This window comes from Mesocricetus auratus, unplaced genomic scaffold (assembly GCF_017639785.1).
Source record: "Mesocricetus auratus isolate SY011 unplaced genomic scaffold, BCM_Maur_2.0 Super-Scaffold_100025, whole genome shotgun sequence".
Lineage (NCBI taxonomy): Eukaryota > Metazoa > Chordata > Mammalia > Rodentia > Cricetidae > Mesocricetus > Mesocricetus auratus.
Genome location: NW_024429206.1, coordinates 20110506 through 20180791, shown reverse-complemented (window position 1 = coordinate 20180791; position 70286 = coordinate 20110506). Strand labels below are relative to the sequence as shown.

Here is a 70286-nt window from a genome sequence, read left to right as displayed (position 1 = left end):
CCAAAGCCACAGAGAAACCCTGCCTCGGAAAAAAAAAAAAAAATGATGCACAAGGAAGTCTTTTTTTTGGGAGGGGGGGGTTGGAGTGCTGGGATTAAAGGTGTGAGCCACTACCACCCTGGCTATAAGGAAGCCATTTTTTAAAAATGGTGGAACCACTATCAAATTGCCCAAGTCCAGTAAATAACCCTCACACAAACAACCTGGAATAAACTTAGTGAAAGCCCTATACAGCAGGGCAGTGGTGACAAATGCCTTTAATCCCAACACTAAAGCGGCAAGACAGGAGGATGTCTGAATTCGAGGCCAGCCGGGTCTACAGAGCAAGTTCCAGGACAGCCAAGGTGACACAGGGAAACTGTCCTTTTTTTCATTTTTGTTTCTAAAGACAGTGGTTCTCTGTGTAGCTTAGGAGCATGCCCTAGAAGTCACTCTGTAGACCAGGCTGGCCAGGAAACCCTGTCTCGAGAAACCACACAGGCCAGCCCAGACAATATAGCAATACCCTGTCTCAAAATAAATACATAAAATTTAATCCCAGCACTCAGGAGACAGAGGTAGGTGGGCCTCTAAGTTTGAGGCCATCTTTGCTGACAGAGTCGTAGGACAGCCAGAGCTGCTACAGAGAAACCCTGTCTCAAAAATCAAACAAAAACTTGTTAAAAACATGTGAGTTTGAAATTTCCTATTCAACCACTGCTAAACAAAATACTATTGTTTTTAGGAGAACACACTTACCAGCGTATACTCATAGACAAGACCTGCATGTCCCAAACAGTCAGGATTCAGGTCATCTAAGGAATTTAGAGCTATACCACCACAAGCAAGCGTCAGCCTGTAACAGTGAAGCACATTATGTGAAAACTTAGTAAGCCATGCTGGTTATGCTCAATAAGACAACAATCTTTAGGAAGGTGGTTTTCAGAATGACATGATCAAAGTTTTGGTTTTTTTCTGAGATAGGGTTTCTTTGTGTAACAGTCCTGGCTGGGCTAAACTAGCAGAGATCCACCTGCCTCCTGAGTACTGGAACTAAAAGGTGTGCGTCACCACTCACGTGGGTGATAGGAATTGAGACCAGGTCTGCCTGAAGGACAACCAGTGCTCTTAACCACTTCCTCCAGCCCATGATGAAACTGCATTTTTATGTATTTATTTAGGTTTTCCAGGACAGGATTTCTCTGTGTAACAGCCCTGGCTGTCCTGGAGGTAGTGTATCTTAAACCAAAGCTCTTGCCATTCATCATAAATCAGTTGGTAACCGAGCTTCAATTCTCCACTTAAACCTCCTCGCCAAGGCCATCACAATACAAGGAAACGAACAGTTTCTGTGTGGGAATATTTCTTAGGAATCTCCTCTCCTCAATTTTGAATGTTCAGTTGAGGTATGTATTCAGGCTGACATGCTGCCTCCTTGCCCCAAGTGACAGCATTACAGGTTTGCATGCACTCATACCTTAACACACTATTCTCCTGATGTTGCCTCTAGACTAGGGACCCTGCACTTTTGAAGAGGTTAAAATACAAGCTGGCCCTATTGGTACTTATCTATAATGGAGTACTTGGGAAGCTGAGGAACAATGAAGTTAAATGCTAAATTTGGGGGCCTGTTATAGGACCTCAAGCTAAAGATTAAGCCCTTCAACCTAGGATCAACATGTTAGGAGAGAACTGACTCCATCGGACTTACACCTACGTGCTGTGGCATACACAAGCCTGAACTCATACCCAGCAAAGGGTTAAAAAGGCAGATTTTAGCTTGCCAAAATAGAGAATATTTGTAAAAGCAAAATATGCTTTATGTAGGCCAATTTTTTTCTAAAGGAAACAAAACTACACTATTTGGAAAGAGCAACCAGTAATAGGGATGGAAACAAAAGGAGCAAGGGGCTGGGCATTCGTGACACACGCCTCTTATCCCAGCACTCAGGAGGCAGAGGCAGGTGGAACTATAGAGGTCAAGGCCAGCCTGGTCAACAGAGAAGGAGTGCCAGGACAGCCTCCAAAGCTACCCAGAGAAACTCCATCGAGGAAAAAAAAGAGAGAGAGCAACAGGGGAAAGTGTGTGAAAATGATCAAAGCATATAAAAACATCAATTTTGTTCAGCTAATATGCCCAATAAAATGGAAAAACAAGCAGAAGAACAAAAGGAAGAATCCTAAGTCCCTTGCAAATCGTGAAGTTGGCCCCACTCACCTCTCCATGTTTCTCCTCTTGGCCCTGCGCAGAGCCACAATGCCTTCTTTTGCAAGGGCATCCAAGGAAAAGGGATCAATCCCCTGAATAAAATACAAAACATTTTCAGTAGCCTTCACCTTGAAAACAAACAAGACTAGTTCAAAACTTTAAATTCTTACCTTTTGGTTAACAACAACAAATCCTTTATCTGAATCACCACAGACTTTCTTCTTCAGTTCTACTATCTTTTTAACTCTATCTTCAATGAATTTTCTTTCAGCCTTTACTAGTTTTTCTCGCTCTTCTGCACTCTTGTAAAAAAACCCAGAATTCACTTCTCTAAAAAAAAAAAGAAAAAGAAAAAGAAAGAAAGAAGCTTTAATCCCAGCACCAGGGTGGCAGAGGCAGGAGGATCTCTGTGAGTTCGAGGTCAGCCTGGTCTACAGGAGCTAGTTCTAGGACAGCCTCCAAAGCCACAGAGAAACCCTGTCTCGAAAAACCAAAAAAAGAGAAAAAAAAAAAAAAAAGTCACAGAAATGGGGAAGATTTCCATTTTTAGCTTAGTTGTAATGGCAGTCAGGGGACTGCATTAGGCTGGGCACATTCTAGTCCATGTGCTCTAAGACCAAGCTACATATAACCCAAGTCCCCATGCCAACATCCTACTACCCTGAGGGTTTGTTCTGTTACAAACTCACGTTTTCTCATATTCCAAGGACACGTTGCATGTGAGGATGTAGGCATTTTCTACTCTTTTCTTCATATCAGGATGCCGTGCTCCATGATCCAAAACAAGCCCTCTGATTAAGCTATAAAAACAGGCAAATTGATACTACCCCTATTTATATATACCAGACAGGAGTGACACACACTAATAAAATAAGAACAATTAACTGGTACATCGATAATTTTCATACAAGTCCACCAATTCCAAAAACAGTTTGAAAACTTCAGTTATTTTTAAGGCCAGATGTGAAAAAAGGCAATGCTCTAAGTAAGATACAAGACAAGCGCCCACACAAAAATAACAACCTTCAGCCAGGCAGTGGTGGCGCACGCCTTTAATCCCAGCACTCGGGAGGCAGAGGCAGGCAGATCTCTGTAAGTTCGAGGCCAGGCTGGACCGACAGCCTCCAAAACAAACAAAAACAAAAAACAAAAAAACCCAAAACAAAAAAAAACCCCTTCTTCTACCTTAGGAAAAACTACAGCTTGTATAACCAGTAGGCTATGAAACTGTGATTACTTTAATTCCCTTCAAGAAACATTTTAAAACTGGAATCTTTAATTAACCAGCAGCCTTCCCATTATGCAGTATAGTCAAGCACATAAATAAATGCTCACTAATATTCACGTTTTACAATTACACTGACCACAAACACAGCACAGTGCTCCCTCATTTCAGCAATGCATACCACTTAGAATAAATATCACAGCCAGTAACTAATCTAATATGAACTTGTCTCAGGCTAGGGAGAAGCTCTGCTGTAGAAAAAAAATCCCAAAACATTCTGTCACCTACCTTGTATCAGTTTCAGATTTATGTTTCATCTCCATGATCTCAACCATGAAGAGGTCAATGGGTTCATCTGCTTTCTTAATAGCCAAAATGGAGTCCACTACGGCCTATTAGATAACCATTAAATTAATTTTGAGAAGCTGAAACACTTTTATAATAAATTTCTAATTTACTCAGAACTAGCAGACAAATTTGAAAGTCTCAAAAACAAAGTGTTAGAGAATTATTAATTACCCTGATTAAACCATGACACATACCAAATTACCAGTTCCCATAAGAGGGGGACCACCTTTGACTACAGGGTTTCCAAAAACTCAGTCTACACTTCATAATCCTTCTATGAAAGTTTCAATCATTCTTGTAAAACCTGGCTGGCCTGGTAACAATTTATTCTTCACACCCTGAAGACAGATTAGTTTATTACTGCCTAGGGAAAACCCATAACCCCTCACTTTTCACAGCATTCCTGTGAAGACCCTATGCATGCAACACCTTTAAGAACAGATGTTTATGGAAGATTTGCCCTGTGCATTGCACCACAAACCTCTGTTAAGACATCCGCAAGTTCAGCATGAACTTTAGTTCGAAGAGATGTTCTGGCCACATCGATGAGTGTTTCTCTGTCCATCTCTTTGCTTACTTTGACTTGTTCCAAAAACTGGAGTGCTTTTTCCTTTGCAGCTTCAAAACCTTCAGTTATTATCCTGGGATGAAGACCCTATAACCAAAACAGTTACAAAACCACTGCCAACGTTTGCATCATCAGCAAGATGCAACAATTCACTAAGTTCAGTAACATCCTTGGGTGTCCATACTTACTTAAGCTAACATGATGTGCTGATTTTCTGAATACATTTAAAAGGACACAGTACTCCTTTCAATGCAGAGGAAAAGAACAGACTTTACTCTAGCACAGAGTCAAGGCCAAGGGAACTACAGACAAAGCACACTTGGGTGTTCACTGTGCAAACCAGAATACCAAACCCAAAACTAGTTTCTCAAATTCTGCTGTCAGAAAATGCTTATCCTGTCTGCAAGTAATCTCAACTAATTCACATTATTTTGAAATATTATTAAAAAAAAAAAAAAAAGCTCAGAGACTAGGCCAGGTGAGGAGCAGATTCAGCCAAAGCTCTGTGAGCTTGAGATAAGTCTGTTAAACACAAATAGATAATCATTTATATATAGTTGGCTTTTTCTTCATAAACAAAGATAAAGACAAGCACAGGCTCCCAGATTTAGCAGCTTGACCTCAGAGTTTGTGGTGTGCTGTCAGGCAGTATCATATCAATTCGGACCAAGAGCCCACCAAACATACCACAGAAACAATTTTATCACTGTGCGTACCTCGGAAATGTAGAGGTCTGCCTGTTTTAGCAGCTCCCCAATGATAAGGACATTGGATGTAGTACCATCACCAGTTATGTCATCCTGGGCTGTAGCTACTTTTGCTATTAAAGAGGCGGTTGGGTGTTGAATTTGCTGAAAGTAGAAAAAGAACCGTTTAAATGACTTAAACCATTAGCTAAGGTTCCTTTTAAAGCCATCTACATAAAGTGTCCAGCTTGGCTACATTTTGCTTGGATTTATAAGTCATTTTCTTTTCTGGGATTTAAACTGCTGGACTGAAAGTTCTGGTAAGCAAATGGGTGCCTGGACCAGTTTCATTTGACTCCTGGGACAAAAACAATAACTTACAAAAAATATAGTTAGCCAGGTGTGAATGTGTACAGTTTTAACCTGCAGCATTTAGGAGGCAGAAGCAGGTTATGTGATGTAAGAAAACATTCATTTCTCCAGTAATTGGGTAGAAAGATGAGGGTTGCTTTTTGTTTTCCCAGTTGCCCTGTTTTCGAGACAGGGTCTCACTTATGTAGCCCTGCCTGGCTTTGATTTTTGTCTTTGGTTTTTCAAGACAGGGTTTCTCTGTGTAACAGCACTGGCTGTCCTGGAAATTGCTTTGCAGACCAGGCTGGACTCGAACTCACAAAGAACCACCTGCCCCACCTCCGGAGTGCTGGGATTAAAGCATACCACCCCCACCCAGCCTTTGAAAAATAAAAAATGAAAAGCAGTCCCCTGCCCAAGCAGGGATTTAAATACATGTTGTCAGACTCAGAGTTCTCCACCCAAAACGCTATTTTCTACACTTCCGTTTGAAAGATATGAGCCACCTCAATAACGATCATGGCAAAACTAGCAGAAAGGTCAAACTTTTTTTTCGGCCTAGCACAGCAACCGCTTACCATTTCATGGAGCAGCACATTGCCATCTTTAGTAAGCTTGATGTCTCCAGCACCAGAAACAAGCCTGTCAAATGGGCAGAAAAACTGATAAGCAACAATGTGACGGTTTTCAATGGAAACCCCAACTAAGAATTCCATAAAGAAGCCAAAGGGAAGTGCGTATTTCTCTCTCTCTTCGAGACAAATGAAATCTCTGTAAGTTCGAGGCCACGCAGAGCAGATCAGTCAGACCCCAAATACATAATGAAAAGTCCCACAAAGGAAACAATGGGATATACGACATGAAAGCAAGCGGTTTTTTTTGGGGGGGGGACGCGGGTACAAGAAGGGTGAAAACGCCTAGGGAGTAAGAGTAACGTAAAATAAACGTTAATTTGCTAGCTATAACGTAGTAAAAATTAAACCCCATAAAATTTGGACCTTCCAACTACATCCTAGTAAGTTCGGGGGGGCAGAGGAGAGGTGCACTCGCCACCCTCTTCCTCCAAAGGAAGTGGCACCGCCTGGCAATCCCGAAAGGCGTGAACTGTGCGGTTTGGATGGGAGGCCGCACAGACATCGTAGAAAGCGAAGGCCTAGAGGCGGCGGCTCGAGTTTGCGGCCATGGGCCCGCCAGGCCCGCCCTCCCGCCATGCCGGTCTTACATCTTCATGGTGCCCTTAGGCCCCAAGTTGGTCCTCAGCACATCCTGCAGGCCCCGTGCTGCGCTGATGTTCACCGCCAACGCTGCCTGCGCCCGGGCCACCTCGGCTTTAGGGTTTAGGCTCTTCACCGCCGCCATGGCCGGCCTAGCTCAGGGAGAGGCCGAGAACAACGTGCTCTATGCGGGTCTTCTCGAAAAGTCTTACGCAGCTGGCCCGCCCCCGGCGTGCCCACAGGGCACCTCCATTGGACTACGGCTCCGCCGGTGCTCGCTGATTGGCTGGGACGGACGCTAGTCTCTCGAGGCTCCGCCCGCCACGCCCGGTTGCGGCGTCTTGGCGCATCCGGGAAACTTGTTCTCTGGCAATCGGCACTCCGAATCTTAAGGTTCCGTTTCCGTCGCCCGCACGTTGTTGCTGATCCGCGTCTTAAGGACCGAATCGTGGAGGTTGTGTGGCCTGCTGTGCAGCGAAGTCCTTTAGGTCGTGTGTGAAGGATGCTTCAGCCTCAGCACTCGTCTGGGTGTGACAGGAAGCAGAGGCATGGGCTTCGCTTTGCAGGGTGTCTGTAGCTACCGGACTCTGGGTTCCGGGAATGGCCCCCTCATCCTCTCGCGAGGTTTCCTAGACTGACTTTTATTGCTTCTTTTTTCCTTAAAAGTAGGAAAACAGAGAAAGGATGCTTCCCCGGTACCCTGGTGGTTTAAATCCGGGGAAGACAAGTATAATGCTGGGTAGAAATTTCTAGATGGCTTTAGGAGCGACGAGACTGGTGCTATGGCCGTTAAGGAGACTCAGTAGTCAGTCCATTTTCAGGGCCGAGGTCACTGAGGCAGATTTGTGGACCCAGGGTTTGGTTGGTTGGTTTTTGTTTTTTCGAGATAGGGTTTTTCTGTGTAGCCTTGGCTGTCCTGGAACTCGCTCCGTAGACCCGGCTAGCCTCGAATTTACAGAGATCTGCCTGCCTCTGCCTCCATAGTGCTGGGATTTAAGGCGTGCGCCGCCACCACCCGGCTTTTCAAATTTTTGTTTGTGAAACAAGGTCTCACTCTGGCCCCGGCTAAACTACTCACTGTTGTAGCCTGGACGGATAGCTAACTCGTAGCAATCCTGCTTTAACCTCCAAAGTGGTGTGATCTAGTATGCCTGCTAAAAACTCAGACTTAGTTGTACAGTGGTGCCCAGCCTTTGAAAGGACTCCTTTAACTGTTTAAAAATTAATAATTTGCGGGGCAGAGGTGGCGCATGCCTTTAATCGTAGCACTCGGGAGGCAGAGGCAAGCAGATCTCTGTTAGTTCGAGACCAGCCTGGTCTGCAAAAGCTATTTCCAGGACAGCCTCCAAAGCCACAGAGAAATCCTTTCTCGAAAAATCAAATAATAATAATAATTTAAAAAACTATTTCATGTGAAGGCATCAGATCCCCCGAAACTAGAGTTATATGCTGCCATGTGGGTACTGGGAATTTGACCCAGGTTCTCTATAAGAACAGCGTGTGTGTGTGTGTGTGTGTGTGTGTGTGTGTGTGGTCTTTTTGTTTTTGGAGAGCCTCCCGAGTGCTGGGATTAAAGGCGTGCGCCACCAACGCCCGGCTGTGTGTGTGGTCTTAACCACTGAACCATATCTCCAGCCCCCCCTTTAACTTTAAAAAAAAAAAAAAAACAAACAATGTTATGTGTATGGATGCTTTCCCTGAGCACTTAGGTATACTTAATATGTGCTCAATTTTAGACCTTTACCTAACTTTATATATAAACATGTATATCAATAGGTATTACTTCTCCACACAGATGACAATTCATAATACCACTGGATATATTATGCTGGTCTATACTGGAGGTTTTCCCTTTTTTTTTTTTTTTTTTTTTTTGGTTTTTCGAGACAGGGTTTCTCTGTATTGTTTTGGAGGCTGTCCTGGAACTTGCTCTGTAGACCAGGCTGGCCTCGAAGGTTTTCCCATTTTGATTGAAATAATAAGCACTCATTCTCCTCAACATCTGTCTAATATTGCAAGAATGAAACAAAGCCAGGCATAGTGGTACACATCTTTAATCCCAGCACTAGGCAGGCAGCCATTTGGATCAATGTGAATTCAAGACAAACCTGACCTACAGAGCAAGTTCCAGGCCAGTCATGGCTACACAGTGAGACCCTGTCTCAAAAAAGAAAAAAAGAGCAGGGTGGTGATGGTGCATGCTCTTAATCCCAGGGCTCAGGAGGCAAAGGCAGGCAGATGTATGTGAGTTTGAGGCCAGCCTGGTCTACAGAATGAGTTCCAGGACAGCCAGGGCTACACAGAGAAGCTCTGTCTGAAAAAAAAAAAAATCAAGCAAACATATAAAAAACCGTGAGGCTCAGTGGGTGAGCACTGACTTAGCAGGTGCAAAGGCATTATATGTGATGTCAGCACAGAAAATTTAAAAAAGGAAGATAGAACTAAGTACTCATCTGGCTGACATTTAGCTATTCCCAAACTTCAGCTATTCTGGCTGTAGTAATTATGCTGATAAAATCTTTTTCTTAGGTCTGTGGATTTGAAAATCATCACAAAGGTCATATATATGATGAGTGGCAAATGGAAAACTCATATTTACTTGTATAAACCACTTGGTGAACATGCAGTTTCATGTGCCTGTTGGTAAAATGAGGCAGAGGGTGACTCTGAAGTTAGGTAGAGAAAGGGAAAGGTAGATGTTGGAAAGTTAAAGACTGCACGGGAAATCTCAGTGCTGACACTGGCAAAACTTAATATTCTTTTTTTTTAAGACATTGTTAGCTGGGCGGTCGTGGCCCAGGCCTTTAATCCCAGCACTCTGGAGGCAGAGGCAGGAGGATCTCTGTGAGTTCGAGACCAGCCTGGTCTATAGAGAGAGTTCCAGTACAACCTCCAAAGCAATACAGAGAAACCCTGTCTCAAAAAAAAAAAAAAAAACCCGAAACAACAACAACAAAACATTAGGAAAAAAAATATTGGCGGTTTCTTTTTTTGCTAGTGATTTATTTTTGAGACAAGTTTTCACTATGCAGATAAGACTAGTCTTGAACTCCTATCTACCTACCCCTACTTACCTCCCCTTTATTTATTTATTTTTATGGGTATTTTGTCTGCATGGATAACTGCACACCTAAAAAGGGTGTCAGATCCCATGTGGATGTTGGGCATTGAACCCAGGATCTCTGCAAGAGCAGCCAGTGCTCTTAACCGATGAGCTATTTTTCCAGCTACATGTATGTGGGTCCTAAATACAGACATTATAGGCATATATTGCCACATCAGGCTTGCATATGCTAGGCAAGTGCTTCACCTCTGAGCTGCCTCCCCAGAAATTCTCATGAGTATCACACAACATCACATCTGGCTAAATGTCTGGTTTTCTGTTTTGTTTTTTAATATAATTCATTGAATGACTACATCACAATTTATCTCACCAACCTCCCATTGGGCCAAATTTATTCTGATATTTTGCTACTAAAAATATCTATGGCGTTTCACATAATTGTTAGTAATATCTGTAAGATACACTTGAGAAGCTATGAGGTGGTGGTGCAGGCCTTTAATCCCAGAACTTGGGAAGCAAAGGCAGGCACAGCTCTGTGAGTTCAAGGCCAGCCTGGTCTACCAAGCAAATTCCAGGACAGGCTCCAAAACAATACAGAGAAACCCTGTCTCAAAAAAAAAAAAAAGATACACTTGAGATTGTCACATGTTTTGGTCTACTCCCATGACATTTAATGACATTTCTGGTTTCCAGTCTTTTATAAAGAGTTTTATTGTTTGAGACAGAGTCTCAAAAAAAGGTTTTATTACACTTATTGTGTGTGTGTGAACATTTTTATGTATAAGCCTCTTGCTTCTGTGCCAGAGTTTATGTGTATAGGTCAAGGGACAACTTTTTTTGTTTTTGTGTTTTGAGACTGGGTTTCTCTGTATAACAGCCCAGGCTGTCCTGGAACTTGCTCTATCAACCAGGCTGACCTGGAACTCACAGAGGCCTGCCTGGCCCTGCCTCTCCTCCTGAGAACTGGGATAAAAGGTGTGAACCATCACTGTCCTATGATAGGACAACTTCTAATGGTTCTCTCTTCCTTTAATTTATTTATATATTAAAACAAACAAGGCCAGGCACTGGTGGTGCATGCCTTTACTCCCAGCACTTGGGAGGCAGAGGCAGGCGGATCTCTGTGAGTTCAAGATCAGCCTGGTTTACATGAGCTAGAGTTCCAGTACAGCCTCCAAAGCCACAGAGAAACCCTGTCTCAAAGAATTAAAAATAAATAAATAAAAATTTAAAAATAAAACCAAAAAAGTAACAGGGTCTCTTATAGCTCAAGCTGGCCTCAAACTTAATGTAAGCTCAGGATGACTTTGAACTGATTCTTCTGCCTGTTTCCAGAGTGCTGTAAGTATAGTTACATACCACCATACCTGGTTTTGCTCTGAGACAGACTTTCTGTGTAGTCCAAGATGACCTGAAACTGTGTAGCCCAGGCTGGTCGCAAACTGGCAGTCCTCTCACCACAGGTCAGGGATCAACAGACCTGTCCCCTGCACCTCGATTGGTCTTGGTACTTTTGAATACCCAGCAGTTATCTTACAGACTTATTTTATGTAGTTTGATGTTTCCTAATGACTAAATTCATTTTTTTGGCAAGAAATACTACAAAGAAGATGAGTCCTTGTTGTGGCTTAGGAAGAGACATGTGATTCCGGTTTATCCCTTGTTAGTGCTGTTAACTTTGATCATTTATTCTAAAGCTACCCGATGACTGCAAAGCTGTAGCTCTTCTCTTTAGGGCGACTGAGGGCAGATGGCTCAGTGGTTAAGAGAACTTGCTACTGCTCTTGCGGAAGACCTGAGTTGGTTCACACATCAGGCAGCTCACAACCGTCTGTAATTCCAGCTCCTTGGAATCTGACTCTTCTGGCCTGTGTCCATGGGCACACACCTACATGCAGCTACATAGTCCTGTACATAATCAGAAGACAATAAACTAGGCTTCTTCTCTGTAGTTAGCATTTTGTGAGTAAGTCTATAAATATCCTTTTCAGCTTTCATCCTCCTCCTCCTCCTCCTCCTCCACCTCTTCTCCTTGTTTTTTTGTTTTGGAGGCTGTCCTGGAACTCGCTCTGTAGACCATGCTGGCCTCAAACTCACAGAGATTTGCCTGCCTCTGCCTCCTGAGAGCTGGGATTAAAGGCGTGTGCCACCACCAACGCCCGGCTTAGTTTTTCTTTTTTAAAGTATATTCTTTATTTAACCTCAGAGTCCCTGGAACTGGAGTTACAGACAGTTGTGGGGTGCCTTTGTGGGTGCTGGGAACTGAACCAGGGTCCTCTGGAAGAGTAGTGAGTGCCCTTAACCGCTGAGCCCTCAGTACATGCCCTTAACCACTGAACCTTCTCTCATGTTTTAGATATATGTGCTCTGGATGATCATCAACACTGCCATGTTGTGCCCAGTCATTGTACAGGCATGAGATGAGGGGCTAAAAGAACCATGAACAACTGATAGGTTGTATTTAAATATCTGAAATGTACGTAATTAATAAAATAGGAATAGTAATAGCACAAATGGACTCTTGTAGTCATTCATATTTATAGTGGTTAAGCTTTCGTTTTGAAATAAAAATTTCCTTTGTCTCTATACTTAAATATGCATGTTTAGTGTGTTTAACATCTTGTATCTTTTATTATACTTATTTTAAAATTACTACCAAGCGCATGTGTGTTGCTGATTAGACTGTTGTTTCAAAACTCTTAATTCACCTGTTTTTTTCACGTGGTCTTGGGACTTCCTTAAGCAAGCACTCTACCTCCTCAGAACCATCTCTGAGGCAGGCTAAATGGCTCAGCTGGTAAAGGCATTTGCCACTAAGCCCAATGATATGAATTTGATCCCCAAGACACCCATAGTGGAAGGAGAAAACTGACTCCATGAAGTTGTCCTTTGAGACCCACACACTGTGGAACCTGCCCCCCAATAATGAAATAAATGTCACTTAAAAGAATCCCATCTAGTCGGGTGGCGGTGGTGCATGCCTTTAATCCCAGCTCTCAGGAGGGAGAGGCAGGTGGATCTCTGTGAGTTCGAGGCCAGCCTGGTCTACAGAATGAGTTCCAGGACAGCCTCGAAAGCTACAGAGGAACCCTATTTTGCAAAAACTAAAAAAGAAAAAAGAAAAAGAATCCCATATAGGTGGAGACAGTAAACTAAGTTTGCCCCACTTTTACAACCATTTTTCAACTAGTGAACTCTGAGAATAGTGAACTTCAAAGTCACGTCTGAACAAGGAACATGAGGACTTTTGCACTGAATTGAACTATATAATTTTTTCTTTGTTTATTTTGAGACAGAGTCTCACTACATAGCTGTAGGTTGGCATGGAACTCACTATGTAGACTTGGCTGTCCTTGAACTCACAGAGATTCACTTGCCTTTGGGTCCTTTCTGAGTTTTGGAATTAAAGATTACATCTTCCTGAACTGTGTATCTTGGGAGCTTCTCTGGCTAAGAGCACGGTTGTGGCTAGAGGCCTGCCTTAGCCTTGGGGTCCTCTCTGCTTGGTGAAGCAGATGGTCAGCACTAGAGGCTTCACACTGTCTTAGGTTGGACTTCATTGCCTACTTGCAGCCACCTCCCTGCAATGTAAAAATTTGGGAACAACACTCCTTACTGTTATGCTGACATAGTACCTGAACACGTGATATCTGGGAGGGGACAGGTGGGACAAAACAAAGCAGGTGCATGCTGGACCCGGTGATTCAGGCCTGCCATCCCAGCCATCCAAGAGATGGAGGTAGAAGGATCACAAGTTCAAGGACTGACAGGGCTATAGAGTGAGTTGAAGGCCAGCTTAGGCAACTTAGACTCATTTTCAAATTATGAATTAAAAAGAAAACTACTCGGGCTGGACCAACAGCCTCCAAAACAATACAGAGAAGCCCTGTCTCATAAAAAAAAGAGGGCTACTTAGCCAGGCGATGGTGGCACACGCCTTTAATCCCAGCACTTTTTGAGACAGAGACAGGCAGATCTCTGTGAGTTTGAGACCAGCCTGGTCTACAAGAGTGACTTCCAGGAAGTCACAGAGAAACCCTGTCTCAAAAAACCAAAAAAAAAAAAAAAAAAAAAAAAAAAAAAAAGAGGGCTACTTAAGGCTAGAATGCTCACTAGTAGAACATTTGACTAGTGTGTGTAAAGTCCTAGGTTCACAATTCCAAGTACACACATGCACTCATGCACACAAAATCCCAAGAAACAAAACACGCACGCACGCATGCACGCGCACGCACGCACACACAATCCAAGAAACAAAACCCCAAACCAACCAAATGGACACATCGAACACACAGGTATATGGGCTAAGAAGTTATCTCAGTGGTCAAAGCCCTTGCCCATGGTTTGAGAGTTAAGATTCATGGAACTCACATGAATATGGGGTGGAAATGAAGGCCTGTTTGAAATTCCAACACTGGGAAGGCAGCAATGTGATCCTCAAGCTAGCTAGGTAGAATATTTTTTTTGTGTGTTTAAATGTATAATTTATGTATGGGTGTTCTGCATGTATATCTGCAGGCCAGAAGAGGGCATCAGATCTCATTACAGGTGGTTGTGAGACATCATGTGGTTGTTGGGAATTGAACTCAGGACCTCTGGAAGAGCAGCCAGTGCTCCTAACCATTGAGCCATCCCATTGAACCATCTCTCTGGCCCCAGGTAGAATAGCTTTATGTACCAACTCCGAGCTGAGTGGGGAGATCCTACCTTAAATAATACGATGGAAAGCAAATGAGGAAGATACCTGCTACCAAACGTGGGTCTCCATGTACACATGCAATCACACACAAGAAAGCAGGCAAGCATGCCATACAAGTATACACGTGAGGGGGAAATTGCATAGATTTTAAAAAGTAGGAGTTGGAGAGATGGTTCATCGGTTTAGAGTGGCGGCTGCTCTTGCAGGGTTTGATTCCCAGCATCCACATGGCAGCTCACAACCTCCTATAATTCCCGCTCCAGAGGATCAGATTCCCCCCTTTGGGCTCGGCAGGTACCATGCATACACGAAGTGCCAGACTTACAAGCAGAGGAAACACCCATATATATTAAATAAACAAATAATTCGAAATAAGTTCTTTTATTTTTATTCATATGTAAGTATGTACCTGCATGTGTGCTGGTGCTCTCAGAGGCCAGCAGGCATTGGATCTCCTGGAACTGATCTGATTGCAAGACACCTGATGGAGGCGCTGAGACCCAAACCTGGATCTTCTGCAAAAGCAATAATAACAATAAATAACTTTTGGGCCTTTCTCCACTCCAGCAAAGATTTGTGACTTTTTTTATTTTTCACTTTAAGTGTGAACAAAGTATTTTTATTTTTAGACAAGGACTCTCCTGTGGTTCAGGCTTGTCTCAAGTTCATTATTTGTCAGGATGACTTTAAACTTCTGATTCTGCGATCTCCAGCTCCTGAGTGCTGGGATTTCAGGCATATACCACTGTGGGGGTTATGTTGCGCTAGGATGGAACCCAATTCTTGAACGCCAGGGAAACACTCTGTCAACTGAGTTACTTTGACAGCGACTCTGTAGATTTTGTAATTCTCCAGGCACCTGCATTTCTGCAGGGACAGCGTAGGAAACGGGGGTTTCAGAATGGGCTCACAAAGGGGCTTCGTGCATTTTGAAATCAGCTCAGAGGTCCCTCGATTCTTTCGCGTGCAGGGAACCCGTACTGGGGCATGGCTTCTGAAAGTCGGGGAGCTCTTTCTAGCCAACTCCGTAAACTAGATGTCACAGAGATCTCTCCGGCGGCTCTGTAAGCGCGGAGCCCCTAAGAAGGGAAGGGGTGGGGGGCGGGACCGGGAAGCCCCTCCCCTGGGGGTTGGACCAAGGCGGCCTTCCAACCGGGTTTTGCAGAGCTGAGATCTGCGGTCTCCAGTTGGAAACGCACATGCGAAGCTGTTCCCAAGCCATCGGACTCATCAGGAGACTTGGGTGAGGGCTGTGATCTCCTGCACCGATCACTTCCCTTAGAACGCAACGCTCGCACGTCACAGCAGCTCCAGACCCTGCTGCTACCGGAAAGTTACAGGCACAGGAACCGTGAAGACCAGCGCGGCCCAGGAACCGCGGTGAGTTCCCCGCTCGTGCCTGTCTTGCCCGGTGCTCAGCTTTCTGATGCACCGGTCCTCGCTTTCCCACAGCTATGGCTTCTCCGATTCTTCGCCGGATAGGAAGATTATCTCATGGGACTCCAAGACTTTCAATCAGTTAGTTCATATTTTAGATAGCGTCGCTTTTTTTCATTCTCCAAGACAAACAGCATGAATGAATGATGCAATCTGGCACAGGAGAATCATCTGTAGAAGATAGGAAAATACTTCAAACTGGGATCTGAAGTGTCTTGACTTTGCCATTATTTCCATTAGAAATAGAATTTGAAATTCCATTATAAAGGAATAGCTTTTATTTGGGTGTTAAATCATTCATTTAATTTGTTCACTTTCTTTAAGTGTGTGTGTATGTGTGTGTGTGTACCTTCAAAGGCCAAAGGTGTCAGATCCCCGGGAGCTGGAGTTACAGAAGGTTGTGGACCGACCCCTGTGACCCATGTAAGTGCTGGAAACCAAACTCCTATTCTCTGCAGGAACAGCAAGTACTCTTAACCATTGAGCAATCTCTCCAATGTTGATTGTATTTTCTATATATGAATCTTGCATATTATATTTACTCTCTCTCTCTCTCTCTCGCGCGCGCGTGTGTGTGTGTGTGTGTGTGTGTGTGTGTGTGTTAGCATAGGCTGGCCTTGAACTCCTGATGCTTATGCTTCCATTACCCAAGCTGGAGGACATTTGGGCAATCACCCACAAATAAACCATGAGCATGTTTCCCTTCCATCGACTTTTCTTTTTCTTGTATGACTCTTTAAGAGCGGAACTGCTGGGGCTTGTAAATCTATCTTTAACCTACAAGAACTTTGTCCCCCTCCCCCACCCCCAGGAGTGTATGAGAGTTCCCTCTGGGCCATGTCCTGGGTACTTTTATCTTCACAAAAACTTTACTTATTCTTTAACAAGTTTATTCACATAGCTTCCTTTTTGAAGGGTGTGTAGCATAAATAATAAAAGCCCAGAGACAGATATTGGGGTTAAAGTTGAAAACCAGAGAAGCAAAGTGGCCAGCTACTAGAGAGTTCTCACCTCTACCAATACTCAGTCCAAAGGGGCGATTGTGTCCTCAGATTGCATCTCCAGACTACGCTGCTCCTTAGACTGCCTAGACTGCAATGCTCTCCAACAAAAATCTCAGCCTGATCCCTGAGACTGCACTGATCCCGCCTTATAGTTACTCCAGTGCTGGGATTAAAGGCATGAGCTCTATTTCTCTTTAGGACTGATTCACTCTCATATAGCCCAGGGTGGCCTTGTATTTACAGAGATCCATCTGCCTCTGTCTCCTGAGTGCTGGGATTACACATGTGTCCACCACTGCCTGTCCTCTTAGCTAGATGTGGCTTAGCTCTTAGCTAGATGTGTGGTTAACTAGTGGCTTAGCTCTTCAGGCAAGCTTTATTTGTTAGATTACAAACAATACAAGGGTGTAGTCCATTTTTTTTCTTTTCTTGCTTTCCTTTTTTAAAAAAAATTTATTGCCGGGCGTTGGTGGCGCACGCCTTTAATCCCAGCACTCGGGAGGCAGAGGCAGGCGGATCTCTGTGAGTTCGAGGCCAGCCTGGTCTACAGAGTGAGTTCCAGGACAGCCTCCAAAACAATACAGAGAAACCCTGTCTCGAAAAACCAAAAAAAATTTTTTATTTTGAGACAGAGTGTCTCTAGTCCAGGTTAGCCTGAAACTTGAAAATTCCTTATGTAACCCAGGCTGGTGTGAACCTACAGTGATCCTCCTGCCTTAGCTTCCCCAGTACTAGGATTATGGCCAACACCACCAGGTCTGGCTTTTGGCTCTAGTTCTTCTCTCTCTCTCTCTCTTTCTTTTTAAATAAGATTTATTTATATACAGCATTCTGCCTGCTTGTATGCCTACATGCCAGAAGAGGGCACCACATCTCCTTACAGATGGTTATGAGCCACCATATGGTTGCTGGGAATTGAACTCAAGACCTCTGGAAGACCACCCAGTGTTCTAAACCTCTGAGCCACCTCTCCAGCCCCCTTGGCTCTAGTTATTAACTGTTCCTGCTTATCTCCTTTTTCTCCTGAGATTTAGTACCTTCTTCTACTACACTTTACATTCAAAGTGTGTGTGTGTGTGTGTGTGTGTGTGTGTGTGTGTGTGTGTTTGAGATAAAACCCCAAGTGATGTTCCTGCTTCAGGCTTCCTTAGCCTCTCAAATGTTGAAATTACAGGCACGAGGCACCACACACGCATTCACACACACACTCACAGCAGGGACTGTTGGGTCTAGCCCATGCTCAAGTCTCTTCATTCCGTATTTGCACATTGCTCTCCCAGTAGGCTCTCTTAGTGCTCTGAGGTGTGGTAACTTCCTGGAAGTGGCAGAGTGGAAGGCACAGACAGGGCTGTAGCTACTTCTCTTCTCCGCTCCAGCATCTCCCAGGGGAAGCAGTTTCAGGAAACTTTGGGTTTCAACCATTGATACAACAATCTTACTGAGAGGTCAATTAGTCTTCTCACCTCCCACCCCTCTGCTTCTTGAACCTCTAATTCCCTGTGTAACCTAAGATAACCTTGAACTTCTGATCCTTTGGACTGATTCTGCCCCTTGAGTGCTGGAGTTACAGGTGTAAGCCATCAGTTCTGGTTTTCGCAATGCGGGTGGGCGGAAAGCTGGACTTGCTGCCCGCCAGGCAAGCGCTTTACCAACTGAGCCACAATCCCCAGTCCCTCTACCTCCTTCTTTGCCATGAGTCTGTTCCTGGTTGTTCACTTTCTCATTTTTCTGTTTTTTAGGCTCTTGCAAAATCAACAGATATTTCTTTAAAAAAAAAAACCCAAAAAACTCAAACCTGAGGTTACAGTGCATTTTTAACCAACAAAGTGAGGGGAAAGAGAAAGACACTGTCACCAGGAACCCAGTCTGGAGAATCGTGAGTACTGGACATCTCCATGCATTGGGTCACTAGGCTTGCCTATGAGCAACCTCCTGGAGGGAAAAGTAGCATCTGTTGGTTTGAGGATGTGGCTTAGTGGGTAGAGCCCAAGCTTATCATACTCAAAGCCCTGGGTTCCACCAGATAAAGTGGGTGTAGTGTTTGTGCCTGGCATTTCAGCACTCTGGAGAGATGGAGATGGGAGGATCAGGAGTTCAAGGTTATCCTTGGCTACATAGCTGGTGTGATGCCAGGGTAGATAGGACACCGGAGAGCCTGTCTTTAAAAAGATGGAGGCAGCTGGGCGGTGGTGGCACATGCCTTTAATCCCAGCACTCGGGAGGCAGAGGCAGGCGAATCTCAGTGAGTTCGAGGCCAGCCTGGTCTACAGAGCTAGTTCCAGGACAGTCTCCAAAAACAATACAGAGAAACCCTGTCTCGAAAAACCAAAAAAAAAAAAAAAAAAAAAAAAAAAAAAGAAAGAAAGAAAAAAAAGATGGAGGCAGAGAAGAAGAAAAAGAAGCATCGTCTACAACAACATGATAGATGCCTGCCACTTATGGTTACAAGGTGGTTATCTATTTCTTTTTTTTTAACTACATTAAATTCTTGTTACATGTCTATGGGTGTTTTTACCACTTGCTATCTGTGTACCACTTACATGCTAGTACCTGAGGAGGTCAGAAGAGGGTATCAGATTCTCTGGACCTGGAGGTACAGGTTGGTTATGAGCCACCAGATAGGTGCTGGCAGCAAAATGAAGTTCCCTGGAAGAGCAGCTAGTGCTCTTACCTGGTGAACCATCTGTCCAGCCCCCTAAAAGTACTTTTTTGTTGTTGTTGTTTTTGCAAGAACTCATTTTGTATCCCAGATTGGTCTGTAACGTGCAGTAACCCTCCTGCCACAGCCTCCTGAGTCATGACATGAACATTACCATGCCCAGCTTCAATAGCTAGCTTTTTTTTCTTAAAAAATGATTTATTTATTTTGCCTTCATGGTGGCACACAGCATTAATCCCAGTAGTTGGGAGGCAGGAAGGTCTCTCATGAGTTCCAGGACCATCAGAGCTATATCGAGAGACAATGTCTCAAAAAGCCAAAGGAAAAGAAAGATATTGAAGATTCTTGTGTATGAGTGTTTTGCCTGCCTGTATGTATGTGCACAGCTTGCATTCAGTGCCCACTGAAGTCAGAAGAGGGCGTCGAATTCCCCTGGAACTAAGAGTTACGGATAGTTGTGAGTTACCTAGCACATTCTGGGAACTGAACCCTGGTCCCCTGCAAGAGCAATTAGTGCTCTTAACTGCTGAGCCATTTCCCCAGCTCCCTGCTTTTTTTTTTTTTTTCTTCGAGACAGGGTTTCTCTGTATTGTTTTGGAGACTGTCCTGGAACTCACTTTGTAGACCAGGCTGGCCTCGAACTCACAGAGATCCGCCTGCCTCTGCCTCCCGAGTGCTGGGATTAAAGGCGTGCGCCACCAATGCCCGGCTCCTCCCTGCTTCTTTTTAAAATTCACTATTACGTTTTTAAGTATGTGTGTGTATGTGTGCCCGTGCACGCGTGCTCGCACACTTCTAACCACTGAGACATCTCTACAGCCTGTTTTTTTCTTTTAAACATTTTTATTTATCTAATTTTTTTTACATTTATTTACTTACTAGTTTGCTTGTTGTGTATGCTGATTTGTGCGCGGGTGCCCTGGTACATGTGAAATCAGAGCACAATATCCAAGAGTCAGTTCTCTTTCTCCATTATGTGGGTCCTAGGGACAGAACTCAGGTCACCAGGCTTGACAGCAGACTCCAATGCTGTGCCTATACTGAGCTATCTCATTCACCCAGAATCACTGTTTCTTTAATCATAAAATGTTAGTAGTCAGGTGTAGTGCCATGTGCCTGTAATTGTAGCACTTTAATGAGGCATGAAGGTCTTGTGTTTGGCATAGCCTGGGCTACATGGGGAGTTCTATACCAGCCTGGGCTACCTGGCAAATCCTTCTACAACAAAACAACAACAAAAATTAAAAGGAAGAAAGAAAAGAAATATATGCTGGCCTATACCCTTCCCCCTACTCCAGAGAAGGTCTTTGATTTGACTTGGATCTAGAAGTTTCCGAGAATCTATTTTGCACTGTCCAGGGGTCCTGAATGGCTTTGCCCTTAGTATGTTTTACCCGCCACCAGAGCCTAGTAAATTTGATTCTCTCCAGTGTGCTTAACCTCTGTGGCCACTTTAAACATTCATTTATTTTTCTTTTAAGTATGTGTACCACATATGTACTCGTGCGTGCAGAGGAAAGCACTGGATTCCCTGGGACTGGAGTCACAGGCGCTGTGGCACTGCCGTGAGTGCCGAGAACTGGACCCGGTTCCTCTGCAAGAGCACCAGTGCTCTTAACCCGGGAGCCATCTCTCCAGCCTCCCTGTGCTGACCTTAACCGTCCTTTATTTAGAAGCAGGGTCTCTTCCTCCCTTGGCCCTGAACTCCTAATCTTTTTGATTCCACTCTCCATGCGCTGGGAACTTAGACAGAACCAGCACACCTGCTTTTATCTGTTTTTGACACAGCTTAGAAGATAAGAGGTATCTCATAACAAATGGTGAGAGAGCTAACAATCTTAGGTGCCTCTTGCAAGATATTGGATGGAAAAACTTCGATCTGTTTGAGCAAGGAGATTTTTTTCCCCGCTTACCCCTGTGGCCTCCTAAATCCAGCCACGAAAGAAAACCCCTGTTTTCACTTGGTGCTCCCATGAAGAAGGGCTTGCAGCACAATTTTTTTTTTTTTTGGTTTTTTTTCGAGACAGGGTTTCTCTGTATTGTTTTTGGAGACTGTCCTGGAACTAGCTCTGTAGACCAGGCTGGCCTCGAACTCACAGAGATCCGCCTGCCTTTGCCTCCCGAGTGCTGGGATTAAAGGCGTGCGCCACCAACGCCCGGCTTTTGCAGCACAATTTTTAAAGGATGAAGTTCGGTGGATCCTTTGCCAAGCTGGAGCCCCCATCTGCACCGCAGAAGGCAGTGTGTGGGCCTGGGCCTGTGTCTGAACACAGACCTTTCTTCCAACACTCTCTCCACTCCTCATCTGTGGGCTTCCCTCCCGCCAAAAGCCACATGGAAGGTTCCAGAGTCTGTTTCCCCCCCGAAGTGATTTTTCTTTTTCTCTGAAAGTCTAATGTATGCAATTTACTTTGAAGCAACTGAACTTAGTTTTCCCCTATAGCCAAGGGTTTTCTTTTTCAGACTGGTCTCGCTATGTAACGCCAGCCTAGCACTGTGCTCATGATCCTCCTGCCTCAGGCTCCTTGGTGCGCATCACCACCCATACCCGTGTATCTATTTATGTAGAGATAGGATCTCCAGCCCAGGCTTGCCTAAACCTTGTTACTCAAACTCACTATATTACCAAGGATGACCTTTAACCCCTGACAATCCTCTCCCCCCCCCCCAGTGCTGAGATGGCTTGCACAAATGTGCACCCCCCATGCCCAGCATCTCTGAAATCCCCGGGGCTCTTAAGGACATTCTTTGTTTCCTGTCAGGTTCCATGCCAGGTGCCCGACCTGGATTCGTGTTTTTGCTAGTTCTGGGTCTCTGGGTGACTTCAGTTATCTCAGCCATGATCTCATTTCAGCTCTTACATAATGTGCCTTCCTGGCTAGCTTTCCCTCAACCTGTGTCTCATTGCCCTGCTCAGGTGAATCACATGATATATTCATGGAACAAGCTTCCTTTCTCGTCTTGAAGAAACAGGTTGTTCAAAAGGTCCATGCACACGTAGTGAAAATAAGTGTAGAAACCCCAGCACCCCACCTCTTCACCCCTCACCCGTGACCCTTGGCCGAAACTGACCTTTCTGCTTCGTGCAAAGCTCTGCCGCATCCACCGTGCCCAGGTTAGAAGCACACAGTTTGGAGCCTTTCCTGATGAGCCTTTCCCTTCCTCTTGGCTTGAAATTCCATCCCTTTTGCTGTGGAATGATACTCTCTTGCTGCATGAACATCATTTATCTATTCATTAATTGACTGTAGGACATTTCAGTTGTTTCCAAGTTTTGGCAATTTTAACACTGCATGAACATCCCGGAAAAACAAAACAAAACGAACAAACGCGTGGTTGTGTGTGAGTGGGGAGGCATGTGCCCCACAGTATGAGCACAGAGGTCAGAGATCAGAGGACAACTTTTCGTGATTCCTCTCTTTGCTTCCACCATGTGGCATTCCGGGGATTGAGGTTTGGCAGCAAGTGTCTGTACCGTTGAGCTAGTGTCTTATGTCACCCAGACTGGCCTCAAACAAACTTGCTATGTAGCTAAGGATGGTCTTTTTTTACTTATTATGAATGCAGTGTTCTGCCTGCATGTATCCCTGATGTCCGGAAGAGGACACCAGATCTCATTACAGGTGGTTGTGAGCTACTTGTGGGTGCTGGGAATTGAACTCATGACCTCTAGAAGAGTACCCAGTGCTCTTAACCTCTGAACCATCTCTCTAGTCTGCTAAGGATGATCTTAAACTAACTCTCTCTCTCACTCTCTTTCTATGTTTTGATTTTTCCAGACAGGGTTTCTCTGTGTAACCCTGGCTGATCTGGAACTCACTCTGGTCAGGCTGGCCTCGAACTCACAGAGATTCCTCTGCCTCCCAAATGCTGGGATTAAAGGCATATGCCACCAGTAACTCTCTCTCTCTCTCTCTTTTTTTTTTTTTTTTTTTTTTTTTGCTTTGGTTTTTTTTTTTTTTTTTTGGTTTTTGGAGACAGGGTTTCTCTGTATTGTTTTGGAGGCTGTCCTGGAATAAGTTTTTGTAGATCAGGCTGGCCTCGAACTCACAGAGATCCGCCTGCTTCTGCCTCCCGAGTGCTGGGATTAAAGGTGTGCGCCACCAACGCCCGGCTAACTCTCTCTTTTAAAAAAATTATTGCTATTTTTGTTTAAGTATCTGTGTGTGTGCTCTTGCATGTGCCAGAGAAGTTTCCTGGAGTTGGAGTTACATGTAGTTGTGAGCTGAATTTGGGCATTTGAAATAACAACGAGCACTCTTTTTTTGGGGGGGGGGTTTCGAGGCAGGTTTTCTCTGTGTTGTTTTTGAGCCTGTCCTGGAACTCACTTTGTAGACCAGGCTGGCCTCGAACTCACAGAGATCCGCCTGCCTCTGCCTCCCGAGTGCTGGGATTAAACACCTGGCGCAACCAGCACTCTTAACCACTGAAGCATCTCTTCAGCCCAGTCTTAACCTCTTGATCCTCCTGCTCCACCTGCTAAGAGCTGGGATCCCAGGCATACACCACTGCACCTGATTTAGGTGGTGTGGGGGATGGGGTGTGTGAAACTCAGCTTCACGAATGCTGGCCAAACACTCTACCCCTGAGCCACCTCCCTATCCCCCGTGGTTTAATCTGACGTCTTTAAGCACATTTCGCTTTTTTTGTTTTAGGAGGAAAGTTCTTCCCAGGATGGTCTCCCACTCAGAGCTGAGGGAACTCCTCTGTTCAGCTGATGCAGTGTGTTTTGATGTTGACAGCACAGTCATCCAAGAAGAAGGGATTGATGAGCTGGCCAAATTCTGCGGTGTGGAGGCTGCTGTGTCTGAGATGTATGAACTGTCTATATTCCCTTTATGACTTGCTGAAGAAATCGCCATGTTTTGTTGTTTGTTTTTCCAGACAGGGTTTCTCTGTATTGTTTTGGAGGCTGTCCTGGAACTCACTCTGTAGACCAGGCTGGCCTGGAACTCACAGTGATCCACCCGCCTCTGCCTTCCAAGAGCTGGGATTAAAGGCATGCACCACCACCACCCCGCCAGAAGTTACCGTGTTTAAAAAAAGAATGACCAACTGGGCGTGGTAGTACATGTCTTTAATCCCAGCACAAGGCGGGTGGATCTCTTGAGTCTGAGGCCAGCCTGGTTTACAAAGGGAGTTCCAGAAGAGCCAGGGCTGTTACACAGAGAAACCCTGTCTCAAAAAACTAAACCAAAACAAAACAAACAAAAGACTGGCTGAAAAGCTAGGTTAGGGTCTCAGTTCCTAGGTTTTGTTTTTGGCCCAGTGCTAAGAAAGCACTAGGTATTTCCTCTCATTGCCTACAACTGAATGTGGTAGAGTGCTGTCTTCATTTATCCATCTGCAAATATTGCAGCAAAAACAGAGACAGCAAAACATGGCTGTCTCTGCAGATGGGACGCATTCTTAGGCAGGCTGGGAAAATGATTAATCCAAGAAGATAGCCTAGGGCTCTAAACATTCGGTGGCTCCTGTCATGGTTGAAAGTACAGCCCTCCTGCTTCAGTGGAGAGAGATCCCAGGCCAGAACTTTCTGTCCTCCCCACTCTGTAACAGGGACACCTTCCCGAGCTATGGCTGTCACTCGCTCAGCTGCAACTGATACAGGAGCTTTCAGCCTTTGGTTTCTTCCTAGGTAAAGCTTTGCAAGCAAGATGCCTGTGTGTGGGATGTGTGGGTTTCTGACTCATCTGTGGATGCATAGTACACGGCATCAGAATCTCAGTGTGATTCCCAAGCAGACCTCCCGTACGTAGTACGCAGCATGCCTGTTGTAGAACTGGGCTCATGGAACCACCTTCTTCCTGATGGTTATCGTGAAGTCCTGGCGTAGGAAGGCATGTTGACTTCAAAGACAGCTATGCCAGCTGGCCTGATCATTGGTTGGGTCTTCCTCCTAGGACACGGAGAGCCATGGGAGGGGCATTGCCTTTCAGAGATGCGCTCACTGAACGCCTGGCACTGATCCAGCCCTCCAGGGAGCAGGTGCAGAGGCTCCTAGCGGAGCACCCCCCTCACCTGACCCCTGGCATAAGGTAAGCACAGCCTTGGCCCTTGGCACAGTGTCTTCCTATCAGCTTGGGGACTCGTGACACTCTCCTGAGAGTCTGTTACTGCGGAGCTCCCTTGGTCCTTACATCTGCTCTTACGTTGCTCTCTGGTCTCGCTCATGTCCTCATGCTTTCAGAGGCTTCTACAGGGTTCCTTATCTTAGCATTAGTGCAATGGTTTCCCGAAGCAGAAAAGCTACGCCCTTTATTTTCTAAGTACACCTGCAAAAGCGCATACAACGCTGGGAGCGGTGGTGCACATTTGTAATTCTAGTACTCGGGAAGCCAAGACAGAGGAGGATCCTGAAATCAAGACCAACCTGGGCGCCGGGCGTTGGTGGCGCACACCTTTAATCCCAGCACTCGGGAGGCAGAGGCAGGCGGATCTCTGTGAGTTCGAGGCCAGCCTGGTCTACAAAGTGAGTTCCAGGACAGCCTCCAAAGCCACAGAGAAACCCTGTCTCGAAAAACCAAAAAAAAAAAAAAAAAAAAAACCAAAAAAAAAAGACCAACCTGGGCTACTTAGTGAGACTTTGTCTCAGAACACACACACACACACATACACACACACACACACACACACACACAGAGAGAGAGAGAGAGAGAGAGAGAGAGAGAGAGAGAGAGAGAGAGAGAGAGAGAGAGAGAGAGAGAGAGAGAGAGAGAGAGAGAGAGCTGGGAGTCTGTGTAGCATACACTTGTAATCCTAGCTCATGGGAGGTAGGGACAGATGATCAGAAGTTCAAAATAATCCACAGACACTTGAGATCCTATCTCAAAATCAGTCAGCGAGACAAACAAAAAAAAGCCAAGCCCAGGTGTTGGTTCACATCTGATACGCTAGCACAGAGAGGTGGCTGGGGTAGGATTGCTGTTGTGAGTTCAAAGCCAGTCTGGCTCCACAGCAAGAGTTTGTCTTAAAATCAACAACAGACAACAAATAAACAAGCAAAGAACAAAGAAGAAGACAAAACAACAGCAACAGTCTCACAATGAAAGTGGAAACATGAATGAAAATGTAATTGATAGTGAAAGTGAAACCCCTAAGTAGAAAAGGCTCGTGGCTTCAGAGTGGCCACTCTCACTGGACGGCAGTTCAGTAAAGTAACGTTATTTACACACACACACCCCAATGGCCACTCCACTAGACGGAAGTTCAATAAAGTGACTTTATTTAAACACCCCAAATGAACAATGCCTCACCAGCACCACTGACACCCCCCAAAATAAAAAAAAGGAAAAACATGTAATGTTAATCCTTACAGATGGACTTCCAGCACTGGATTCAAGAGGAAATAAAAAAGCATCTTTTTCATGTTTCCTTTTTGTGTTAATCAATGTTTTGTATCCTCCGTTTATTTTTGTAGAGAGCTGGTAAGTCGCCTACAGGAGCGAAATGTTCAGGTGTTCCTCATATCTGGTGGCTTTAGGAGCATTGTGGAGCATGTGGCTGCTAAGCTCAACATCCCAGCGACCAACGTGTTTGCCAATAGGCTGAAATTCTACTTTAATGGTAAGATTTTTTTTAACCACCTGGCTAATGGTAAGATTTTAATGGTAGTATATTCCCTTTCTTATTCGTTCTATTATTTAAATATTCTAGATAGTGTCTGTTGGAATGTGGTGACTCGGGTTAACAGGTACATGAATTACTCTTTTAAAAACATTTTATGGGGGGCTGGAGAGGTGGTTTAGGGGTTAGGAGCACTAGCCACTTTTCCAGAGGGTGGGTTTCTGTTTCTAGCACCAACACTGGACAACCTACAGCTATGTAACTTCAGTTCCAGGGTATCCGACTCCCTCTTCTGGCCTTGAGGGCACCAGGTGCTCACGTGGTACACAAACAAGCACGCAGGCAAACACCCACAAACATAACACAAGTAAATAAATCCTAACAAAAGTATATGTGTGAGGCCGGGCGTTGGTGGCGCACGCCTTTAATCCCAGCACTCGGGAGGCAGAGGCAGGCGGATCTCTGTGAGTTCGAGGCCAGCCTGGTCTACAGAGTGAGTTCCAGGACAGCCTCCAAAACAACACAGAGAAACCCTGTCTCGAAAAACCAAAAAAAAAGTATGTGTGTGGGCGCGGGTCACACACCAGCGCCCCCCAGAGGTGGAAGAGAGTATCAGCTCTCCTGCAGCTGGAGTTACAGGCTGTTGCAAAGGCACCTGACTCGGGTACTGCGAATTGAACTCAGGTCCACGGCAAGAGCAGTTTTGCACTCTGACCTGCTGAGCCATCTCTTCAGCCTCGTATGGATGGCTCTTTTGACTGATAGCCTCGGCACTTTGGTGTTCTTTGCTCTGCAAAACAGGTTGAGGTTGTCATGTGTCCTGGCTTAATTTTGCACGTCCATATTACTACCCATTTGCATAAAAACTCAAGTGTTAGTCTGCCGCTTTATTTTGTGATGTTACAGTTTCAGGGTTGGTTGTTTGTTTTACTGTATCTGGAGCAATTTAGACCCAAGAAGGAGTTTAGTTAATGAGTTGCTATGTTACCATTGCCCTTGTGAGGCCTGGGGTCACAGCTACATTTTACAGTCTCAAGAGGGTTCCAGTTATTCTGGGCTCTTGAGGTGCTGAGGCAGGAGTATTTCAAGTCCAGTTGGGCTACAGAACAAATCTGTTGTCTCTGAAAACAGAATGAGAGACAGCTCAGCAGTTAGGTACAGGCTGTCATTGGGAGGACCCGAGTTTGTTCCCAGCAGAGTACCGGTTGGCAACTCATAACAGTCTGGATTCCACACACCTGCACCACGTGTACGCTCCCCCACTCACAATAAATCCTAATAAATAAATAAATAAATGAATAAATAAAGTAAACAGCAAAGAGTTGAGCTGGGGTGGTTAAGTGTTTGCCCAGCCTGCCTAGCACTGTGTTGGAACTTAAACCAGGCAGGTTGGTTCCCACCTGTACTTACTCCCAGGTGAAAGTAGGAAGATCAGGGATTCAGGGTCATTTTAGGATACACAGTATGCTCTGGGATAGCCTGGGCTATATGAAACCCAGTTTAAAAAAAAAAGCTCTCTAGTTAACGTCATAGGGTAACTGGTAGTCTGTTTTGTTGTTGTTTTTGTTTGGTTTTTTTTTGAGGCTGTCCTGGAACTCGCTCTGTAGACCAGGCTGGCCTCGAACTCTCAGAGATCCGCCTGCCTCTGCCTCCCGAGTGCTGGGATTACGCAAGCGCCACCAAAGCCCGGCTGGATTTTTTTTTTCTTTTTTCCGGTAGTCTTAAAATCAAGGGAGTGCCAGGGAGATGGCTGGGCAGGTGAAAGGTGCTTGCCAAAGAAGCCGGACTTGCATTCAGTCCCTGGGACACACATAAAGATGGGAGGAGAGGACCGACTCCACAAAGTTGTCCGTTGTGCTCCACACAGCTGCCATAGCATGGATGTCCCCATCCCACTGATTTAGAAACATCAAGTTACCCGGGCTGTGGTGGTGCATGCCTTTCAACCACAGGGGCGGGGGCGGGGGCAGAGGCAGGTGAATCTTTGAGTTGGACCAGCCTGGTCTGCAGACTGAGTTCCTGGACAACCAGGCCTACACAGAGAAACCCTGTCTTGGAGGAGAAAGTATGAAGCTGGGGAAGGGAATTGTGTTGGGTGTTGGGTTCACATGGGCCCAGGTCTGTGGAAAGAAGAAACAGAGGCACTCTAGGATGAATTCTCTCCTTCTGTGGTCACAGGGTAGCCAGCCTCTGGTGAACTGACTGACTCCTGTAGTTTAGCCAAGGGCTCTTTTATTGTTACGCAATTTTACACCCTTTAGCAAGTCCAGTTCCATATACCAAAACCTCTTATTAGAAGCTCCTGAAGAGACACACATGCCAGAGCAATTCCAAGCCACAGGACATCTCATTTTGCTGAGTCCTCCTGTAACCAAGTTTTGCATAGGCTTTGAACAGTTAGGAAACTCTCCTATAAGATGTACATACTTCAGCCAGGGCGTTGGTGGCACAGGCCTCTAATCCCAGCACTCAGGAGGCAGAGGCAGGTGGATCTCTGTGAGTTCGAGGCCAGCCTGGTCTACAGAGCGAGTGCCAGGACAGGCTCCAAAGCTACACAGAGAAACCCTGTCTTGAAAAAAACAAACAAACAAACAAACGAGAAAGACATACTTCAGACAGCAGGCATGGGACACAAAGGCAGACCAAAGCCAGGTGCTAACACTCCAGAATCAAAGCAGCTACAGAGTTCTTCAGGCACTCCCCTAACAGGGAATGCCTATGTAATCCCAGTATTTGGAAACCAGAGGCAGGAGATTAGGAATTAGAGGTGAGTTTTTGGCTACTTAGGCTCCATCTTTAGAAATAAAAACAAACTAAAGCCAACAAACAAAAGACAAATGAGTGAACCAGGCCTGGGGACTCTCTCTTAGCACTTGGGAGGCTGAGGTGGGAGTATTATCTCAAGTTCTATACCAGACCGAGCTACAAAGTGACACCCAGCCTCAAACACACCAAGTCAGTCCCATGGCCCACTAATGAATGTGTTGGTCTCTGTAATAACAGAGATAAATTCAGAACTGGGGATGGGATTCAGTTGGTAGAGCACTTGCCTAACGTGCAGGAAGCCCCAGGTAGCTCTTCACACACCAGGTATGAGGGCGAATGCACACCTGTAATCACAGCGCTCCAGATGTGGACGCTGGAGAATCAGACATTCAAGGTCATCCTAGGATTCATAGTAAGTTCAAGGATAGCCTGCGCTACATGCGATCCTCTCTTTAAAAAAAAAAGAGTAAGTTGGTTGTTTCCTTTAGGTAATGCTAATATATTAATGTGACAAATTAATGTATTGCTATATTATGGTGCTCAGATATCTCAACAAGGCTTAAAATCGCTACACTGAAAGCTTAGAAGATGCAGCTAGCTGGGCGTTGGTGGCACACGCCTTTAATCCCAGCACTCGGGAGGCAGAGGCAGGCGGATCTCTGTGAGTTCGAGGCCAGCCTGGTCTACAAAGTGAGTTCCAGGACAGCCTCCAAAGCCACAGAGAAACCCTGTCTCGAAAAAACCAAAAAAAAAAAAAAAAAAAGAAGAAGATGCAGCTAATTCCACTCAAGGTGACCCACTGGAGTCACCTCCTCAGGAACATGGGTCAGGTCCCGTGCTGTGTGACCATACCCAGGACTGTTTTACACTGGATACTGATATTTAATTTGTGTGTCACCAGTATAAACAAGCTGCCCCAAGTCAAATGTTCCTGTCAACCTAATGTTTTTCTCGCTGTTCTCTTAAGGTGAATACGCAGGTTTTGATGAGACGCAGCCAACAGCCGAGTCAGGAGGGAAAGGAAAGGTTATTGGGTTTTTAAAGGAAAAATTTCACTTTAAGAAAATAATCATGATTGGAGATGGAGCTACGGACATGGAAGCCTGCCCTCCTGCTGTACGTATCCAGGGGCGCTGGGTTTTTTGGTTTTTGTTGTTTTCTTTCAGGTGATAATTTTGTTTTCTGTGTCTGGCTGAAAACCGTGTGGTTAACAACAGAAGTTAAACAAGAACAGCTAAATGTAAATATGGATAAGAACACAAAGCAACTAAAAGACATTTAGCCTAGGAGCATGTGTGAGTAAGTGTCTTAGTCACCGTTCTGTTGCTGTGAAGAGACACCATGACCAAGGCAACTTATAAAGAAAGCATTTGCTGGGCAGTGGTGGCACACGCCTTTAATCCCAGCACTCGGGAGGCAGAGGCAGGCGGATCTCTGTGAGTTTGAGACCAGCCTGGTCTACAAGAGCGAGTTCCAGGACAGCCTCCAAAGTCACAGAGAAACCCTGTCTTGAAAACAAAAACAAAAACAAAAGTATCTAGGTGTCTCTCACTTAAATGTAGTTTCTATTTATTTATGTATGCTTCCGGGTGTGCCGTTTTAAAAGGCATTGATGCCCTCCCTCCTTTCCTCCTTAGGATGCTTTCATTGGATTTGGGGGGAACGTGATCAGGCATCAGGTGAAGAGCAGCGCGAAGTGGTACGTCACTGACTTCGTTGAGCTGCTGGGAGGCCTGGAAGAATGATGTCAGCTTCATGCTCGCTCAGAACAACTCCAATTTCTCAAAGCTACAGTTAGGCTCTCGGGACAGTCCAGGAGATAAGCTAGTATTTTTCTACTGTAGCTCCAATATTAATATGACTACTAATTACCTGGAGAGTTTTATATTCTGAATTCTTTGTGTATGTTCCTACCTGTATCTTACCTGGAGCTTTCTGAGGTGCATAGTAAATTAAATGCTTTTACTCTTACAACATGGGTTCAATAGTCTTAGTGAATATTGGGTTTCTCTCTGGTATAAAAAGAATGTTTGTAGCCAGGTGGTGGTGGTGGTGGTGGCGGCGCTCGCCTTTAATCCTAGCACTCAGAACACAGAGACAAGAAGATCTCTGTGAGTTTGAGGCCAGCCTGGTCTACAGACTGATTTCTAGGACAGGTTCCAAAGCAACAGAGAAACCCTGTCTTTGGAAAAAATTAAAAGAATAAATGTTTGCATATCAGAACAGGCCTATTCAATATTCTTTCCTCCTTTTTTTTTTTTTAATAACTGTCCTGGAGCACACACCTTTAATCCCAGCACTCAGGAGGTAGAGGTAGGTGGATCGCTGTGAGTTCCAGGTCAGCCTGGTCTACAGAGAGAGTTCCAGGCTACAAAGAAATCCTGTCTTGAAACCCCACCCCCCAAAAAAGTAACAATGGAAGCTTAAATAAAAGTACTGGTTTACCTGGGTGGTAGTAGTGCACGCCTTTAGCCCCAGCACTCGGGAGGCAGAGGCAGGTGGATCTCTGTGAGTTCGAGGTCAGCTTGGTCTACAAGAGCTAGCTCCAGGACAGCCTCCAAAGCCACAGAGAAACCTGGTCTTGAAAACCCAAAACAACAAAAAAGTACTGGGCCGGGCGTTGGTGGCTCACGCCTTTAATCCCAGCACTCGGGAGGCAGAGGCAGGCGGATCTATGTGAGTTCGAGGCCAGCCTGGTCTACAAAGTGAGTTCCAGGACAGCCTCCAAAGCCACAGAGAAACCCTGTCTCGAAAAACCAAAAAAAAAAAAAAAAAAAAAAAATGAGCTGGGTGTTGGTGGCACACCCCTTTAATCCCAGCACTCTGGAGGCAGAGGCAGGTGGATCTGTGTGAGTTCGAGGCTAGCCTGGTCTACAGTGAGTTCCAGGACAGCCTCCAAAACAATACAGAGAAAACCTGTCTCGAAAAGCAAAACAAACAAACAAAAAAGTGGAAAGTTCAGAAAATGCTTTAAAAAATGAGATTGTTTACCCTCCTTGCTTAAAGTTTTGTCTGTGTGGGGAGGACATGGGTTCCGAAGGCACATGTGGTAGCAACTATTGGATCATTAAGTAGGGAAGGCATATAGGGTTTTTTGTTTGTTTGTTTTATTGTGTTTGTTTGAGTGATACTAGGGATGGAGTCTAAGGATTTGAACATTCAAGTACTCTTTCTACCCCAGGGCTTTTCCTTTCCTCTCCTTTTTCCTTTTCTTCCTATTCCCTTCCCTCCTCCCCTCCCTTCCCTCTCTTCCTCCCTCTCCCCCCCCCCTTTCTTTTTTTTTTCAAGACAGGTTTCCTCTGTGTAACTTCTGGAATTTTCTCTGTAGACCAGGCTGGCCTTGAACTCACAGAGATCCATGTCTCTGCCTTCCGAATGCTGTGCTTAAAGGCATGCACCTCCACTGCCCAGCTATTTTATTTGCAATGACAGAGTCTCACCCATTTCAGCTAGATACATGAGGATGACATTGAACTCCTGCTCCTTAGTGTTGGGGTCACAGGTGTGCACCATCAGGCCTGAGTTATTGGGTGCTGAGGACTGAATGTAAGGCTTCACTCATGCTAGGCAAGCCCTTTACCCCAGCCCTTGCCTCTACTGCCCAATGTCTGACTAGTGTAAATTATATGAAACATTTATAACTTAGCCAAATCGATCAAATGTGTCCAATTTCAAAATCAGTTGAGGGTGAACGGTTCCTGAAAACTTGAGCACTCAGCAGGCTAAGCCAGCTGGGCAGTGGTGGTGAACCCAGTACTCAGAGGCAGGGGCGGGTTTGAGGCCAGCCTGGACTGCAGAATGAGTTCCAAGACAGCCAAGGCTACACAAAGAAACTCTGTCTAAAAAAAAAAATAACAGAAGTGGTTGAGGTAGGAGGACCATAAACAACAAAACAAACAAACAAACAAAACAAAACAAAAAATTAAAAAATTAAGCCTTTAATCTTAGCACTCTGAAGTCAGGCAGTTGAATGTCTGTGAGTTCAAGGTCAACCTGGTTTACAGAGCAAGTTCCAAGACAGCAAGGACTGCACACAGAGAAACCCTATCTTGAAAAACCAAAGGGGAAAAAAAAGAAACAAAAAACCCAAACAAACAACCCCCCCCAAAAAAACCCCAGAAAACAAAACAGCAAAAACCTCAGATTTTGGAGGAGAGGCATGGAGGAGTATGCTTGGCAGCGGTCACTCGGGCTGCCAAACAACAAGGCTGTTGTTCCCCAGTTGTAAATGCTTCCTGGCAGTTCTCCTAGATGTTGCTTTGTGGGCTTGCACTTTTCAGCAGAGCAAAAATGGGCAGGACCAGGCATGCTGGGTCTCAGCAGAGTGCTGTTACAAAAGATCTCGGTTTCCATTACCACCTAGGGCACACAGGCCCAAGCAGAGGTGGTGGAGACCCCCACCGTTAGTTACAAAAGCTTGCTCTTAGACAGGGCAGCGACATAAACAGGTGCAACGCCGAATTTGCCCCAGAGCAATCTGATAAGGGTTAGGGCAGATTGAGATTCTGATAGGGAACAGTTTACAATTCTACCATCTGTTCTGTGGGCCATAGGCCACCGGCTCTTGAGCTCACCACCCCACAGTAGTACAGTCTCCTCTTTGTTGTGTCAGGGGTGAATATGAATGAGGCAAGAACTGTACTGATCTCTCTCATGCTTTTCTAATTGTAGACTGGCTGGAAGCAGCCAGGGGTGACATCCATGGGTAGACACAGTAGGGTGGGTTCCCTGAGTGGATACAGCTCTCCTGTTTGGGGGTGCCATTTTCAATCTATGAAAACTGTTTCTCTAGCTAGAGAAAGTTAAGGAATTAGTTTGTCCTGGCTGAAGCAATACAAGCCCTTGTAGCTAGGTATAGTGGCATAGTAAACAGTATATAGTAATATATAGTATGTAGTAATCCCATATATATAACATATAGTGTATAGTAATCCTAGCACTCTGGGGTCTGAGGCAGGAGGATCTGAGGCTCCAGGCAAGAATGGGCTCCACAGAAAGATACTGTGTTAAAAAAGAAAATAAAAGCAAAGCAAGTAGGCAACAGTGGTGTGTGCCTGTGGTCCCAGCAAAGTGGGAAGACCAGAATTTCAAGGCCCACTTTGGGTACAAAGTGAGACTGAGGCCAGCCTGCCTGGACAGCATGAGACCCTGTCTCAAGTTAACAGGGCAGTGAGATTGCTCAGGGAGTAAAAGTGTTTCCCATGCAAGCCTGGTTCAATTCTCAGAACCCTTGCCCCACACTCCATGACACTCCACAGAGTGAGCTCGCGAGTGTGCTCGCGCGCAGACACACACACACACACACACACACACACGAGCGCATGCACACAAAACTAATAAACTTTTTGGGGGGGCTGCTAGAGGTTTGGTTAAGAGTATTTACTGCTCTTGAAGATGACCTGGTTTCTAGCATCTGCACGGGTGGCTTACCCCTATAGCTCCAGTTCCAGATCCAATGGTTTCTTCTGGCCTGCAAGGGCACCTGCATACACATAGTCCAGTTACCTACACTCAGGCACACATATACATACACATAAAATCTTAAAAAGGAGAAATGGGCCAGGCGGTGGCGGTGTACTCCTTTAATCCCGGCACTTGAGCTGCAGAGGAAGGTAGTTGAGTTCAAGGCTAGCCTGATTTTACAGAGGAAGTTCCAGGATAGACAGGGCTATACAGAAAACAAGCAAACAAAACCAAAAACAAAAAATGAGGAAAGGACCAGTGTGCTGGCTCGGCAGGTAGAGGCTCTTGCTGTCAACCCTGACGACCTGACAACCTGAGTTTGATTCCCAGGACCCACGTGGTGGAAGGAGAGAACAGACTCTTCCAGGCTGTTCCCTGACCTCATGCATACACGGCACGTGCACTCATGGACTCACACAGATGAAAATTCTTTTTTTGGTTTTTACGAGACAGGGTTTCTCTGTATTGTTTTGGAGGCTATCGGTCCAGCCCGGCCTCGAACTCACAGAGATCTGCCTGCCTCTGCCTCCCGAGTGCTGGGATTAAAGGCGTGCGCCACCACCGCCTGGCAAAAATTCATTTTTTAAAAGGGCAAAGAGTTGGAGGGGCTCAGTTGTTAGAGTGAGAGCTTGCCTAGCATGCAGGAGGCCTAGAGGTCCATCCCCAGCACCCCAGCATGCAGCATGCAGCACCCTAACATGCAGGAAGCCCTAGAGGTCCATCCCCAGCACCCCAGAGCACCAGCCGTGGCTGCACAGGCCTGTCAGCCAGCACTGGTTTCTACAAAGTTAGAATCTCAGGGAGTAAGATCCCATCTGTTGTGTTAATGTTAATGCTGTGGTCAGTGTTAATAAGTAGTAGGTCAGGGTGGATACGCCTGGTTTAGGCCAATTGTTAACTTGGAAATGCAGTAGATACAGAAGGCTGTGGAAACGGTTTCAGCTGTGGGTGTGACCTGGTGGCAGGCAGTAACTAGTGAGCAAATCTATCTGTTGAAGACAGCAGTCCTTGTACTGCTGACTTGTAGGAACTGCAGGAGGAGAGGTGGGAAAACACGTTGGAGGATGGGAACAGAACTCACGTGACCTGTGGACAGGTTGCTCACTGCCAGATGGTGGTGGTGCTCACCTAAAGGTAAAATCCCTGCACTCAGGAGGCAGAGGCAGGCGGATCTCTGCGAGTTTGAGGCCAGCCTGGTCTGCAGACTGAGTTCCAGATTATCTGGGTCTACACTGAGAAACCCTGTCTGGGGGAGGAAGGGGCAGGACACAAAAACAAAGAAAAAAGATTCTGAGGGCTATAGAGGCAAAAAGTCATCCTATCTCTGCCACCACTACAGCGGCTCCTGGAATCTCTGGAATCTCCCTCCCTGTCATGCCTTGCCGGGAGAGGAGAATAGACTCATTACAATAGCATTTATCCAGAGGATGGGGCCGCGTGGAGCATGGCAGGACTCACACCACGCCTTTTATTTTGCCTGTTTTGGACACAGGGTTTCATGTAGCTCAAGATGGCCTCAAACTATTGTATAGCTGATGATGACCTCGAACCCCTGGTCCTCCCCTGCTTCCACCTCACTTGGGCTGGGATTTCAGCGTGTGCCATTGTGCCCAACAGATATGAATACGTACATGTACACGTGAGGTGCTGGGGATGGACTGAACCTAGCAGAGCTTGTGCATACGCATGCATCCTCAGCTGTGGCCCTTTTTGTTTTTGTTTTTGTTTTTTTTTGTGACAGGGTTTCTGTTTTCTGTGTGTCACCCTGGCCATCTTGGAACTCACTTTGTAGACCAGGCTGGCCTCAAACTCCCAGAGATCGGCCTACTTCTGCCTCCTGAGTGCTGGGATTAAAGGTGGGCACCACCACTGCCAGGCTTCTTCATTTTCTTAAGAGCAAAAACACTGCTGGACCTGTTGGCACGCACTTGTAGTCCCGGCATTCAGGAGTCTGAGGCAGGAGGATTGCTGTGATTTAAGGCCAACCTGAAGGAGAGTATGACCCTGTCTCAAAACAACCAGACCAGTGAGACGGCTCAGTGTGAAAAGGCAGACACTGTCTACACATCATGACCTGAATTTAATCTCTGGGACTCACATGGTGGACAGAGAGGACCAACTCCAAAATTGTCTTCTGACCTCCACAGGCTGTACACCCATGAACTCTCTCCGCACTACCCCCAACAGGTGTAATTACAATGAGTTACAAAAAATGTAAAAACTGTAATTTTCACAAAAACTCAGAGAGTGAGACAGCAGATTTTCCTTATTTTGAGGGACTGCTGGTGCAAAATTTAGTTGTTTTTTTTTCCGTTCTTTTGTTTGTTTTTAGGGTGTGGTGGCTCATGTACACAATCCCAGCACCTGGAGAAGGAAAGGCCAGAGGATTCTGAAGGCCAGCATGAGCTATAGAATGAGACTGTTTCAAAAATAAAAAAAAAAACCAAACAAACAAACCAAACCAACTTAAGAGACACACAGCTGGGCGATGGTGACGCACACCTTTAGTACCAGCACTTAGGAGGCAGAGGCAGGCGGATCTCTGTGAGTTCAAGGCCAGCCTGGTCTACAGAGGGAGTTCCAGGACAGCCAGAGCTGTTACACAGAGAAACCCTATCCTAAAACAACAACAACAATAAAACTAACAAACCAAAAACGGTTTCAATCATGCAAACTGTGAAAATTAGGAGGATTTTATTTACTCTTATGTGTTCTTGGAGAAACCCATTCGCATGTAAAACTTAGGCTCTGCTAGGAGAGTTAGCCATACTTTATTTTACACGTCAATTTGTAGGGCAGACGCAATTAGTCATACTTTATTTTACACGTCAATTTGTAGGGCAGACGTATTCTTCAGCTCAAGGGGGGAGACAGACAAAACATGAAGCACTATGCCAACTCAGACCCAGTGTGCACTGCCCTTCATACGAGATCGTGGAGGTGTCTGCCTGAGCTTACCGAAATAGAACCAGAGCTCAGAGGTCACAAATGGTGGCTTACAAAATAAAACCTCTTTTCCAAGAGCTACTTGTTTTATAGAAAAATATTACAAACAAAATTAGAGCTATTTGAGGTGTTTATTACCAAATCAAGTATGGTGCACTGGTTCACACCAACCCCTTAGGACACAGTGCCTGGTAGATGGAGCCTGCATTTCTGGTCAGGTGCACTGTGACCCCCCTTTCAGCTCAGGGTCACAAAATCAGAACATTCCCAGCTGTTGGGTACACTCATAATTTGTTCCTAGTCTGAGACACAGAAAAACTGCTCGGGAAACATGACGTAATTTGCATCTCTTCCTGAAGGAAGAAAATGTGTAGAAATCTGTAAACGTAAAACAGATTTTTTTTTTAAATAGAAAGCAATAGCTAATTCTTTTTCAGAGCTGGAATTTTACTCAGAGATGATTCAAATTTTAATTTGGTTTTTGAGACAGGGTCTCACTATGCAAGCCCAGGGGTCCAAGCTGGTTTGAAACTCTCTATGTAGCCCAGACTAACCTAGGACTTAACTGTAATTCTCCTGCCTCAGCTCCCTGAGTGCTAAGCTACCACACCCGGCTTTGAATTATCATGTTTTCCTGAAGGGCTGGAGGCTTAAGTACGTCTGGTAAGCAGAGATGTGGCAGAGCGATGCCCACGTAGTCCAATCCCCTGATTTCCCTTCATGATTATGCAAATTTTAAAGAAAGAGATTTTACAAGCTATGTACAGCAGCTTACACCTCAGTTTCTTTTTTCACTTGATGAGTGGCGGAAATGAATTCATGACATATTCGTCACGGAAACCCGTGTAGGCACATGGAAGCTTCATTGGAGGGGCGAGGTCTTGAGCGGGATCATGATTCTGGACTCCATTTCCTGGATGAGCGGGACTGAAAACAAGGGAGACGTTACTTGGCTGGTCTTTCCACACACACAGGGTAAAGGCACGTTAACTGCTCAGACAGAAACATGTGCTGATGGAAAGCAGGGGAGTGCCGGGAAATACACTGGCTAGAAACCCAGGGCAGAAATCGGTGACAACACCGAGTTGGGGGTCACTGAAACTGAAAGAGAGTCCACCTGGAAGGCTACTTGATGGGAAACTAGGAAAGTCTCAGCTGTGAAGATAGCGATTTCTCAAAAGGTTCTTTCAACTAAAACAAACAGACAGACAAAAAGCCAGATAATACTGGATCTAAATAATGCTGGCTCAGTGGGGAAAGGCACCTGTCACCACGCCTGAAGACCTGCGTTAATTCCTGGAGCCAACATGGTGGAAGGAGAGAAATGACTCCACAAACCGCCCACTGACACCCTGACACCCACGTGTGTCCTCTGTGGTAAATCCCTTCCCTCAGCATAGCGATAGAACATAGGGAAATAAATGTAAAATAATTATTTTTTCATTTAAAAAACTTTCATTTAAAAACTGTCAGGCAAGCCGGGCATTGGTGGCGCACGCCTTTAATCCCAGCCCCAAAGTTATTATCCCTGTCATTATTATTATTGCTATTTGTTACTCTATAACTCAGTCCATCTTGGAACATTCTTTTAGTCACAGATGTCCAGATGTGTTGACCACCCGGCCTGTTTGTAAATGTATTCTTTTTAGTTGATGGATTAAATTATTTTGGGGAAATGATGGTTTTAATGAAAAAAGTTAAGAAAAACCTATATTTTAGAGAACAAAGAAACTTAAAAAAGTAATATTTTTGCTCAACGTTGGTGGCGCACGCCTTTAATCCCAGCACTTGGGAGGCAGAGGCAGGCAGATCTCTGTGAATTCGAGGCCCGCCTGGTCTACAGAGCAAATTCCAGGACAGCCTCCAAAACAATACAGGGAAACTCAAAAAAATAATATTATTAAAAATCAAGCTAGTCCAGCATGGTGGTATTTGATTACTAGCACTTGAGAAACAGACGCAGGTGGCTCTCTGTGGGTTCAAGGCCAGCCTGTTCTATACAGTGAGTTCCAGGACAGTAAGGGAATAAAAAATTAAGCTATTCATATGTCTAAAAACTGTACTAATCAATATAATAGTTGAAAGAATAATATTCTTATTTTGTCTGTCTTCTGCTTTAAAAATAATTTTACTTATTAATCATGTATGTATGGGTATTTTATCTGCATGCATGTCTACATGTGTTGTGCCCATGGAAGCCAGAAAAAGGTATGGGACTCCCTAGACCAGGAGTCCAGGTAGTTGAGAGCCACCATAAGGGTGCTAGGAATTGAACCCACGTCCTCTGGAAGGGCAGCCAGTGCTCATATGTTGGGCCATCTTTCCAGCCCCTTCTCTGATTTTTTTTCAGACAGGGAGGGTCTAACTCTGTAGCCTAGGCTGGTCCTTCACTTTTAATCCTTGTACATCAAAATCCCATAGAGCTGGAAATACAGTCATGGGCCACCCACTGGGTTAAAGAATCAAGATTCTTAATTTGAAACAAAGTCAAGTTAGGATTTTTTGTTTGTTTTGTTTTGTTTTTGTTTTTTGAGACAGGGTTTATCTGTATTGCTTTGGAGCCTGTCCTGGAATTTGCTCTGTAGACCAGGCTGGTCTCAAACTCACAGGGATCCGCCTTCCTCTGCCTCCCGAGTGCTGGGATTAAAGGTGCGCACCACCAACGCCCAGCTTTCAAGTTAGGATTTAAAGAGAAAAAGATTGCTCTATCTCATGTCTTGTCAACCTTATCGTCACATCCTTACTGTCACGCCTGTATTTTAAACAAGCGCACTCAAAGCAGGCAGGAAGCGGAAAGGGTCTTCAGCAGCTTACCCGTGTAGTACACCAGTTCCTCCCAGCCATGCTTGTGCCAGGCTGCGTTCCGTATGTCTTCCCTGGTCTGAAGATCTTTATACGCTTAAACATGAACACAGGGAATAAGACCGAGTCAGACACCATACAGTCATTCAGCTAGCTATCTCCTTCTGTGACACTGTGTTGGTTACTCAGTAAATGACTTGGACAATAGCAGGTGTGGACTGAGAGAAATCAATGTTATAGTTTCTGAGAGGAGTTAAGCTACCTGTTCTCATGGTGTTATAATCCAGCAAGCACATGATGATGTCTTTACAAAGTAGGGAAGCTTCTTCAATAACACACTACATTTAGGATTCAGAACCTTCAGATCAGATAAACCTTAGACTCACAATCCTTCTGCCTTTGTCTCCCAAGCAGAGATTATAGGTATGAGTTTTTATTGCTATTTAAAAAATAATTTTTACCTCATGCATGTGTATGTTTTGCCTGTATATATGTAAGCATGCATGCATGTGTGTATGTGCACTCCCCGCATGGAGGCCAGAAGAGAGCCACAGATCCTCAGGAACTGGAGTTACAGGTGATCATGAGTTCCTGTGGGGGTGCTGGGGATGGAACTGGATCCCATACAAGAGCAGTCAGTGCTGTTAAGCAGCGAGTTATTTCGCCAACTCCAGAACACACTTTTTGTTGTTGTTTGCTTTTTGACATTTGTGAACTGTGGATGTGGATGTGGATGTGGATGCTAGAAATAGCATTCAGGATAATCTGTCCCGATAATCTATCTTTAGTGCAGACTTTCAGTTTCTTTTTTAAAAGGGCTTATTTTTTATATTTATGTGCATTGACATTTTTTCCTGCATGTATATCTACGCAAAGGCAGTTGTGAGCTGCCATGTGGGTGCTGGGAATTGAACCCATGTCCTCTGGAAGAGCAGCTGGTGCTCTTAACCATTGCACCATCTCTCCAGGCTTTTGGTTTCTTAAATGCTAAGTCAGCTCGGTTGAGCAGAAAAGCCCTGGCAGCGCAGGGGTTTCTGGGAGTGACGCTGGGCGGGAAGGTAAAGAATACACCAGAAGCTATCTTTTTTGCCTCAATGTAACCACTGAAGCTTAGCTTCCCAGCGGCAAGCTACTATGTAACCAGTCTGCACTCCGTGTGGGGGATTTTTGTCTTTTCCTGATGAGGACTGCATCTAGGGCCTTGCACACGGGTTGTCCCACCACCTAGCCATACCCTTGTTTATTTATTTATGTGTAGGCACATAGGTTTATGTGATGTATGCCATGGGAGTACCGGTGCCTGCAGAGGCCATAAGAGGAGCAGATTCCCTGGAGTTGGCGGTACTGCACTTAGGTTCTCTAGAAAAAACAGTGAGTTTTTCATTGCTGCACCATCTCTCCACATCCTGGTTGTTGTTTTTCCAGTTTTAATTTTTATGTACATACATGGATGCAATGAAATATAATTATATCCACCCTCATCCTCCCAGTGCTCAATAACCTTCCCTACAGCACTTTTTTTTTTTTGACCCTGTCTTGCTTTGTAGCTCAAGACTGATCTGGAACCTTCCATGTAGCCCTTGCTGGTAGTGAACTCTCAATTCTCCTACCTCAGCTTCCTGAGTGCTGGGATTATAGCTGTGTGCCAACACATCAGACTTGAGCCCCGTCTGCTGCCAGTTTATAAGGCAGTGAGGCACTGGCCTCTTCTATCGCCTTTGTTGTTGTTGTTGTTCTAGACAGCCCAGCATTTGCCGTCCACTTGCAATGATTGCGTTTGCTACAGTGTGTAAGGTTACTGAGTCTAGATTTACCCCACTGTGTATTACCACTTCATTAGCAATAACTTCTTCAATCCCAGTAAGTCACAAAAGAAGGAAAAATACACATACCCCAAAGATGATGCACCATATATAGCTGCCCAATTTGAGAGAAGAATCCCCCAACTGCCTCGTTACTGTCCTGTCTAAAGCGGATGGCACGGGCCCTACGAGAGAAAAAGCAGTGTTCCGACAGTTAAGGAGAGGCAGCAGGCACTCGGGGTGCTCAAGCGCACCTGCAATCCCAGCACTTGGAAGGCAAAGACAAAGGCAGCAGGATCTGCAGTAAGTCAGAGACCAGCCCGGGCTACACAGTGAGTCCAGGCTAGCCCATGCTATGTAGTGAGACCCTTTCTCAACAAAACAAAGACTCAGACTGTATTTCCTCTACTCAGAGCCAGCTGCTGGGAATGAAGACTGTTTTCTTTTAACACATATCAAAGTAGTAAATCAAATCAAATTTTTATTCTATTTATTTTGGGGAAAGTTAGGATTTCATTCTGTACCCCAGGCTAGCTCAGAACTTACTATGTAGGTCAGATGACCTCAAACTCATAATTTTCTTGCCTCAGCCTCTGTGAGAAGTAGATAATATTTGACTTTTCAAAATAAAAACAGCAACATAAAGATAGATGGTGGTACTTCTGTTTTTATTAAATTTAAATATATACTTGTGATTCTTGATATGAACTGGAAGGGGAGGAGACCTGCTAACTTAAAAGGAGCGGCTTCATGGCTGTGAACTTTGCAATCTACAATAACTTTCCTCACAAGCTGTGCACCCCGGTGCAATGGTGGCCCTAACATTCATTATTGGGGAAATCAGCTACTTTTTGGTTGGATTTAAGGCCTAGTCCATGAGATGGAATCCATATTTGACACTGCTAATGAGACCAAGAACGGAGAGTAGATATATCATAGGCCCCAGGGGGATAACCTGCTACTATTATGCTGCTAAATAAACACAATAATGGAACGACTCCTCGTAACTTATTGCCAGACAGTAGACCAGTACATCACTAAACCGTCATCAGAGCTTTTCCTCCAGATGGCAGTTAACGCAGAGACCCCCAACTGGTCCGCATGTAGCTAATAAGGGGCTTTGGAGTGTTCAGTCCCAGACACACATGAAAACTCAGGGATCTATGCAGAAGAGGGGGCAGAAAGATTGGGAGAGCCAGAGGTGGTGGGTGACTTCGTGGAAACTATTTTCCAGACATAAATTGGAAGATGCACATATGACTCATGGTGATTGTAACAGCATGCACAAAACTACAAAAGTTCCAGCCAGGAAAAAACCCCAGCATGGATGCGGGGAGGTGGGCAGGGTCTCACTCCTAGCTGAAGAGCCATTGGCATTTAATCACTGATGAGAGAGGGAGTCATTTTTTAAAAACGGTGTGACACCTGCTATTATCAACCACACTCTAGGGTGTCCTCATACCCAGGAGCAGTTAGCCAATGCAAACTGGACTCCATGGGTTTATTAGGACAGAGAACATGAAGATGGGTGAGTAGGGAGGTGGGGATGGTAGGGGAATTTGGGGGAGGGGAATGAATTTTATCCAAACACATTGTATGAACTTCTCAAAGAATTAATGAAGACACTTTAAAAGAATTGCTTCAGCTAGGTAGTGGTGGCACACACTTTTAATCCCAGCCTGGGGAGGCAGACACAGGTGGATCTCAGTGAGTTCGAGGCCAGCCTGGTCTACAAAGCGAGTTCTAGGACAGCCAGGGCTGTTACACATAAAAAAACCCTGTCTCCAAAAAAAAAAGAAAAAAAAAAGAATTGCTTTATTAGAAGAAAGGGAGGAGCCAAAGATGCCAAAGGATACTCTGTCTATGGGGGATCCCATGCCTGTGTGTTGAATTAGATATAAGGGGATACTCTTTCACAGTAGACAGAGACTCGGCTATAGTCAGGACTCCGTTTGTATCTCACTAATACAAATGAAGCTGCCTCTAACTTTGTCTCTTTTTGGAGAAAACTTTGTACTATGTATAGAGGAAGGGCATACATGTGTGCTACTGATACACACAGTATAGAGTCATGATTGCAATGGTTTAAAATGGGCATCTGGATCTGGAGAGATGGCTCACTGCTGAGAGCATTTGCTGGTCTTCTAGAGGACCAAGTTTCAATTCTCTGTACAGCTTGTGACCACCTGTGACCACAGCTTCAAGCAGTCTGATGTCTGCTGGCCTCCCCAGGTGCATGCACGTGCTAACACATATACACCTTTAAAATGGATAAAAATAGGCCAAGCAGTGCTGGTGCATGCTTCTGATCCCAGCACTTGAGAGGCAGAGGCAAGTGGATCTCTGTGAGTTCGAGGCCAGCCTGTTCTACAAAGTGAGTTCCAGGACAGTCAAGGCTACACAAAGAAACCCTGCCTTGAAAAAACAAACAGCAAAAAACAAGAAAAGAAACTGATAAAAACAAATCATCAAAAAAAAAAAAGCCTCCAGGAGTTGATGGTGCACACCTTTAATCCCAGCACTGGTGGGTGGGAGTGGGGGAGGCAGCGGCAAGTGGATCTCTATGAGTTCGAGGTCAGCCTGGTCTACACAGCCAGGATAGGCTCCAAAGCTACACAGAGAAACCCTACCTCGAAAAACAAACAAAAAAAAACAAAAAACCCTTCCAAAACCAACCAATCAAACACAATCCCTGCCTTGTTTTCAAAATTTAACACTGAAAAAAAAATCTGTTTGTTTTTGTTTTTGATTCAAACGTCTTCTACTGGCATCAGGTACTCTGTTTTCCACATTCAATGAGATCACCTGAAATCTTGAAAATGTCAAAAAATGACATTTTCCCAAAATCAATTTTCTATCATTGCAGATAAAAATGAAGGCTGGGCTTCAAATGATGCAGGAATCCCATCTCACCAGGAAAGCAAAGCTGGAGCCTATGAAGGGTGTCCTTACATGCATTACCCAGGAAATCCTTGTCAATACTTGCCGGGCTCTGGCCTAGTCTCAGGCACATGAAGGGCTTAGCACTGCTGAAATTTGGGCTACGAACATCCACAGTGAGAAAAATGACCCTTGAGGGACAGGATACTTCAAAGTTTTTGAGATAGGGCCTTACTATCTTAGCCCAGGTTTTGAAATCATGACCTTGCTTGCCTCAGCTTCCCAAATACTAGGACTCCAGGTTTGCACCACTGTGTCTGGTAAAGAGGACGATCCTTCAGCTGGCCTGATGCGTGTTCCCTCACTGAAGGGAAACTGTACAGACTGAATTCTAACACCTAACAGGGCTCAGAAACAGGAGCATCCTGTCCTGTTAGTGATGAGGCCAGTTTGCCGAGGGCCACGCTGTGACCTCCACAATCGTTCACGAGGACCAAGAACCCAAGCATGACCCCCATCAAGACCTCCAGGTTCCTCTTCTGTGAATCCCCCGTGGATCACCAACAAATTATACAGATATCAGCATAAAAATTACAAATGTGATCAATTGTCTCGAATTAAGGAAATCACTTGAACTGTGCACTGTAACTGTTCAGGAGGAAAAAAGAGTTTTTCATTGATAGTGATAAAATATTCTGGATTATTAATTTCATTCTGAACTTTTCTAATTAGGTTATGGAAGGCAAAGAAAATATACTTGCCGTAACTTGGTAATAATCAGAAATGTGTGCTCCGGAGACCACCATCTTAATAGTTACCTACATGCCAAAATACAAATCCAATGCTGAACTGGCTATGTAGAATGTTTAAAATAACTGAGTAACTGCAACATAACCTGTGGATTCACTCTGAAAAAAATTAATTAGTAACATTCTAGTTGTATGAACATTTAAACTGCTGTAAGTTAACACAAATAGCTCAAAAACATAAACAAAAACCCCTTGATTAAAATGGTACTATCATAGTATATAAGCAAATATGTACTTCTTTTCTATTTGAGACAAGGTCTCAGTAGCCTAGGCTGGTTTCAAACTTGCTATGTAGCTGAGGATAGCCTTGATCTCCTGATCCTCTTGCCTCTATCTCCCCAGGGCAAGGAGTCTAGTGTACACTACCGCACCTAGCTAAATTGAGCTTTTGTATAAAACCTAGGAACTTTTGCCTACTTCAGGCTAGAAAAGGCTTTCTCTCGACATTTTTCATGCTTCACTTCTTACATTTAAAGAAAATGTTTATTTTTATTTTATGTTTATGAGTGTCTACTTGCATATATGTGCACTGTGTATATGCAGTGCCATTGGAGGCCAATAGAGGGCATAAGATCCCCCCCCCCCCCGACACTGGAGTTACAAATGGCTATGAGCTGCCTTAGTTGTCCAGAACCCGACCTGTTGATGGGCAGTGGTGGCACACACCTTTAATCCCAGCACTCAGGAGGCAGGGGCAGTTGGATTTTTGAGTTTTATCCGTGTAAGTTTGCATTGGTACTTTGTTACTCAAACTGCAGAAAGAAAAAGCTGCATTGTTGATCCCAGCTCTAAAGTAACAATCCCCAGATCCCCGAGATCCTCCTCAAGAAGTGTACTGTGTGAAGCTATTCTGCACAGTACTGAGACTTTGTTTGCAAGCCTTTTGGGAGAGATGTATGCTGAAATGGTTAAGGACTGAACAGCATGTGGTCTTGGTAATTCCTCCGAGGCTGACCTGGAGGAGTTAGATCTAAACACGACTGGTCATGTGTTAGTAATTTATCTTTGTGTATGTGTTTTTCTTTTGCTGTTTGTTTCTTGAGACAGGGTCTTGCTATGTCTTGTGCTTGTCCTTTAGCCTCCTAAGTGGTGGGATTATATGTGATGTTTGGCTTGTGTTAATAATTACAGGAACAGAGCTGGAGAGTTTTTTGGCTCAGTGGTTAAGAGCACTGACTGCTCTTCCAGAGGATCTGGGCTCAATTCCCAGCACACACATAGCAGCTCACAACTGTCTGTAACTCCAGTTTCAAGGGATCCAACACCTGCACACAGATATACATGCAAATAAAACATGAATGAACATGAAATAATAATAAAATTACTTTAAAAAGTAATTATGGAGGCTTATGAATAAGTATAGAATGGGAGATCCATTATATTGTTCTCTCTAGTTTTGTACATGTTTCAAATTTTTCATAAAAACATAAAACAAATTATCCAAACCAGGGGCCAGCAAGAAGGCTCAGGGATTAAAGCCACTTGAGTGAAACCTGATGACCTGAGTTTCATCCTTGGGATCCACATGGCAGAAGGAGAGGCAACTCCAGTAAATTGTCCTCTGACCTCCACAGGCACCATGCCCTACCAATGACACAGACAAATGTATAAAAAGACACTTAACGAGAAGGGATCAGGTAGAGCTGGAGACATGGCTCTGTGGTTAAGAGCACTTGCCGATCTTGTAGAGGACCCAAGTTTGGTTCCTAACATTCACATGGATGACAAATGCCTATAGCTTCAGCTCCAAAGGACCCAACATTCTCTTTTGCACTCTGTGGGTACTGCATGCATGTAGTGCACAGACATACATGCAGACAAAGTGCCCAGACACACAAACGAAAAGAAATCTTAAAAAAAGGATGCTGGTGTGTGTCTTCCAGTGTCTTTGGAGGTGGAGGCAGGAGGAGCATTTGAGCCCAGGCATTCTAGACTATCCTGGCAATGTAGTGAGAGACTCTGAAAAACTGCAGCACTGAGTCAAGGCATTTAAGTTGTTTTCACCTAAGGATTTCTAATATGAGCCAGATGTGGTGGCACACACGTGGGAGTCCAGGAACTTGGGAGGTGGAGGCACCAGGATCAGTTCAAGGACTGCCTTGGTTACAATAGCTGAGTTTGAAGGTAGACTGGGACAGGAGATTGTCTCAAAAAATAGGGCAAAAAAATTATATATATGGCATGGCTTAAAATAATTACTGAGACTAACAAACACAACAATATACTTACCAGTAATTACCCCATTCAATCATTGTTCCTGGCTGAAAGGGAAGTTAGGCTGTGGTTAGCTGCATGAACATATACAGAACAGGAACAAAACTGTGATTATCTGCTGTGTTCCAATGACATCACTGTAGCATTCCATGGTGTCACATGAGAAAACAACCTACACACCCTCTAAGAGTAAGTCCTTCACGGATGGTGACGCAAGGCACACTACAGTGCTGCACTGTGCTCATGAGGTGGACGTAAGACACACCACAGTGCTGTTCTGCGTCCCCACGGTGAATACAGCATACATTACAACGCTGTATTGAGTTCGTGTGGTGTATCTAAGATACACTGCAGCGTGAACCATGTCCACATGGTGGAGATGAGGACACTGGACAGATGCTGTACTGTGTTCACATGGCGGAACAGTCAGTCCATCCTTTGATGCACTGAAGGGCCTCTCTCCACTTTCCCAGTACAAGGGTGATCACTACATCACTGAAATGTACGCCTGCTAATGCTGTTGCCACTGGAGGCTGCGAAAGGGGGAAGGATGGATGTAGAAAGAAGACGGTTACTGGACACAATTCACCATGTTTTCTAGTGTATGTACAATCAGAGTGTATCACTAAAAATGGGCTATATCGCCGGGCGGTGGTGGCGCACACCTTTAATCCCAGCACTTGGGAGGCAGAGGCAGGCGGATCTCTGAGTTCGAGGCCAGCCTGGTCTACAAAGCTAGTTCCAGGACAGCCTCCAAAACAATACAGAGAAACCCTGTCTCGAAAAACCCAAAAAAAAAAAAAAAAAAGGGCCATATCTAGGTCCTTCTTTTCAGTCACAGAAGGGACACATCTAGACAGTTGTGAAAAAATATTTTAATTTTTTATTGAGTTATTTCTGTTAGTTTTTGAAATAGGATTTCTCTGTCTCCATGGTTTATAAACTAGGGTGGCTTTGAACTCACAGACGTTTGCCTGCCAGACCAGAATTAAAGACAATGGCCACCAGGCCTGGCTCACTCTCATTCTTACTCGACAGTGCTGTGTAATTCGTGCAACACTCAGAGCATATTAGGCACTCTTGATTCCGCAAGTGTAGTTGCTGTATATTGCGCCTGGCTCTGCACTCAAGGTGCTTCCTCAAACAGAATGGTATTTGGGGCTGCGGATGTAACGTAGCTCAGTCAATAGTGTTTACCTGGCATGCACAGAGCTCTGGGTTGGATCCTCAGCACTGTGCACACCAGATGTGGTGGCGCCCACCTGCGACTCCAGAGCTCAGGAGGCGGAAGCAGGAGGACCAAGAGTTCAGGGCTATCCCTGGCGACATACCAAGTTTGAAGCCAGCCTCAAAAAAAATTACTTGGAAAACCATCAACTAATAAACATTATACATAATGCCATAAATACAAAACAACTTAGGAGAAGAAAAAGGCTGAGAAAGAGAAAGAGAGGAAAAAAAAAAACAGCCGGGCGGTGGTGGCGCATACCTTTAATCCCAGCACTTGGAGGCGGAGGCAAATAGATCTCTGAGTTCGAGGACAGCCTGGTCTACAGAGCGAATTCCAGGACAGGCTCCAGAGCAATACAGAGGAACCCTGTCTCAAGCCCCCCTACCCCCCCCAATAAAAAGTAAAACAAAAAAAGACCAGACTGGGAGAAAACAAATCAAATTAAAATATAAACCTGATGTGGTTCTGGATGTCTGTATCTCAGCACTCAGACTATGGGAGACTGTGTTTCCAATCACCACTACCACCCCTGAACAACAGATGTAAGATGCTAAACACACATACCACAATGCTCACTTCTGTCTTAGTGTCTGCATGAGGAAAGCTGGCCTGCATTTGCTACTTACTCGGAGTTGGTAGGATCTGAGTTCGTATATATTGGGTCCTGATCTTGGCACGGGCTCATTCCAGAAACTGAACTCCAACAGCAGCTGATTCCTCCTGGAGAGAAGCATGTCGCTTCTGGCTTTACGGAAATTTACAAATTCCTTTGGGTGAAAAAAAAATATGTTCATGAAATAGTCAGAAACTTAGATATAAATATACTTATACTTTAGTAACAACTACATTCCACATGATAGGTTATAAGACATCTTAGTTTTTATCTGTTGCACTGAAATAAAAACTACAGCATCCTTCCTCACTTCCTAATGTCTCCATACACTTTTTGTGTTTTAAAAAGATTTATTTATTCTATTTCATATGTATGAATGTTTGCTTGCATGTATGTATGTGCATCATGCGTATGCCTGGCATCCATGGAGGTCAGAAGAGGGTATTAGATCCTCTAGAACTGGAGTTACAGATGGTTGTGAGCCACCATGTATGTTGGAATCAAATCTCAGTCTTCCACAAGAGCAACAAGTCCTCTAAACTACTGAGCTGGGGTTTGATCCACAGCACCACATAAACCAGGGAAAGTGGCACATATTAATGATCCTGGTGTTTGGGAAGGTAGGAGAGGAACTTAAGGCCATCCCTGCGTATGTAAGGAGTTTGAGGCTAGCCTGAGCTATATGAGAGCATCTCACACAAATGAACAAGAATTCAAAAAGAAAACAAACAATGTGACTGACAGTTTCTAACTGTAATCCAGGGCTGTGTCTACCGTGCCGCTAGGCCAGTGGTAAAGTCCTGTCTTGTCAGTTTCAATGTGCTATCATGGAGGAACTGTGATTTTGATAATAATACAACTCGTAGTTTCATGCTGACACACAATTTTAAGAGCTCATATGATAAAATTTCTACTATGAAAACTAAATGGTTTACTAACAAAAGCTGCTAACAATGTCCTCATGAAGTTCTGTGTGAACATCCTGTATCACTAAGACTACACAAGCACATCTATATCTATATCTATATTTTTTTCAAAATTGTTACCTGGTTTTCTTTGAGTTTATTCATGACCTCGGTGAGGGCTGGATAGCCTCCTTCATACCTCCAGAGGTGGACTGAAATGCATTTTAAAAGACAGAACATATTTAGTGTCAAGGCACTCTTACCTTGACAATATAGATACATGTCACATGAACACAGTACAGCACTGTAGAATGCCTTGTATCCATCACGTGAACACAGTACAGCATTGTAATGTATCTTGTATACACCATGGGAACACAATATAACACTGTAATGAATCTGGTATACACCATGGGAACACAGTACAACATTGTAGTGTGCCTTCTATTTGCCTTTGAGACATATTACCAAGTTTCCATAACAGAATTGAACAAACTTTTACAGTGAGTTACTAAAGAAATCACTTGATCCAGGAAACCAGAATGGGGCTTGAAAAGGACTGTAAAAAGTGTTACATTACAAAAGAATTTAAACTGCAAACTAGCATGAAGATATTTATCCCAAAGACTTCTGCTTCCTACCGGCTTGATCCTGCTCGCCATACCACGTGTTCCATGTCCCCACCAAGGTACAAGGGTACTGCTTGCCTTCATGGATCTTTGGTAACACTTCTTGACTTAAAGAGAAGAGACAGCAAGGCTGATTAAACAGGTGAGATATTTCCCCATCCACAGCCTGGAAGCATCATTTGGAATGCAAACACTTCCTATGTGTTCTAGTAACTGACTCCACAGCATATGTGTTTTGTTTGTTTCAGATTTAATTATTTTATGTGTACAAACGTTTTTGTCTGCATGTAGGCTGTATACTGTGTGTGCCTGGTGCCCCCAGAGGCCAGAAGAGAGCATCAGATCCCCTGGAACTAGAGTTACAGATGGTTGTAAGTCACCATGTGGATGCTGGGAGTCAAACTGGAGTCTTTTGTGAGAGTAGCAAGTCCTCTAAACCACTGAGCCATCTCCCCAGCCCCCCACGGCATATTTGCGATGTGAAGTCCGGAACTGAAGTGTTAGCCAAATTCCATCATATATCAGCACCCATTTAAAACCAGCTTAGGTTTTAACCCCAGGTTATTTACAAGGGTTACAAGCAACTCCTGCAGTTTGATAAAGGTGTTTACAAAGGACCAAAGGTCCCAGATTCCAGGAGCGATGGCTCTGTTATTTGCTATTTCAGGAGAAAGAAGGAAAGAGCTAGTTAGGAATGTGATGTTTACAAAAGTTAAGTTCTGCTGGCTCCCATAGAGAAAGAAAGAAGGGAATTACATACAAGATCATGGAAGAAATCAGAAAGCGAGAGGAGCATTCAAGAGAGAGGTGAGCAATAGGCGGCTACAGAGTAAGGCAGTAGAGCAGGCTCTGGGAAGAAAGGCCAGAGTCGGACACAGCGGTGTGAAGCAAGCCAGGCTCCACAGCCCCCAAGGCCACCAGTTCGGCGTGACAACATGGAGGAATCAAAAGGAAATACACACTCGAAGAACCATTGGCTCCACTAATCCAGCCAGCTACAGGGATCTCAGAAGTAACTCAGTGAACACACCAACCGATTCAGGGCCACCAAGAACAGGATTGGTGCCTGAGCCTTGACGAGTCACAGCCATGAGTGACTTTTAACAGGTGTCATATCTAAGCTTAACTCCACAGAAACCTTCCTAGGGTGTAGACAGGGTCTTGTGTAGTTGCTAATGACCTTAAACTTGGGACTGATTTTTCCTGGGTACTGGCATTATAGGAGTATGCCACCATGCCTGGCTACACAGAAAATTAATCCTAGGCCTTGTCTCAAAAAACTGAGAAAAAAAAGAAATGTTACTGGCTCCATTTATCTGCCAATAGCCCATCATAATTATAGTAGGCTGGAGACAAGTACTACAAGTTGTCATTTATTATTTTTTTTCTATGAGTGCTCTGTCTGCATATGCCTGCAGGCCAAAAGACGGCATCAGAGCCCACTGCAGATGGTAGTGAGCCAACATGTGGGTGCTGGGAATTGAACTCAGAACCTCTGGAAGAGCAGCCAGTGCTCTTAACCACTGAGCCATCTCTCTAGCTCCCAGTGTTTCCTACCTATCTATGTATCTATCTATGTATGTATCTATGTATGTATCTATGTATGTATGTATGTATCTATGTATCTATCTATCTATCTATCTAGACTGAGACAGGGTTTTGCTGTGTAGCCCTGGCCAACCTGGAACTTGCTGTGGAAACTACAAGGGCTTCAAACTTGTAATGATCTCCTGCCTCCGCCTCCCATCCTCCAGGTTGCCAATGTCTGATAAGAGTTACATGCTATGACATCCATCTAATCTTGTTGTTGCTTTTGCGACAAGGCCTTGTCACTACATATTCCTGGCTGGCCTTGAACTCCAATCCTGCCTCAGGTTCTAGAATTATGGAATCACAGGCATGCACCACCAAAGATAGCTCGCCTATTTCTTGAGAGGTGACCTTTGCTTTTTTGTGTACATTGATTTTCTTTAACTTAAAATATGATATTAGATGTGCCTGATATAAAAGTCAGGACTGGTCAGAAATAACGCAGATCTGGGGTGGGGGAGAATAAATTCAGGATGAGTTTCTTTCTGTGCCCTGATGTGACCAGGAAATAAACAACTGTGCAGTGAAGCTACCGCCGCAGGGGAGTGATGTCAGTATGGACAATTGAGGTGGGGTCCAGAAAGGTCTGGGTGGGGATGGAGGGCTGACAGTGGGCCCTCGGCCCTCATAGACTCACATATGGAATCAGTCTTTGCACAGGGCCCCAAAGCTGCTCTTACAAGCCCACGCCTTATCTAAGCGGAGGCCGGGAGATAGGTGGTGTTTGTACTGAGGACAGGGTGGGTTGGGTGCAATCTCTTGGCAGGGGCCCCTAAAGGCCAGGCGGCAGTCAGGCTGTGGGATCAAGCGCTGCTCAAAGTTCTAAAGGAAAGGAAAAACAAACAAAAACAAACCACTATGAGGGAAGAAAACAGAACTCAGACAGATCAACCTGACAGGATCTTGGGTAACGGGCTGCTAGGGAGATAAGGGGCTGGTCACTCCAGCCAGGAGGGCAGCCAGAAGAGAAGGTAACTGTGGAGAGAGGAGGAGCGTACCGGGAACCTAACGGCAAGCCCTCAGTGACTGATGTCCCAGAACCCAGGAAAGAGTTAAATATAACAAGGCAGGGACAGAAAGAGAGTGGGTGATTTGTGGTGTTGAGTTTAAAGTGGGTGCAAGCAGTCCAAACACACATAAGACACACAGTCAGGAGTCAACAAGCAGTCCAAACACATATAAGACACACAGTCAGGAGTCTAAGATAGGACACAAGCAGTCTAAACACACATAAGACACACAGTCAGGAGTCTAAGATAGGACACAAGCAGTCTAAACACACATAAGACACACAGTCAGGAGTCTAAGATAGGACACAAGCAGTCCAAACACATATAAGACACACAGTCAGGAGTCTAAGATAGGACACAAGCAGTCCAAACACATATAAGACACACAGTCAGGAGTCTAAGATAGGACACAAGCAGTCCAAACACACATAAGACACACAGTCAGGAGTCTAAGATAGGACACAAGCAGTCTAAACACACATAAGACACACAGTCAGGAGTCTAAGATAGGACACAAGCAGTCCAAACACATATAAGACACACAGTCAGGAGTCTAAGATAGGACACAAGCAGTCCAAACACACATAAGACACACAGTCAGGAGTCTAAGATAGGACACAAGCAGTCTAAACACATATAAGACACACAGTCAGGAGTCTAAGATAGGACACAAGCAGTCTAAACACACATAAGACACACAGTCAGGAGTCTAAGATAGGACACAAGCAGTCCAAACACATATAAGACACACAGTCAGGAGTCTAAGATAGGACACAGACAGGACAAGAAAGATGACCCACAGAAGCATACACACAGAGAAAATATTTTCTGAAGGAAAAACTAACAGATAAACATTTTTGGTTTTGGTCACGTTTATTACTTTAAGGTTGTTATTATTATTTGAAACAGGGTTTCTCTACATAACCCTGGATATCCTGGTACTCTCTTTGTAGACCAATCTGGACTCAAGCTAAAGATATCTGCCTGTCTCTGTCTCCCAAGAGTTGGGATTAAAGCCATGTGCCACCACAGGCAGCCAAGATTTATTTTTATTTTATGTGTATAGGTAGTTTTGCCTGCATGTTTGTCTGTGCACTGTGTGCATGCAATGACTGTGGAGGTCAGAAGAGGGCGCTATAACCATTGGAACTGTGGTGGTTTATATGAGAATGGATCCCATAGGTTCATATATTTGAATGCTTGGTCTCCAGTAGGTGAAACTTAGTTTAAGAAGGATTAGGAGATGCGGTCTTGTTGGAGGAGGTGTGTCATGGTGGGGTAGACTCTGAGGTTTCCAAAACCCATGCCATTCCCTCTCTTTGCTTCATGCTTCTGGATCAGGATATAAGCTGTGGACTTCTGCTCTGCCTGCCTGCCGTGCTCCCAACCACGGTGGCCAACAGACTCACCCTCTGAAATGGCAAGCCCCAAAGAAAACGTTTCTTCTGTAAGTTGCTGTGGTCATGGCGTCTCAGCACAGCAAAAGGAAAGCAGCTAAGGCAGTCATTACTAGTCATGTGGGTGCTGAGAACTGAACCCAGGTCCCTCTGCAAGAGCAACAAGCGCTCTGAACTACTGAGCCATCCTTCCAGATCCTTTATTTTTAATTTATTGGGAAAAAATAACCAGATAGTGCATTGGCCTGGAACTCACTGTGTAGACCAGCCTGGCCTCAAACTCAGAGATCTGCCTCCCTCTGGCTGGCATTAAAGGCATGCAACACTACATGTGTCTAGCTTTTTGAAGTTTTAGAATGAGTTTCACATTGCAGCCCAAGCTGCCCTCCAGCCTGAAACTCACTACATAGTCAAGAATGACTCTGAACTCCTGATCTGCCTGTCTTTACCTTCCATGTGCATTACAGACCTTGTCACCAAGCCCACCCCAGTTCCTCACACAGGACTTCAATGTGGCAGTTTTACTTAGGGAAAAACAATGGAGGTCCTAGTTGTAATTGCTAACACTCCAAGCTGTCCAGACAAGGGAGTTCTTTACCCACAGGCAGCCAGGAAGGCCTGGACAGATTCAAGGCTAGAGTCACAGATTCAAGGCTTGGAGGGTCTTCCTGGGTGAAGCACTGTGTGAGTGCTTAAAACTAAAAGGCCAGCTGGGCGTTGGTGGTGCACGCCTTTAATCCCAGCACTCGGGAGGCAGAGGCAGGAGGATCTCTGTGAGTTTGAGGCCGGGCTGGACCGACAGCCTCCAAAACAATACAGAGAAACCCTGTCTCGTAAAAACCAAAACAAACCAAACCAAAATAAAAAAAAAAAAAAACCTTAAAAGGCCACTGGCAGTCCCCTCACCCCCCAACTAAGCCAACCTTTGAACATTCAGCCTTAGGGAGATCAAAGGTCTCTCCTCTGCCATGGAGCGTTAGCAGAGCCGACACGTATGATCATTGCACGCACTCCCATCCACCCCAGGGAGTGATAGCTTGAGATACGCACCAAATTTTGTTGTATGCGTCTAGACATTCTGGCTTAACGTTGTGAACTGAAACGAAAAGAAAATGCGATGATGAACTTATGGGACGGACGGACTGAGCCAAGCTGGAGGGCAGAGGCGTCGCTACTCACACTGTAACTTGTACAGACTGCTCGTCTCCTTCTTGGCCAGGAGGTTGGAGTGGGCATCTTTCCTGGGATCCACTTTTCGGACAAATAAGGACTTGAGCCAGCTGTCTTCCCGGGGTCTGTGACTTGAGGATGTCACTGTCCTAGGGAAGAATGGAAGCAGCTTCTTGACTCTATTCACAAGTGTGAAGACCTTAGGGGACCTTAGTGTCCTTAAGTTCTGTCACACTTCGGAAGCATGCCAGCTTTCCATTACCCCCCACCCTATGGGGGAGGCAAGATGAACAAGGTGCAAGGATAAATACACAAAACCTATTATTAGAGAAATAAATGAAACTCACTTTACACACTAATTTAAAGAGTGGTTATTAAGCAGTCTGGGGTCTCTGTGAGTGTAGGTGTGTGTGTGTCATAGCAAGGACGTGGAGGTCAGAGTGACGAGAGTCATTTCTCTCCTTCCTGACACACTGCACCCTCCAGGCTTCTGTCTCCACCTCCCATCTCAACATGGGTGCGCTGGGGTTGATGCCTGGCACTGCAGCTGGCCTTTTAAGGTGCATTTTGGGAATTAACTCAGGTCATCAGGACTGTACCACAGGTGCTTCTAGCCTCTGAGCCATTTTGCTGGCCCCATTTTTACACATTTTTAAGTGCAAAAAGATGTACACACTTAAAACACTAAGAATAGCATCTGATACACAGAAAGGGCTTAAAAAGTTGCTTCTGGGGCCTGGAGAGATGGCGCTACAGTTTAGAATATGTATTGCTGTTCTTGCAGAGGACTTGAGTTCCCAGTATCCACATGAGGCAGCTGTCAACCACCCTTAATTCCATCTCCAGGGGACCCCATTGCTCTGACCTCTGTGGGCACTGCACTCACACGTACATACCCACACACAGACATAACTAAAAATGGTAAACAGTCTAAACAACCCTCCAGAGGCTAAGGCAGGGAGATAGAGAGCTTGAGGCCGGCCTGGGCTGCATAGATTCTTTTTTACCAATATAATACAGTGTTTGTTTCTGTCACCAATCCAGTCTTTGAATGTACAAAACAAACTTATTTTGAAGAATCTTTAAATGAATCATAGCACATTTTTTTCAATAAAAAATTAAAATGCTAATTTACTTTTTTTTATACATCTTTGGCTGGCCTGGACCTTCCTATGTATCTAGGCTGGCTTCAAATTTGGGGCAATCCTCTGGCTTCTGATTATAGGTGCATACCACTTTCATTGTTTATATGAGGTAGGGTCTCCCAATACTGCTTTGAGTGGGGCCCGGAACTTGCTAAGCGGACCAGGCTGCCCTCAAACTCACAGAAATCCACCGGCCACTGCCTCTTGAATGCTAGAATTAAAGGTGTGTGTTGCCATGTCTGGTACACATTAAAATTTGTTTTGGGCGTTGGACAAGAGATGGCCCACAGTGAAGAGCACTGGCTGCCCTTGCAGAGGTCTAGGGTTCGAGTCCTAGCACCTCTGCACTGGCTCACAGCTGTCTGTAACCCCAACTTCAGGGAACCTGGAGCTTTCTTTTGGCCTTCATGGCTGCCAGGCACGCAAGAGGCATGCAGGCAGAACACCCGTGCACATGGAATGTTTGAAATGTTTTCTCTAAGCCTCACCTTGTTGTTTACGTGGTTATAGACAAGTCTTAGAAACACGCATAAAGTCATCTGAATACTGGTTTCTCCTATCCTCCAGAGTACAACAGATTATTGGAAAGACGGCTCGTTGGCACGTGGCCTGAAGCTACTCTTGCCAGATGAGTTACCTGTTCCAGTGGTTCTGCCTCACTGAAAGTACAGCCAGAGCCACATCAGCAAGGAGGGCGGGGTGACAAATTCTATGTGGTTTCTTTTCTTTTCTTTTTTTTTTTTGGTTTTTATGAGACAGAGTTTCTCTGTATTGTTTTGGAGGCTGTCAGTCCAGCCTGGCCTCGAACTCACAGAGATCCGCCTGCCTCTGCCTCCTGAGTGCTGGGATTAAAGGTATGCGCCACCACCGCCCATCACCAATAGGGTTTTGAAGAGGATAACTGCACTACTTTTTTTTTTTCTTTCTTAAGAACTGTTGCCCCTCCTTCTTTGGAAAGTTTGCAGTATTCTGCTTCTACCATCTTTAGCTGGCCCTTCCGTCTACTCTGGATGAGCTGTTTTTATCAGTGTACCCCTGAAACTTTCTGCTTTTAGTCTCTTCCCGAGCCCTCTGCCTTGCGCTCATCTTTACGTAGGATAGTGGATGAAAACCTCGGGGGTGGTACCTCTGGCACCGGCAGCTTGCTTACTGACTCCCCTGTGAACTGTACACAGAGCACAGAACCCATGATTCTTACCTATGCCACTGCTCAAGCCAGACAGGCCCTCTTAGTCCCTGTCAGCTTTTTCACAGCCTTTACTTATCTTTCAAAATACCAGAGAGCCAGCCGGGCGTTGGTGGCGCATGCCTTTGATCCCAGCACTCGGGAGACAGAGGCTGGCGGATCTCTGTGAGTTTGAGGCCAGCCTGGTCTACAGAGCGAGTTCCAGGACAACCTCCAAAGCACACAGGAAACCCTTTTTCGAAAAAAAAAAAAAACCCCAAAAACCAAACCAGAACAAAACAAAAAAACCACACTGCCTAGCTGTGCAGTGGTGGCACATGCCTTTAATCCCAACACTGGAGAGGCAGAGGTAGTTGGGTCTCTGTGAGTTCAAGGCCAGACTGGGCTACAAAGAGAGTTCCAGGCCAGCCAGCACTGTTACACAGAGAAACCCTGTCTTGGAAAACCAAAAAGGGGGGAAAAAAAAGATTATTTTTTGTGTATAAGTGTTTTGCCTGCATATATGTATGTATACCAGATGTGTGGCTTGTTCCTGAAGGGGTTTAAAAGAGGGAATAAGATCCCAAGAACTAGAGTTACAGATGGCTGAGTACCATGTGGGTGTTGGGGACCAATCCTGAGTCCTCTGCCAGAGCAGCAGTGATTTTCAGTGCTGAGCTGTCTGCCCAGCCATTTGTGTTACCAGCATGGCTCCTGGTAGAGGTGCTTATGCCTTATGCAGCTGTGCTCAACCTGCGGTCTCAATCCCTTTGGGGGTCGAACGGCCCTTTCACAGGTCTCCTAAGACCACTGGAAAACACAGACATTTACATTACGATTCATAACAGGAGCAAAATTCCAGTTATGAAGCAGCAATGAAAGAATTGTATGGTTGGGAGGGGTCACCATAACGTGAGGAGCTGTATTAAAGGTCGCAGCATTAGGAAGGCTGAGGACAGTTGCTTTAGTGGGTGTCCCACAATCATGTGCACACAGGTACCATTCACTGGACCTGGGGGACAGGTTACAGAAGAGATGACACGAAGCTGGGGGGAGGATGTGGGGAGGGGGTATACAGTGTGAGATTCCCAGCACACACACACACACACACACACACACACACACACACACACACACACACACACACACACACACGGCAGCTCACAGCTGTCTGTAGTTCTCGTCTCAGGGAATCCAGCGCCGTCTCCTGGCCTCCAAGGGCACTCGGCACACACATGGTGCACAGACATACGTGTACACAAAACATCCATACACATAAAAATAAGGAAAAATTTAAATTGTGGAACTTTTTTGTTTAAATAAGTTATTACCAGTTAGTATTAAAAATTATGACCTATTTACCTAGTACCTAGTTGAGGCTGAGCCAGGAAAACTGTCTCAAGTTTGAGACCAGCCTGGTCTACACAGTGAGTTGCACACCAAACTAGCCTACAGTGTGAGACTCTTGTCTCAACCACCACCACCAAAGTACAATGAAAATGGTAAAAAAAAAAAAAGTAATACTTCACTAGGAATTTCACTTAAGACCAAAGCAATTACTATGAATTTTTCTCCCTTTCATCAATATTTATTCGGCATTTGAGTGTATTTGGTTTTCTTTTATTAGATCTAGTCTCACATAGCCCAGATTGACCTGAAATTCACTATGTAGCTGAGGCTAGCTTTGAACTCTTGATTTTTCTGTCTCTCCCTCCTAAGTGCTCATATTACAGGCATGTACCACTGTGTACCACTCTAATTGTTTCTAATGTATCCTTCAGAAATGCAGACAAGCATGCATTATATACACACACACAGAGCTATTTAATTTTTTATTGCATTTGATACTTTATATATGTAAATCTAACAAAGAATTATTTGCATGCTAAATATAGAGTGGAAAAACCCAGTGACACTTTTCTCTTTTTCCTTAGGGCTTAGGGTATTAAAAGTTAATAAACACACATTTCTTTCCGTGGCCTGGTAGATGTCTTCTGCCTGTGGCATCCCATCAGGGGAGCAAAACAACGAGCAACGTATGTCTTGCAAAAGACTGCCTCAGAGAGACCAGACGGCGAGCTAGGAGGCGGCAAGCACCAACAACATTCAAAGTGTTTTTACCAATGGGGACGCCTCCCAAATACACATCTCTCTGGCTGAATGTGAGCCTGGCTTTAAGTGACAGACTTTGAAATCTTTTTGGGTGTCAGGTCTCAGCTGACCAAAGCTCATATGATAATGTCCAGTCCTGGGCACAGGATGCATGTCCAGTCTATCTCATTGTATAAGCCACATATGGAGAGAGTTATGCCAAGAGCAGCCAGAGATAAGATCCAGGCCAGGCTTGGGTTCTTACTGACAACCACGGGCAGAAAGACAGACAAACAGAAAGGAAGGCAGGCAGGCAGGCAGACAGACAGACAGACAGACACACACACACACACACACACACACACACACACGGGTTGGAGGGTTCCCCACTTTCTATCAAATACTGGACTTTAGAATAAGCTTTGTACACTAGGCTTTGATGATACCAAGTTCGGCCAGATGCCCAAAGCCGACAAACACAGCCAGAGCTCAAGGGAGGGAATCATCAGCTTGGAATGGGAGCCAGGGCTCCAGTAGAGATACCGCAGCTCTGCCCTGGAGGCCAAGTAGCACAGATGGACAAGGCAGGTGACAATTCTAGTAGGAGAGAACAACATGTACAAGGACACGGTGTCATGGAAATGGATGGCAGACGTCTGGGACAGCAAAAAGCTCAGTAAGGCGGGAGAGCAGAGAGAGGGAAGCGAGAGCGACCGGAAGAGGGGCCCACACGGGCAGGGTGGCTGGGACCCTGCGAGTTACAGCTGGATATGGTGCGATGCCAGCAGTTTTCAAAACAAGCATGGAAGGCAGCCTGGAAGCAGGGAGCCAGCAGCAAGGGCGGGGAGTGCAGTTCCGGGACCCTACTGCAGCGACACAACCTTTTTAGAAGGAAGCAGGCAGTAAACACTCAGTGGGAGGGACAAAGGACAGGCTGATGCTCAGGCAACGGATACAGGGAGGAAGGAAAGAATAGTTTCAAAAGATATTTTCTGGGGCAAGGGTGTAGCTTAATGAAGAGTGCTCTCATAGTATGAGTGAGATCCTGGGTTCCAACCCCAGCACTAAAGGAAAAAAAAATCCCGCCAAGCCTGTGAATCTTAGCACCCGGGAGGGGCAGAGGCAGAGTCCAGCAGATCTCTGAGTTTGAGGCTACTCTGATCCACATATCAAGTTCCTGGCCTGCCAGGGCTAGACTGTGAAATCCTGTCTCAAAGCAAAATAAAACCAACAAAACAAACAAACAAAAAAACAAAACCTCCCCACAAAGACAACCCCAAAAGACCCTGACAAAGGTAAGAAGACAGCACTAAGGTTTAGTCAGAGCAAAATGAAGAAAGAAAATGAATTTAAAGTCGGGTGGTGGTGGTGGTGGTGGTGGTGCACGCCTTTAATCCCAGCACTCGGGAGGCAGAGGCAGGCGGATCTCTGTGAGTTGGAGGCCAGCCTGGTCTACAGAGTGAGTGCCAGGATAGGCTCCAAAACAATACAGAGAAACCCTGTCTCGAAAAACCACAAAAAAAAAAAAAAAAAGAAAAAAGAAAAACAAAAGGAAAAGAAAAGAAAAAGAATGTAACATTCAGGCCACACAGCAGCACTGTGGCGGTACTCACTGACCCTCCAGTATTGGCTGACTGCACGTGTTAGGGGTTGGGCCAGTGTGGAAGGATGGATGGAAGAAGAAACCTAGCCCTGAGCTCCAAGAGCTGAGTCTGCAGTGAGAACAGGGAAACATGACCACAGCCAGTGTGACATGAGTTCTGTGACAGAGAGGAACGGGGGAAGATGGAGGAGGCGGGGTCTCTCTCGGTTGGCCTGGAGAGGAGAGGCACCTGACGTACCTGTTGAGCTAAAGGGGCAGAGGAGAGCCATGGGAGGAAGAGCGTTTTAAGAGCTAGTAATGGCTAAAGCCAAGGGGAAATACTGCAGCGAGGAGGCATGGGGGGAGGGCAGTAAGGCTGCATTACTCCATAAACCTAACTCCTGCTCTGCTGCAAGAGACCTCATTCCCAAGTTTTTCATTTAGAAAAACTCCAAACACAGATAAGGTGAAATAAGATGACTTATGCATTCCATGTAGATAAAAAACTTAATGCGTTATCTTTTAAAACATTTTCTTTTTAACTTTAATAGATTTGAAAGTTGTATAGACCTGATACAACCTTAATACGGCGGCATATGCCAGGGATGGTGGTTTACACCTTTAATGCCAGCACTCAGGAGGGAGGTGCAGGCAGATCTCTGAGTTCGAGACCAGGCTGGTCTTCACTGAGAGTTCCAGGCCAGCCAGGCAACGCAGTGAGACCTTGTCTCAATAAATAAATAAATGAGGCCAGGTGGTGGCAGCACACACCTTTAGTCCCAGCACTGAGGAAGCAGAGGCAGGTGGGTCTTTGTGAGTTCAAGGCCAGCCTGGTCTACAGAGTGTGTTTCAGGATAGCCAGGGCTACACAGAGAAACCCTGTCTTGAAAAACTAACTAACTAACTAACTAACTAACTAACTAACTAACTAACTAAGTACTTTAACATACATCTCCAGAGAACAAAGAGAAGTCCATATACTATTATCACCTCTAAGAAACATTAATATCTACACCCATTCTCTATTAAATGTTTCCATTGTCTTCCAAATGGATTTTATTACTTTTCTTGGGAGGGGTGTTGGGGAAGGGAGGGAAGGATTAGGATCCAGTCAGGGTTTATATGAGATCTTCTTGTGTGTGTTGGGGGGGTTGCAAAGGGTGAGACAGACTCTCATTATGTAGTCCAGCCCGGCCTTCAACTCAAAATCCTCTTACCTCACTTTCCCAAGTACTGACTGTAGCCTTTTTACCTTTAATTGTGTGTATATGTATGGGGGAGGGGAGTATGAGCTTGAGGGTGCAGGTCCCCAGAGGGGCCAGATCCCCTGGAAACTGGAGTTATAGGTGCTTATGAAGTGCTTGATGTAGATGCTAGGATCCGAACTCAGGTCTTCTGCAATAGTACACTCTTAACTACTGAGCCATCTCTCCAGCCACCATAACCTGGCTAATAGTTTTTTTGTTTGTTTCTTCTTGCTAATAGGTTTTCATAATGGGAAAAATATCCTCTTAGAATTTTTTTATCATCTGTCCCCTTCAATGCGGGGATCAGGTTCACACTCTTCATAGGAATCCAGATAAGGGTTGCCTCTGGTAAAGGGTAATGGGAGCGGAGACATTTGGAAGCAGAAACGACAGGTCTGACAACCAATTAGAAGGCAGGTGGGAGGTAGCATAGGCTTGGAGAAGGCCAGATTTCTGGCCTGGACAATGGGAGATGTTCTGTTATTGGGAAGAGAACAGCTTTGTGAGAGGGACATGAACTGAATCTTGGGTACTAAATCCTTCCCAATACCTTCAGGCATTAGTCTAGTAAACAGCCGAGAACTCTGGGCCTAGTACAAACCACAGCTAAATAAGATGAACTACAGAGAACCCAAGTACGGGACTCCCACAAAGCGCTGATCCCTTCCCGAAACTCATGTTGCAAGGTCACCCCAACGCTCCTGTAGGTAAGCCTGTCCTTTTTTTTTTTTTTTATGTCATCTTACTTAACCTTTCAGCCAGTGTCAGGCACGGCTGAGCAGCCCAATAAATATCCTCCTCTGACAGCTGTCACATACTGCTGGCGCCAGCTGCTCTTTCCCCGTCTCCCTGGCTGGCTCAGTCTCCTCTATCCAATCAGCCTGTAAATATTACACACACCAGGGCTTGCTCCTCAGCTTCTGCACTAGCCAGAGTCTTTTTAAAACAATCCCATCCATCACTGCGGCTTGAAAACAAAACTCAATAAACACACACACACACAGTATAAAGAGACCCAGGTATCTAGCAACGTTCCTATATCCTGACAATTCCCACCAGCTGCCCACAGCCCGACATTCGGTGTTTTCATTTGAATGGCCAGCACCTCAAACTTTACATGGTTCTAAACTGTCCTGGGTCCTCCCTCCGTCCTCTTCTCTGTGTTCCCAGAAAGGACTGGCAGAAAGGGACAGGAAAGGGTGAGTGTGTCTTCAAGGAACCACAGGGTATTTGGCTCCAGCAGGAAGCAGGGGTACCTGATAGGTCCAGATCTCTAATATGCTAGCTTTACATTAGGTTTTGAGTGAACACCTTGGATTTAGCTGTCTGAAACCTGTTTTCCAAGGAGCAAAATACAAACTTTAGGGGGCTCGGGTTGCTTGTTCAGTAGCCACAGATGTGAAAGTTGTCTGTTCATTTAACTCGGAAACATATTGCAGGTGATTTAAATAATTTGCATCTACAAGTTGCATCTGTTCCTGTATGGTAGTAGCAGCTGCGGCCCAGCATGTAGGAGGCAGAAGCAGGTGGATGTCTGTGAATTCGAGGCCAACCTGGTCTACAGAGAGAGTTCCAGGGACAGCCAGGGCTACACAGAGAAACACTGTCTCAAAAAAAAAAAAAAAAAAAAAAAAAAAAGAAAGAAAAAAGAAAGAGAGAAAAGCTGTATGTATATGTCCTAGAAAGGGCAATAGGCCTGACACAGAGTTCACACTTTCCCAAGTCTCTGTGAGGCTCCCATCTTCTGAAATCCACACCCCACATTTAAGATTGCTACTAAATTAAACAAGCCATATTATATAATGCTCACACAGGTCTGGAGAGATGGCTCAGTGGTTAAGACCACTTGATCCTTTCCCAGAGGACTAGAGTTCCATTCCCAGCACCCATGTAGTGGCTCACAACCACCTCTGTAACTCTAGTTCTAGAGGATTGGATGTTTTCTTCTGACCCCTGTAGGAACCAGGTATGCCCATTGTGCACATACACACATGATGGTATAAAATACACACACACACACACACACACACAGAAAAATCTTTAAAAAAAAAACAAAGTTCCAGGGCTGGTGAGATGGCTTAAAGGGTAACGGCACTGGCTGCTGAGTCTGATGAACTAAGTTCAATTTCCCAGACCTACATGGTGGAAGAAAACCAATTATACACTCGTGTGGGCAAGCCCACGCTAAATAGAAAGGCAACATTTCAATTAGCCAAGGCTAGGCTTGGTAGCGCACACCTGCAACTGCAGTCCGGGTTTGCAGAAAGTTTGGGCCAGCCATGGATACATGTATCAAGACCTTGTATCAAAAAGTAAAGTACGAACTGGCCCAGCGGTTAAGAGCACTTGCTGCTCTTGTACACTGAATTCCCAGCCCCCACATGGCAGCTCACAGCCCTCTGTAACTCCAGTTCCGGGGAATCCAAACCTCCTTCTGGCTACCACTGGCACCAGGCACATACGTGGTACACACATACATGCAGGCAAACACTTGCACACATAAAATAAAAATAAAAACAAACCCTAAAAACAGTTTAAAAATAAAACAACCACACAACGGAAGGAAGGAATAATAAATCTATCGGTAGGTTAGGAATGGCCTTAGGTTATTTTGTTAAAACTGTCAAGGTGACAGATTCAGACAACTGGACGCAGATCTACTGAGGTCAGGAAAAGAAAGGGGGAAAAAAAGTTTGAACGTGAACACCGCCATCTACCACCGCCGGCCACTGTCGATTACTTTTCCGATCCACTCCGTTTTCAAATCTAAGTCAAAAGACTGTGTCCCGAGCCGGGACCTCGGTGCAGCTTCCTCGGGAGGGTGGCGGGGGGGGGGGGGGGAACTGCCATCATGTCACTTCTCCCCAAGCCGGGGCGCAGCACCGCGGCTGCGGCGGGCAGCACAGTGCGCGGGGGCTGCGGGCAGCCGCGGCCCGCGAGCCCGGCCCGGGGCGGCTCTGGCAAGGGCGGCGTCGGCTGGGCCGTGACCTTGAGCCCCACGGGCCCCGGAAGGCGCCGCAGCCCTCGGCCGTCCCCCACCCTCCCGCGGCGTCCCACAGCCCGCCCCGGGGACCCTGCGCCCTTCGCCCCGTGGCGGCCCCTCCCCGGCCGGGCCCCGGAAAGGGCGGCGCTGCTCACCGGAGCCCGGGCAGGAAGCTGCCAGGGGCGGCTGGCCGCAGCAGGCCTCCTCGCGCGAGCAGCACCCGTGCCGCCATCTTTGCTCCGGAGCCTGAAGCTCCTACCGCCTGGGAGCCGCTGACGGCGCCGCCGCCGCCGCGACCCCTCCCCCGGCCGGGCCGAGCAGGCTAGGGCGGGGCAGGGCGCTAGGCCGCTGTCGTGTGGGGGAGCGGCCGCCAGAGGGCGCAGCGTGCCACTGCGGCGGCCTGCGGTGATGCCGCCAGGGGGCGCGCCAACCAGCAGCTGAAATCAGTCATAGGAGAGCTCAGTGCCCAGACAGAAGTCGACGCGAGAAAGGAACGTGGTCAGCGCTGGAATGCACCCGGGGAGAGCCATAAGAAAGGAGTAGGTTTGTGGATAGGAGAATCCAGAGACTATAACAGGGACCCACTCTTTACAAACTACTTTTGGAGTTTTTTGTAAATAGATTTTATTTATTTATTATGGATACAGTGTTCTGTCTGCATGTATGCCTGCAGGTCAGAAGAGGGCACCAGATCTTATGACAGATGGCTGGGAGCTACCATGTGGTTGCTGGGAATTGAACTCAGGATCTCTGGATGAGCAGTCAGTGCTCTTAACCTCTGTGCCATCTCTCCAGCCCTGTTTTTAGCGAGTAAATGTCATCTCCCCCAAATCAATCAATCAATCAATCAATCAATCAATCAATCAATCAATCAACCTCTCTCTCTCAGACACACAAAGACACACACACACACACACACACACACGTATTTGAGACAGAGTCTCCCACAGTAGCCCAGGCTGTCCTCAAACCCATGGCAGTCCCTCCTCTCAGCCCACCCCCATGCTGGAATTACTGGCTTGATCTCTCATGGCTGGCTGTTATTTTGCATTTTTTGTGGTTTGTTTGAGACAGGGTATCTTGTAGCTCAGGCTGGCTTCGGGGTCGTGCTGTAGGGGATGACCTTAACGCTCCCTGCCTCCACGTCCTAAGTGCTGGGATTATAGAAGCGCATACCACTATGCTCGCTTTACACAGTGCTGGAGGTGGAACTCAGGGCATTGTGCACTACAGGCAAGTCTTTTTAGTTTGGGGGATTTTCTTTTAGACCGAGTCTCAAGTAGTTCAGACTGCCTCCAAACTTCATAGCTGAGGATGAGCTTCAATTCCCGATCCTCTTGACCCTGACGCTCAAGAGCTGGGATCATAAACATGGACCGTTAGCTCTTTCACCCCCACCCTCTTTTTAGACAGGGTTTCATACTGTAGTCTAGGCTGGCCAGAAATTTGTTATGTAGCCCAGGCTGACCTCAGACTTGCAGCAAAACTCCTGATTCAGGCCGGGCGTTGGTGGCGCACGCCTTTAATCCCAGCACTCGGGAGGCAGAGGCAGGTGGATCTCTGTGAGTTCGAGGCCAGCCTGGTCTACAAAGCGAGTTCCAGGACAGGCTTGAAAACAGTACAGAGAAACCCTGTCTCGAAAAAACAAACAAACAAACAAAAAACAACTCCTGATTCAGTCTTCCAAATGCTGAGGTTAGAGGTGTGGATATTACCACATGCAGCTATAACATTTTATTTTGGTTTGGTTTTTTTGAGATTGGTGTTTTTTCTGTGTAGCCCTGAATGTCCTGGCACTCACTCTGTAGACCAGGCTGTCCTCGAACTCACAGAGATCTGCCTACTTCTGCCTCCGGAGTGCTGGGATTAAAGCCTTGTGCCATCACCGCCCGACTTAGAAATAATGCTTTCTAAATACACTCTGGGTGAACAGATATCCATGCACTCAGGATGGACGGATACCCAAGCTCTTGTAGTCTGGGGACTATCTATTCATTTCAGCATCCGGTGGGTGCGGACCGTGCATAGTCCCTGTCTAGTGACGTCATTAGACCAGTGCAATGCCCCCCCCAAGAAAAAAAAGAATTAAAATGGAGAGTTTCACAGGCTGGGAAGTCAGCATGGAAGGGGGAGTAATGAAATAATGGGGGTACAGTGGTGGATGGGTCAAGAAAGTTCTTGGAGGAGCAGAAGGGACGGTTCCTTACTAATGGAAAGATCCCGTCCATGAAAGCAGGGGCAGCGTAAAATGCCTGACTCTGGGTGAACACGGTATAGAGCAGTAGCTTTCAGCCTGTGGGTCGTGACCCCTTTGGTGGTCAAACCCCTTTTACAGGGGTCGCCTGAGACCATCTGCCTATCAGGTATTTACATTACGATTCACAGCAGTAGCAAAATGACAGTCATGAAGTAGCAACGGAAACAATTTTGTGGTTGGGGTCACCACAACACGAGGAGCTGTATTGCATACCGGGTGGCAGTGTTAGGAAGGTTGAGAACCACTGTGATGGGGGAACATACTCCATAAGGATAATACAAGAGCTACAGGTATAACCATGAAAACTTCAGCAAGACCGGAGTAGGCAAAACCAGAGCCAGAGCCAAAGGAACAAGAAACAAAGAACAGCCTGGGTCTCAGCCACCTCCAGGGGCTGGGGCCAGGCCTTGGGGGCCAAGAGGAAGTTACTGTCCAGTGGCAGCCTTCATGGCTCTGGGCAAGGGGCGGGGTGGGGACTAGTTCTCTACAACCTGCAATCTTGAAGCTCAAAGGGTGAAGTTTTCTTTTTCTGTTTTCATTTTATGTATGTTGGTGTTTCACCTGCATTTACATCTGTGTT

At 45.5% G+C, this 70286-nt stretch overlaps 3 protein-coding genes and 1 non-coding gene across 5 annotated transcripts in view; 1 reads left to right on the top strand and 3 right to left on the bottom strand.

Annotated features, from left to right (window-relative positions):
* The window catches only part of Cct6a (chaperonin containing TCP1 subunit 6A), an 11172-nt gene extending 4044 nt beyond the window's left edge, over window positions 1-7128 (bottom strand). Inside the window, exons 1-9 of the mRNA XM_040731192.1 lie at window positions 6589-7128; window positions 5945-6008; window positions 5046-5180; window positions 4243-4416; window positions 3702-3805; window positions 2878-2988; window positions 2359-2518; window positions 2198-2280; window positions 739-835 (exon numbers count right to left, since the gene is read on the bottom strand). Of these exons, the coding sequence (XP_040587126.1) occupies window positions 739-835; window positions 2198-2280; window positions 2359-2518; window positions 2878-2988; window positions 3702-3805; window positions 4243-4416; window positions 5046-5180; window positions 5945-6008; window positions 6589-6725 (1065 nt within the window). The 5' untranslated portion in view covers window positions 6726-7128. The remainder of the gene's footprint in view (window positions 1-738; window positions 836-2197; window positions 2281-2358; window positions 2519-2877; window positions 2989-3701; window positions 3806-4242; window positions 4417-5045; window positions 5181-5944; window positions 6009-6588) is intronic.
* Window positions 4529-4667, bottom strand: LOC121134096. The gene has a single exon (XR_005871123.1). It is a non-coding gene; the product is annotated as a small nucleolar RNA SNORA22 (small nucleolar RNA).
* Window positions 7129-15493: 8365 nt separating the features above from the next.
* Psph (phosphoserine phosphatase) lies at window positions 15494-31746 on the top strand. 2 transcript variants are annotated; one of them, XM_040731500.1, is made up of 7 exons: window positions 15495-15723; window positions 18524-18660; window positions 24099-24257; window positions 25347-25481; window positions 26864-27009; window positions 30743-30891; window positions 31413-31746. In XM_040731500.1, exons 3-7 carry the CDS (start codon window positions 24118-24120, stop codon window positions 31518-31520), a joined length of 678 nt encoding a protein of 225 aa, XP_040587434.1. In that variant the 5' UTR covers window positions 15495-15723; window positions 18524-18660; window positions 24099-24117; the 3' UTR covers window positions 31521-31746. The 2 variants fall into 2 exon arrangements, with proteins under 2 accessions (XP_040587435.1, XP_040587434.1); XM_040731501.1 differs by lacking the exon at window positions 18524-18660 and having other exon boundaries at window positions 15494-15723.
* A 6164-nt stretch (window positions 31747-37910) lies between these two features.
* On the bottom strand, window positions 37911-67756 carry Nipsnap2 (nipsnap homolog 2). Its single transcript, XM_005080330.4, has 10 exons — window positions 67605-67756; window positions 57246-57385; window positions 57117-57162; window positions 52082-52176; window positions 51582-51652; window positions 50549-50689; window positions 48707-48738; window positions 42879-42973; window positions 40999-41082; window positions 37911-39111 (listed from the first exon to the last, which is right to left on the bottom strand). The coding sequence occupies exons 1-10, from the start codon at window positions 67679-67681 to the stop codon at window positions 39047-39049; spliced, it is 846 nt and encodes a 281-aa protein (XP_005080387.1). The 5' UTR covers window positions 67682-67756; the 3' UTR covers window positions 37911-39046.
* Window positions 67757-70286: the final 2530 nt, after the last annotated feature.

Coding starts and splice junctions, on each gene's coding strand:
- Psph (XM_040731501.1), top strand. CDS start 24,118: ATGGTCTCCCACTCAGAGCTGAGGGAACTCCTCTGTTCAGCTGATGCA. Junction 25,482..26,863: donor CACCTGACCCCTGGCATAAG/GTAAGCACAGCC, acceptor TTATTTTTGTAG/AGAGCTGGTAAGTCGCCTAC. Junction 27,010..30,742: donor GCTGAAATTCTACTTTAATG/GTAAGATTTTTT, acceptor TGTTCTCTTAAG/GTGAATACGCAGGTTTTGAT.
- Nipsnap2 (XM_005080330.4), bottom strand. CDS start 67,681: ATGGCGGCACGGGTGCTGCTCGCGCGAGGAGGCCTGCTGCGGCCAGCC. Junction 41,083..42,878: donor TATGGTGCATCATCTTTGGG/GTATGTGTATTT, acceptor TTCATGTTTAAG/CGTATAAAGATCTTCAGACC. Junction 39,112..40,998: donor GGAACTGGTGTACTACACGG/GTAAGCTGCTGA, acceptor CCTTGTTTTCAG/TCCCGCTCATCCAGGAAATG.